At 54.7% G+C, this 55,414-nt stretch overlaps 1 protein-coding gene across 1 annotated transcript; it reads left to right on the forward strand.

The window, feature by feature from the left end:
• The first annotated feature begins 459 nt into the window (after positions 1 to 459).
• On the forward strand, positions 460 to 40,433 carry HS3ST6 (heparan sulfate-glucosamine 3-sulfotransferase 6). The gene is made up of 2 exons (XM_042798696.1): positions 460 to 868; positions 39,545 to 40,433. Exons 1-2 carry the CDS (start codon positions 477 to 479, stop codon positions 40,161 to 40,163), a joined length of 1,011 nt encoding a protein of 336 aa, XP_042654630.1. The 5' UTR covers positions 460 to 476; the 3' UTR covers positions 40,164 to 40,433.
• The last annotated feature ends 14,981 nt before the right edge of the window (positions 40,434 to 55,414 follow it).

Raw genomic sequence — 55,414 nt, forward strand, 5'->3', positions numbered from 1 at the left:
AACACCCGCTGCAGCCCCAGAAATTATGAAAAAGAGGGAAAATAAATAAATCAATCAATCGGACGGGAAAATCGGGGAAACGCTCCTCGGAAGGTGGGGGGTGGGGGGGCGCGTGGGCAACGGGGCTGCCCGTGGGGGCTGGGATGGGGGGGGTGTTCCCTGCTCCCCTGAGGTATCCCGACGGGGCCCCACGCGTGTGCCTCGTCCCCGTCGTCCCCCCCCCCCCCCCCCCGCAACCCTTCGGGGCGTTGCCGCCCCCACTCGCGTGTCGCACGCCCTCCCCCGCCCCCGCGGGTGGGCGTGGGGGGCGGCGCGGAGGGGAGGGAGGGGTCGGGCCGGGTGTGCGCGGAGCGGAGCGCGGAAGGGGGGCCGCGGGTGGGTGACTAGAGGGGAGGGAAGGTGGGTGGGTGGATGGGTGGGGGGGGCTCGGCGGCGGTGCGGGATGCGCTGCCCGGCGGGGCCGGGAGCGGCCCCCGATGGGATGTAGCGGGCGGCTGCTGGGACCCGTCGGGGGCCGCCGCGCCTCGTTGCTCCTCACCATGATCCTCTTCTTCACGTACTTCTTCTACTGCCTGCCGGGGCCCTGCGAGCCGCTGCCGCCCGCCCTCCTGCTGCCGCCGCCCGCCGCGCTCCCCGACGGCGCGGGGCCGGGGCCGGGGCCGGGGCCGGGGGCGGCGGGGACGGGGCCGGGGGCGGTGGGGCCGGGGCCGGGCAGCCGGCGGTTCCCGCAAGCCATCATCGTGGGCGTGAAGAAAGGCGGGACGCGGGCGCTGCTGGAGTTTTTGCGGGCGCACCCCGGGGTGCGGGCTGTGGGCGCCGAACCCCATTTCTTCGACAGGTGCTACGAGAAGGGGCTGCGCTGGTACAGGTAACGGCGGGGGGGTGGTGGTGGGGGGGGGTGGGGAGGGTGTTGGGGTGTGTGGTGGCTCCGGCAATTGGTAATTAAGCGCTGAGCCGCCTTTAATTGCCTCCCGTGGCGGGGTGGGGTTGCGCTGCAACAGGCTGGTGTGAGCGCGGCGTGTCCCTGGGGATAAAGGGGGGGGGGGGGAGGCTGGGATGGCGGAGGGGTGAATGGCCGGGGGGGGGGGGGGGGTGTCGGAAAGGATGCGGGTCTCAGGTGGGGGGTGCGCGGGGAGCCCGGTGGTGGGCTCAGGGTGCGGAGTGGCAGCTCCGACCCTCCGCCTTGCCTGGAGAGGGGGCTGGATTTTTCGGGGCTGCTGCTTGAAGTCGGGAGTGTAAGAGCCGGACCCCCCCGCCCCCGTACCCCTCATCCCAGCCGGGGACAGGTGGACCGTCAGCAGAAATTTCTTTTTTTTTTTTTTTTTTTTTAATTATATGGGCTTTGCACTTTGAATCTTAAACACTTTATTCACAGCCATCCCACCGTTTCCCCACCGGGTTCCTTTAGGGATTATTTTATCTGAGTAGCTTATAAAAATTAAGGGAGCGAGGACCTCGGCTTGCAGGAGCGGGCTTGATCCTGGCTGTGCACTGAAATGGTGAACCCGTGAGGGAAGGAGAAGGGTAAAACAGGGTAAACCAGGGTCGCTTGAATTCCTCGGTAGGTTTGTGTCAAAGGGCAGAGCCTTATTGATTCAAGGGAGTTGTTTAGTTTTGAGGGTTTCAATGGGATTGAACTCTTTGGGCGATAAAGCATTCGGAAGAGCAGCTACTGTGCATGTGGTGTCTATTAAATTCCCGTCTCCTGGCCAACTCCGGAGTGGCCAGGCCAAATGGAGTCGGAGCGCTAAGTAAGTCCCTTGAAGCCAGTGAAAGAATCTGGTCCGTTATTTTGAAGAGAGTCCAAATGTGTAGATTTATAAAAGCGCTGCGGTGTTCTCGGGGAAACATCTGAAAATAATAAAAGGAGTAGCTCTCCCTGTCCTTCCTGCCTCTCCATCCTATTCTCCCCAAGCCCCGCGGGAATACTGTATTTCTTGCGTGCTCTTAATGTTTCTCGATGTTTTGGGGGAGGTTGCAATTTAGCAATCCGCGCCAAAATAATAACCTGTGAAAATCAGCGTGTTTAATGGAAAGTGTAATTTTAGTGGTAATTTTACCCGCAGAGTTTCAGCTCTGTACGACCACATCTGGACTGTAAAGTTATTGACTTAACACACCTTCAAACGCAGTAAGTAGCACACTTATTTTTATGACTGTATTAATATTGCCATGATTTATTAGCTCATTTTTCAGTTCCATTTGTATCTGTGCTGCGCTAGAAACAATAATGATGATAACTAATCTTTTTGGGTGAGGGTTACAAGATAGATCTCTCTTGGCAGAATGGGAGTTTAATGACTGCGAGCACATAATTAAAGTGTGGAAGATTGAACGCTTTCATATCACTCGCCGTAGTCCGGCGAGATGTTTGCGGGGCGGACCACAGCGAGAGAAGAATAAATAAATCTTAGGTTTGGATTGCTGTGTAGTGAGTTTTTAGTGCTGTAAGTGCTTGCAGGGAGCCTGGCCTGATACCAGCGAGATGTTTTAAGATGTTTCTGCATATGGTTAGGGTAAATTTGGAGAACTAGAGCAGGGAAGGTTTTCGGCGCAGCCAGATGCGTCGCAGGGACGCGTACGCTGTGCTGGGAAGAAGTTGCATCCTTTCTAGTGAGAAAAAAAAACAGTAGATGTTTTGCTTTAACTCTGCATAGAGCAAGTGTGTTTTCAATCACACGCACAACTATTTTTCTTCGTTTCCTCTTCTTTTTGCCGCTCTTGTTTTGTTTTCTTGCAGGGCCTTGCTATACTGAGGGTTTTTTTCCTGGGAAAGTCAGACAGAACTAAATGTTTTAAGCTGGGGTGTGTTGGAGTGGAGGAAAATAAAAGTTGGACAGAAGTTCAGGTTTTTCCAATGAATATCTCAAAGTGGTGTAAACATTTTTAAAATATTTGAACTTGCTAGGAAACCAAAATTACACCAACTGTTTCTCATGCCAAGATATTTGGCCCGAAGGCACCTGTAGGTCGTTGCTTGTCTTAAGTAAATGTGGAAAAAAAAAAAAAAAAAAAATCCCTTGGAAATATCACCACAGAATTATTTTGTTCTTTCATGGTAGTTCAGTCCCACAGTGATTTTGCTGCTGTGGCAGGAGGATCTGCTTGTGGGTGATGAGTAGTTTACATTACAATGTAAGTTACTGTCTGAAGCCATTTATTCTTACCAGAGTGTTTTATTTCATTTAAATTTGAAATAGCTGAAAGCCCCTTTCTTGCAAAATTTCTTTTTGCTAGTGAAAAGAAAATGTTCTGCAAAGGCAGCAAGCATCTCATGTGAAATTCTTTGAGTTACTGTAGGTTTAGCTAATTATAAGGAGATTAAACACCTTTTCTAGACTGCAACATAAATTACCTAATGGATAATCCAAGCATGATGTGACATTTTATCCTAAAGCAAAACACTATTTTAATTTTTTTTGGCACTCAGTAGGGCTTAAAGTAAACCTCAGTGAAAAGAAGTGATGTTGGTGTTTCTGCAGCTCTGCTCACGGAGCGGTTTGGGGAGTGTGAGTGTCCTGTTTGGGAACCTGGGAACCTTGCTGTCTGTCTGTCTGTCTGCTTTATGGGCACGTAGGCGAAGGCAAATGTTAACAACTTAATTGAATCAGAGATGTTTGCCAGTGATATTTAGAACATAATTGCAAAAAAATTGAAGAGATGCTCAGCGTGACGGCACGGGGCCAAATCCTGCCCTTGCTTGTGTGAATCGAGGAAAAACTGCACTTGTGGGCCGAGCTGCTGTGGGGTGTAAGGGGTGTAATGGGTGTAACCCCTCTGTGCCTGCAGAGCTTTCAGCCCAGGGACTTCTCGGTGCGAGGGGGAGCAGGGTCGGGGTCACGGGCGGCGTTTGGGGTGCTCGGGGTGTCTGCGTTTCCTACGACGCCCGTATGGCTGCTGCTCTGCCCCGCGCTGAGGGGGGCAGTTTTGGGGGGCGTAGCTGGGATCTTTGCAGGGGATCGTTCCCTTTTCGGTTGCTTGTTTCCCGTGGGGGGGGGGGGTTCGGGCCGCTCCATCTGCCTCGCACCGCAATTCGGCGGTTCTGGTGCTGGGGGGGAGAGGGCAGGAGCCCTGGCGAGTTCAGGGCACGGAGGTGCTGCCGGGAAGGGTCTTTGCAGATGCTGGCTTGCACAAAACGCAGTTTTGGGGAATTCAGCCTGGTGTAGCTTATAAAAAGAACAGCTTCCTTGTCTCCACCAAAACTTTGCAGCGACATGCGAGGCTTTTCCTTTGCCTTGCATCAACTTGCATGATCTATGATCCGAGTCCCTCTTTTCTGTCTCCTCTTCCTGCTTTTTTTTTTTTTTTTTTTTTCCAGTAGCCAAGGAAAGTGTTGTACAGAGATGGGGCCGGGCCAAGGCTCCCAATGACCCTTCACGTCCCCGAGCATAGCACGCTGCGGGAAAGCTGTTGGGGCTGTGCCCTGGGTGATGGCGCACGCTGGATTTCATAGGGCTTGTGAAGAATTCCTTATTTTCTCACAGTTTGGGGCAATAGTAGTAAAAAGTAGCGTGGGCTGGCTAGTAACAGTTGACCAGTGCTTCCTGGTGAGGGGCCAGGCTGGGCACAGGGCGAGCGGGCGTCGCTGCCGAGCATCCTCCAGCACTGCAGAGCTGTCCCAAGGCTCCGAATCTCTGAGAGGCTGAATTTAGCTTTTTATTGTCATTTCCCCTTTCGCTCAGATGCAGCGCATGCAGGTTTGCAGGCCGGGGGGGGGGGGGGGAGGAGGAACTTTTCATGTGGTTCGTCATGCGTTACGCTGTGCTTCTGTGCATGCATTAAACGGTGCTGGGGGTGTCCCAGCTTGGGAGCATCTGTGTGTGCCCAGGGGAGGTGGCTGGTTAGCAGAGAGCTGCTACATGCGATGTGGGTTGTGTTTTTGTCATTTTTCTTTTTTTTTTCTTCCCCCCCCCCCCCCCCACCCCCTCCTTCCTTCAAACCCATTCATGGGAGCTAATAATGTTCTTGAAAGGCATCCAGGATTTCTTGAGCCAGACTTTGTTATCTCCGAACCTTGCAACCCTGAAGCCTTTGAGCAGCAGGGAAAGGACGCGGCTCCAGCGCTGCTCTTTTGACTTTTGCTGTGAGTGTTATTGGCAGTTGAAAAGTAGAGCTAAGTAGATGCCTTGAGGGGTTTTTGTGTGTGTTGTGATTGTACAGACAGATCAAGACACTCTATAGCACAAGCTGTTGAATAAAATCCGACATGTTTCAGCTACTCTGGAGTCACCAGGCTGCATTTTGGCACGGAGCTTGTATCCCCTTCCAGGGAGAGCTTTTCACAGGCGCGTTTAAGAAATACATAGGTGGGAAGAGACAAAAGAATCTGGCGAGGAGTCAGATGGCGATGCACTGCGAGCTGCTCCGGGACATTATCTTTATTCATTGACACCACCTAATCTGTTCTCCTGATGGACTCGTGTTTCGGCTGAGAGTGGCCCTTGTTTTTCTTGGTGCATTTGCAGAAACTGAGTCCTGCAGCATGCTTCTTGGGTTTATTACTTCATGAGCTCTTCTTTCTCCTTTTTTTTTTTTTTTTTTTTTTTTATCCTTCATTACAAAAATAGAGCCTTTCTGTATCAACTTCCCCTATCCTCACCCCCACGTTTGGAAAATAAACCCTGAAATGCAAAGAAAAAATGCAGAAGACCTGAGAAAAAGCTGTAATTGTGTGCCTATGAAGAAGATATTTTGATGCTTTTACTTCATGCACAGTACTTCGGATTTAGACAGAAAAAATGTGTCCACGTGTAGAGGGGCTCTAGGTCCCTTTTATATCGCTGGCTGTTTATGCAATGTTTTAGTCCCAGCTCTACACTTGGGAGAGGGTCTAAGTGCTGTGTGCCTCCCCGCCACGGCGTGCCCCCCTTTTTACTGCTCCCCGACATACAGCAGCGCCCGCCCTTAGGAAGCAATCTGTAATACGTGCAAAGTTTGGTCTTCTGCAAACTGCTTTCACGTGGGATTAAAAATAGCTTTTACTGCCGTGATGAGGAATTAACATTTGAAACCGTTTAAAGGGCTCCTAGGCAGATATTATCGGGGGCAGGCGAGGGGGGCTGTGCCTGCCTTGTTTAGGGGGGTCTTTCCCACCGGCAGTGAGTTGGCGATGGGGCAAGGAGCATGACTTGGCCCTCCTGCCCCCCACTTCCACGCTGACGTTACTCCCTTGCTTTCATGTGGCAGCTCCCAAGTTTTGTTCCCAATCCAAAGCCTGCCGAAGCCGATGAAGTGCTTCTTGCTGATACAAGCAGGTTTGTGAGTCTGAATTTTAGCCTGGCTCAGCTGCAAGGCAAAATTAAGTTGGGTTATTCCATGTGTTGTTACGTAGATAGTGTCAGGCTAAAGTGATTAAAGCTGCATGTTAGTGTTGGCTGTGATTTTTAGGATAAAAGCTGTGACTTGCAGAGTGGAACGAGTCGTGGTCTTCCCGACTGAGGAATGCTTTCTCTGTCGCTGTCTCTTTTAAATAAATGGGGGTTTTATATACAGACTGTGCAGTGGGGTGTGCAGAAGTAACCTGAGTTTCTAAAGGATTTCAAGTCTGCCAGTGTTTCTATCCCAGACTGCTTAAATAAATATATAAAGCTGAGCACCTAGAAATCATGGGGCTGCTTTTAGAAAAAAAAAAAAAAATCAATATTGTGTGAATCAATACCTTTGGAAAACACTTCTTCATTCATGCCCTTTTTCTTGTGCTCCCCTGGTTACTCTTCGGTAACCTCAGGGGCTAGAAATTTAAACATATTAAACACGGGCAGGTTTTTTTTATCACCTCCATGTAACTCCAGAGAACTTCCAAAAAGATATGAAATGCCATGAAAAGTTCACAAACAGCAGTGAAAGCTGCAGGGTTTGTTAGTTGAATTATTGAGGGGCTGGAGAAATAGTCATCACAGACTAAGAGAGAGTTTCTGAGTTTCTTCTTGAAAGCATTGTGGTTATTTTTTTTTTCCTAGATTATTTTTAGACGCAGACCATGACAGAAGGTGGAAAAGGCCAGTGGATTTAGAGGGTGCTTTTATGCAAGGAGAGACTATTACTTAAGAGAGTTCAAAGCTTATTTATAAAACAGTAATTACCATCCCCTGAGACGGAAGTGGGCAGCTTGCATCGAGTCGAGGAGGGGGTTACAATAGTTAATTGGCAAATATGCTTAAAAGCTTCTTCCTGACCTTTTAAAAAACTTTTTGCTGAAACAGGCTCGGGCAGAGATTGAAAACCTGACTAATGAAAGGCCAGGTTTAATACCAGGACTTAGCTCTAAATGGCTTTTCAAAGGGCTTTGGAAATCCTCCTGCTTAGGGAGGCGGCCGGCGTCAGAGGATGCTCCCGAGTCCCTCAGGACCACGCTCTGCCCCCGAGCGAGAGCTGGCGGGGCTGGGGGAGCGGGGTGAGCCCTGAGCCTGGCAGCTCCTTCCCCACCTCCCGGGGGGCTCGGGCAGGCTGGCATCGGGGGCCCCCGGGGTGCTCTGCTCTCCCCCCACAGCCGGGTCCCAGGAGGTGCTCCCCGTTGCTGCCCTCCTCCACGGAGCATCTCGGGTGAATTCCTGCCCTTGCTCTCCTGTTACGTTTCAGCCCTCCAGGGAGGACCCAGCCGTGTGCTGGCTGGGCAAGATGGAGATGTTCCAGACCCCCCCAGCCCTGAGGAGGTGCAGCGGGCCCAGGTGGCCCCACCAGTGAGCCAGCGAGCCCAGCCGGCGGCACAGAGCTGTGCCAGGCGACTGCCAGCCGTGCCCTCCTCCAGCCAGCTAAAAAAATCATCAGCTCATCTACCTGGGGGTGGAGGGCAGAGGAGGCGGCGGAGCTCTTAGATCTCTCTCTGCGCCTCCCACCACATTTTTTTTTCTGGTGCGTTTGTTTTAGAAATATATTGAAGCGATGGAGCAGAGGGGATGTTCCTGATGGCTTTCTGCAGGTCTGTGGAAAGCCCGGCCTGCGGCTGGGAGGTGTGGGGTGGAGGCAAGGCTGGCCAGGTCTGATCCATCCCAGGCGCAGCTGGGACGGTGGTTTGAGATGAGCCTTTCCTTGCAAGGGGGTTGTGTGCACGGGCTGGGTGTGGGAATCGGTGGAGTGACGCACAGTCCTCACACCCCAGCAGCTTGAGGGGCTTCGGGGGACGCCGTGCGTTGCTCTTACGAGTCCGGGTTTGCAGGACCCAACTCGGATCTCTCCACCAGACTGTTTTACCCTGGGCTTGTCTGAATTAGTCCCCCTGAGTGGGGGTGGGCCAGCTCTGCGTTTTAAGAATAAAGAAATGACAGACGTGCGGTGGTTGCACACAGGGAATATCTTGCAGCTTTCTGCAGAAGTGCTGAGAGTCCGGAGAGGTGCTGGTCTGATCCTGCCCCCGCTCCGTTAGTTGCCGGGGCTCTGCCTAAACCCCTGGGCACCGTGTGTCTGGCGTTACGGGGTGCATGGTGCGTCCTGGGCTGGGCAATCGGGGGGCTTTCCCCTCAGCAGGGTCCGAGGTCCCGACGTGTCGGTGCCCGGGGGCACAGGGTGCTCGTGGCTGCTTGGGTTTTACACGCTCGCCTTCCGTGGCGATGGTCCTGGGTGGGAAAACTCACAGTGACTCGTTTGATTTCGCCGCCTTCTCCCTCTGCGTGGAGACAGCTCGCAGATCGCAGAAGTCTAAACGTCTTGCAAATTATTCATGCATCTCTTAAGTGAGTCACTGTTGATCTGAAGAGTCGTTTGAAATGCAAATGGGGAATATTATTGCAGTCAGTGAGGCCACGGGGGCGGTAGCCAGGGCAGAGAGGCAGCGTGCCCGGCTAGCTGAATTTGAACCTGCAAGTCATCTCGGTGCCTGGGGTTGTAAACGCTGCGACCTGTAAATGCCCGACCCTGGGTGCTGGTGCTATTTGCAGGCAGCAGGGCTGGCCCTGCCTCCAGAGATCCGGGCTTTGCACGACTGGGGTGCTCCAGAGCCGCAGACCAAAAAGAGCATCTTATCCCAGCACGCGCTGCTGGGTTTGGGGCAGCTGGGGACACGAACTGCCCTGGCCTGGGGTGTGCAGGGCACTGGCACCAGCACCCTGTGAGGCTGAAATATAGGGGCAAAATGGCTGAAATTAGCTTCTTGTAAGCAGTCGCAGAGAACTTTCTCTGTTTGGGCTATTAAAGCATCACCACAGAAGTGTTTAAGGTGGCTGAGGGGAGCGGGGTGTGCTCCTGAGCTCCTCCTGGGAGTGATTTTGTACAATTGGGTGTGCTCTGCTGAGGAAACCCCACGGCCTGGCGGGGACACGGGGGATAAAACCCTCTCCCGGCCCAGCCAGCAGCTCTGCAGCGCTGGGGGTGGCACGAGCATCCCAGGCGGCCGAGATCGCTGTGCATTTTAACACACAAAATTGATTACAAGCAGGAGAGAATTACATTAATATAGTCACTTGTCACTGAGGTCTTATTAGTAATCTCCACTCATTAGTCTGGAGAGAATAAGGATGTGACCTTGTTAAGTGTCCTTGCTGAGGAAAAGGCTGACCACTTTGCTATCGATTTATTACTTAGCCCCTAAATGGCGTGTGTGTGCGTGGCCGTGTCTGTGTGCCCACGTGGGTGCACGGGAGATGTTTCTGTAGTTGGAATGAAGATTTGGCCACCGCTTCACCTGCACCCTTTGGGCTAGTTCAGCCGGTGAGCTAGCAGCTGCTTTTGGCGAGAACCGGACTGTGCAAAAGGAAAAAAAAAAAAAGGGAAAAAAAAAAAAAAAAAAGGGACCTGCTGGTGATTGATGGGAAGGGACAAGAAAAGTGACAGATCCTGTCCCCAGAGGCCACATCATGCTTCTGCCTCCTGCCTGGCGCTGCGTGGTGCCGCTCGGTGGGGGCTGGCAGAGCCCTCCTGCACCGCCCAACTTCCCAGCTGCTCCGGAGCATCCCAGTCCTGGGGGGTCTGGGCTGTGGGCAGGGCTGTCCCCTCTCTGCTCCCCGCAGCAGCACCCGGCCCAGGGCAGGATGGCTCCTCCGTGAGTGCAAGCAGATTCTCTTCTCGCCGCAGGTGAAATGGAGCCCCCAAAGCACAGCACAGCGAGGGGGGGACTGGGGAGCAGAGTCCTGCCTCCCTCTGCGCCGGCGGGGCAGGATCCCCAAATGCTTCTGCCACCTCTGCAGTCCTACGTCAGGTTATTTTCTTTAATTTTTTTTGCCCTTTCTTGAGGGTGCTGTGTGTGCCCCGAAGGTTTCCCTTGTCTCTACCTGCCTGATGCCTTGTACCACGTGCCGTGCCGTTGTCCCCGGTCCCGCCTGTGTCACTAAGCTCCCCTGCAATTCCAAGTGACAACGCACCCCCACGGACACCCTGCCAGGCTGGAAACGTCAATAAGAGTGGAAGCGAAAGAAATCCTCCAATTACCGGGAGCGCGGAGGGGGCTCGATAAGTGCCATTGATCAGATGCTCATCAGCGCGATCCCTCATCACTGCCAGCTTGTCAATAGATGCTGCGGAGCGGGAGGGGACCGCTGGCCGCCCCCCGGGTCCCTGGGTGACACAGCCCCGGCGTGGCGGTGGCTCTCTGAGGCTGGGTGGGTTGCTGATGGCCGGGCAGAGGTTTTCCCAGCCCCTCGGACCTGGCTGGCCGGGATCTGCCGGCTCCATCCCTGAGAGTGACAGCCCAGCGGGGCACGTAGCCGGGGCGGGAGGGGGGTTATTCTTCAACAAGAGCATCGGCCGCTTCCTCCGGCTGCTTTTATATTTCAGAAAGTCGTGTTCCGAAGCCACACAAGCCATGAGAAAAATTTCAAGGGGTTGCTGCCAAGTACTTTCGGCTGAGAATTTGGGTTTTGTTGAGGGAAGGGATCGTTTGTCTCCATGAAAAGCCTGTTTTGGGGGGAGGGAGGGAGTTGAACGTTCCCCCGCGGTGTCAGAGCCCCAAGCGTGACAACCTGCATCCGCTCCGCTGCCACCCGGGCGGCGCTGAGCTGTCGCTGGTGCCTCTCCTTCACAAAGGCTCCGTCGGGCAGGGGCTGGGCTGCTGCCGGAAAAAGGAGGGAGAAAGGCATCCCCGAGGGCCTCATCCTGCCCCATCGGTGGAGACGAGGGTCTGATGGTGATGGTGGGAGCATCCCAGTGCCCCAGTCCGGGGAAGGGGCCACGTGCAGGAGTGGGACCAAACCTGCCATGCCTGGGCACCATCCTGCCCTCACCCACCAGGTTTTCCTGGGGTCTAGGCTGTGACTGGCTGGGTCCTGTGGCTGAAGTCGCTCCTTATTATTTATTTTGAGTTTGTGTGGAGGGGGAGGTGTGCTAAAAGGGTGGTGGTGCTCTGCATCTGCCTGGGTTCGAAGCGCAGATCTCGTCTTGCGTGGGTTAGATGGGAGGACAAGGGTTATGGTTTTGTTGGTGGGTGCTATCCTGGTGTCAGCACTGGTCACTCGTGGCCACCAGCTCTGTGATCGGGGTACACTGGGTGCCTGCACCACATCCCTCGCTTTCTTCCCATCAGTTGATGAAGGGTGTCCCCAGCACCCCCAGCTCTACTGCAGGTCCCTGTCTCTGCAGCACGCCTGGGCTGTTTTCGGAGACCACCAGAGACAACCGCTGCTGCGGTCACCCCAACCTGCCCCGGAGCTGGGGGGGCATCGCCCTGTGCTGGGTGTCAGAGCTCATCCCTGGTCCTTCAGCTGCACCCCCACGGGGGAGCGGAGGCTGTGACAAAGCCCATCGGCCTCGGGGACGAGCTGGGGGTGCTGAGCCCGGCAGAGCCCGCGTGGGTGCTGGCAGGTCGCTGTAATTAGCCCGGGCTGCGAGCGTGGCGTGCTGGCTAATTACCCCCCGTGCAGACGGGAGGGACGCGCGGTGCCGGTGCGAGCCAGCCACCGTGTCCTCTCCAAGAGCACGCTCAGCTTGATCCTGATCTTGTTACAAGGCAGATAACAGGGGATAGCCTTGCTCAGTTCTGGTCTTGTTATGTATATTCAAATTTAATATTTATCTGCTTTGAGGTGTGTCGGGAAGTGTGTGAGGGCTTGCTGTATTCATGGGACTTAGCAGGGATCACAAGAAGGTCTCTGTCATGTAAAAGGTTCATAAAGCTTGAATTAATGAACAGGAATCTTGAATGAGCACTTCCTTCTTAGCATTAATCACTCTGATGGTGCAAGACCTCTTCTAAACATTTTTTCTTTTTTTTTTTTTTTTTTTGGCAAACATTCTTTAAAATAAAGGCAAATTCAGGCTTAAATCCTGCCAAGGTTTGGTGACCACCTAACTCCAGCTGTGTTCAGCCGTGGGAGCCTCATGTCAGCATTTGCATCACGGCTCAACAAGTTGCCTGTCAGTGTTAACATACACCTTGTTGTTAGTGGGTTTCTGGTTGCGTGATACCATAGGCTAATGAATTACACAACTGGTTGTGTGCAATGTACCCAGCTCTGGCCTGAAAAAGTCCCCAAACCCCATGCTTCTGTTTGGGTGAAGTTGGAGCCAAGTTCATGGTTGAAGAGGAGGGGTAGCCAGTGCCCTTTGGTAAGAAATCTGGCTGTGAAACCCTCTCAAGCTCAGCTGGGATGCTCTCGGTGACAGATCCTGCTCTTCGTATGGCAGCTCAATATAAATGTTTAAAACACAATCTCTTCAGATTTTGTTATGAATAGCAAGAGACTTGGGGTTTTTTTGACCTGCAGATCCTGGAGTCCTGGGACAGGGAGAATTTCAGTTCTTGCTTGAAGCAAGTGTCTCCTGAAGACAAGAAAACTGAAGGCTCAGGAACCAGAAGAAAGCTTTGGAGAACCATAGTCCTTATGTATGCGCATAGCTGTATTTGAAGACAATCCCAATTTGAGCTGTGACTCAGCTGAAGGTGGTTAGCATTCTTCTCACCTACAGAAAAACCTCAGCAGTTATTTCTTGTAGAGCTATTGAGCCCCCTGGAGACAGTTTGCAAGCCCCAGATGAGTGCTAACAGCCCGGTGAAGGATGGTGGCTCCACCACGGCTTGAAGATCTCAGTGCATCAGAAAGAAGCAGTTAGGAGCAGTTCAGTGTAGGATCATGGTTTGAGGTCCTGAAGAAACCCGATTTCTGCAGAAGTTTCCTTTCCTCCAGGGTCTGGAGGAAGACCCTTGGAGCAGAAGAAGGTGGAAGGATGCTGGGGCAGGGGCCGGGTGTCCCCACTGCAGGCAGGTGGGTCGGTCCCGTGCCGGCTGCGCCTCGTCCCTGGACGGCCGTTAGCGTAAGGCACCGCACGTGCTGCGCGTTAGCTCCCCGAGTCACCGTGCAGGACGTAGAACAACAACTTTAAAGAACAAGTAAAACTGTTGCCACTTCAAAACTCCTCTCAGAATTGATGCCAGGACTCCAACAGACTGATGTTTCTTTATTCTCCGTTTAATTAATTCCTTTGCCTCCAGTGAATTTCCATCTTTTATTTTTGCTGCAATCAAAGGACTGCGAGCAGCAAGGCTTGCATTAGGAACAGACCGATCCAGCCTTTTTTTAATCTTCCTGTATCAGTTACTTGTCTTTTTCTTACGTTGCCACAATGCATCTGAAGCACATATGCCAAGAGACAACTTGTTGAAGGAGAGATGGGGCACGCAGAACCCTGGAGTTTGCTCTCAGCAGGTCTCCTTTGCTGGCAATTTTGTATGGCAGCAAAGAGTAAGAGTCCAGATAAGCTTGCTCAGATGCACAAATGGGCAATTACGTGGTCACCTGAGAAGTGCCTGATGATTTATGGTGTTATTAAAAGGTGATGGTAAGAGTAGAAAAGATTTGTAACATCTGCATCGAAAACCCCGTGTCTGACCCTCACACCCCAGATACCAACATATTAAATATCCAAACAGGCATTCAAGCCTGGGGATTGCTTTGACAGAGATCCCTGCACATCTGGTAACACTTGGCCTGATAGTTTCGACCCTGGACAGTGTGTAATTAAATGTAATTCACTCCTTGCCCTGTTGTGGACTGGAAGAGGCTGTTCCTGCTTGAAGGGCGGTCTTCGGAGGAGCCTCGTGAAAGGGGAACGTGCAACCAGAGTTGATGTGAAGTTGACGATGAGCTTTGCTGAAGGCTGCTGGGGGATGAGAGTCGTGTTGTGGGAAAGCAGTCACCTCCAGGTGGCAAAAGAGCCAGGGCTGGAGTTTTCATGCTTGGTGGAAGCTAAGACTGATCCCAACCAACAGCTCTGTCTTCTTGCTAGTGATGATTGCAGCTCCGAAACAGCCTCTGTGGCTCATGGGTCTCTTCCCGTGTCCAACACTAGTGCGACAGCATTGGCTGTCCTTGGACAGACTGCCAGATCTCCTCGTTCTCTTGCCCCCTGAAGACTTGTAGAGGTCCCAAGGCAATGCTGTTGGCTCGGGTGATGGAAGCCTGCGTTGCTGGAGCAGTGCAACGATTCCTCATTCTCCCTTTCTAGCTGTTATTGGCAGTTCTGGCTTCTGGTCCTCCTGGATGGCTGTTCTGCTCATTAGAGGGAAGAAATCGTAGCTGGAAATGAAATGTGCAAAGGGTGGGCTGACCTAGAAGGTTTGTGGTGCTACCTTGGCCTGGGCGGGTTATTGCACATGTTGGTGTACAGCGGAGCCTGTGTGTAGAAAGGTTGAAGAACAGCAGTGGGTTCTGAGAGAAAACACTCTTTTTATGGACTCTGGTCCTCCGTACCTTCACAGCTGGAGGAGATCTCTCCTTCCAGACACTGGCTGGCATTGATAGGATGCCGTTGGCTTTGGTGGAGTGATGCTGCTTTGCAGCGGTGGGATTCCCAACTTGAAATTACATCTTGGTCTGCTTGAGCTGCCTTGTTTGGTGCAAGCACTGATTTTTTTTAGGTGCAAGTGGGAGAAATCTGTCGGTGGAAGCAGCTCTGATGGGCATGTTCACTTGCTAGAGGTGTGCACTGTGCTGAACTCGCAGCCTCTGCTTTGCACTGAGCTGAGCACCAGCGGAGTAGAGGATGCACATGTTTTCAGGGAACAGGGGAGAGCTGGCAGTGGTGGGGATAAAAGCAACATATGTCCGATTAAATAAATGGAGAAATGCGGGCCAGATGGCTGGAAATACTAAGAACTGTTTAATAATTTCTGAACTCTGCTCTTTGGTGCAAGATTATGGGCACTTGCAATTTTTTTTCTCTCTGCTCGGTTCACTTCCCGTGTTGGCTGCGTTACTCTTGGCTTTGGGTAGAGCTCTTAATATTGTTTGTAACCTTCAGAAATTTGTGAAATGTTTATCTTATCTGGGGTATTAATGTTGAGCAGGTTTCAGGGAGCAGCCAATGATTTGTAAGGATGACCCCTGCGTCCCAGGCAAGTGGGGCTTTGGAAGTACCTTTGTGGACGTCCCAGTGCCCTGTATGTTATAGGGTCTGAACATCCCAGCAGCAACTGTGGGAGGCTGGTCTCTTGGTCTAATTCACACTGACCTGGCTGGGCCGGTTTGAAAACAGGGGTATCTGTGCCAAACGCTAGCAAAATCACTGTCAGTTCCCCGGAGCAGAGCATGAGTAGATCCATGGGATGAAAACATGCAGTTCCAGCTGCCGAACTCGGGCAGAGCAAGGTCTGGTTTGCACTGGCTCTCCTCTGGCTCCTACCAAACCACGTAACTCAGCAGAGAAGCTGAGCTCGAACCATTTGTGTTACAGCGGTCGCCCTTCCCAGGAGAGAATTTGGAAACCGGGTCCTACGAGGTGCCACCCTCCTCCTGGCAGCGGCTGCCCCGCGCGTTATGTGGGGCATGGGAGGAGGGAGGTTGCATCTGAAGAGCTTTGGGGATGAAGATGGCTTTGAGCAACCTGGTCTAGTAGAAGGTGTCTCTGCCCATGGCGGCGGGGTTGGAACTAGATGAACTTTAAGGGCCTTCCAACCCAAGCTGTTCAGTGATTCTATAAAGATGAAGATCCTGAAATGCTCCTAGGGTTGGGTCCTCAGGATAGTTTTCTGGTGGTTACCCACTGTTGCATCGTCCTCCCTGGAGGCAGGGGAGGACTCGGAGAAGCTGGGAGGACCATCCAAGCCCACCCTTCCTTCAGGTGTCCTGGTCTTCCCCATACTACATCTCTGTGCCCAAATATCTCTGTTACAGGGATGTTAGGAGGTGGTGAGCGCGGCGGGATGAGTTAGTGCGGGAGGTGGGTGGGATGGTGTCACTGCAGGCTCGGGGCATCATCAGGGGGGTGGTGTAAGGACAGGGGCCAGGCTGGAGCAAGCAGGAACCTGCATCCTCTAGTCCATCCTGACGTTCAACCTCTTGCGAGGTTAGCAGCTGATTTTCCCCCCGAGTTTCCAAGAAGATCCAAAAGTGCCAAAATAAGAGGGAAAACGCTGACCTTGCAATACTGCTGGCCAGGAGAGGAGAGGTTTGCAGCGCTGGGGAGTTGTGCTCTGCCGTGACCACCAGCCAGCTTCCCAGACACGGGAGATCGGAACTGTGCAGGCGTGTGGCTGGTTTTGCAAATGACCCCAAATCACACCTTTCTGAGGGTAATGAGACGAGCTGCTTTGTGTCGGCGATTCATCTCCTCTCCAGAAAAGCTTCTCTCTTGGGGAAGACATAAATACAAGCCCTTTGCAGGTCAACAGGGAATGCAAGCTTTTGTTTGTTGTGGTCAAAAGCTAAATTTTCTTCAAAGCAGCAGTTTGCCTTTTTTTTTTTTTTTAATACAAAGAAAGCAAAAATTTTCCAGGTGAAATCTGGGATTTTGATCAGTGTTGGTGTTTCAAAGCTGGGGAGGTTTTGAGCAGAAAATGGGCATTTGTGTTTTATGGGAAAAGCTGATCTTTTTGCGACTTCAGAACCTCCTAATCAGCTGTCAAGTTTCTCTGTGGATGGTTGTGAAGCTAGATATTGTTATATTTTCTCTAAAATGTTTGTTGCTTTGCACCAGACAAATTGCATTCCGGGTTGTTGTGTGGCCTCTTCAGGGACAGATCCCGCTGAGTCCTGTGCAGGTACCACTGACTGGAGAGCTGACCCCCCCTTGGGTTTTGTGTGCTGCTGGAAGGGCTGTTGTGCTCCTCCCCAGGGCGGAGACACTTCAGAAATTAAAAAATTGTATTCTTTGGGTGATCTTTATTTAAAAAAAAAACAAAAAAAACAAAAAAACAACCAAATGAAAGTGCCTGGTGTCCTTTGAAGGGAAAGGCATGGTAGGAGCAAGAATTGTAGTTACATTAATTTGGAAATCTTAAATAATCCAAAATACTGCAGGTTGCACTTTTTGAAGTTGCTTGCTTTCCTCGCACAATGGAAGAGAGGAAAAAAAAATATCTGAATATGTACCCTGTTACAAGGAAAATGAATTGCAACTAAGAAAAACAAATTCGCCTTTATTCTTCTTTTCCAGCACAGCTCCCTTCAATGTTTTCAAAAGTCAAGGGATTTAGGGATCTGGAGATAGCATCAATGTTTTTTGGTAACAAGTACAAACTGTAGCAGGTTTTAAGACTTCAGAAGCTGTTTCTGATTAGTATCTTTTCTTTTGACAACTTTTTTTTTTTCTTTTCAGAAAAAAAAAAAAAAAAGGGGAAAGGGCTTTTTGTAACACAGTTGGTCTAGAGATGGGGAAAAATCTGTTTGAAATATGCAGGGACCTGAAAGAAAATCTTGAGTGAATAATAAGTTTAACTGACCTTAAAATATCCCATTGCCATGAGGGATTTGAGAGTAATACTTCAAATGGATTTTTGATGAGGCTCTCCAGGCTGTAGGGAATTGAATATTTTACCCAACATGTTTTCTCATCTAAATTTTCACAATAACTAGGAAAAACTATTCTGAAATGCCTAAAGACGTTTTTGTTTTGGGTTTGTGTTTTTTTACTTTAAAGCTACTGATGTGCAGGGAGAAACCAATTTACTGGAAAGTGACTTTTCAGAACTATTTATTTTTTATTTATTTTTTTTTTTCCCCCACCAACATTAAATTTCCTCCTAATGCAGAATTCATCCTGACCTCCAGCGTGTCCTCAGCAGGTACCCGCCGGTGTGGGGGGATCCAGCATGACCTTATCCTCATGTCCCAGGCTTGGGGGGGGGGCAGTGGGTGCCCCGTGCCTGGCACCATCCTGGGGGGCTCTGGTGAGACCCCGGGGTCCCCGTCCCCACTCTAGTGGGGGGTTGCGTGGGCAGACACCCCCAGGAGAAGCTCTCCAAGCGGGCAGAGCATCCTTCGCTGGGATGCAGAGGGACCCCCAAATCCCAGGGCAGCCCATCCCTGTGGTCCCCCCTCTCTGAAGTGGAAACAAGCGGTGCTTCCTGGGCTACCTTGCTGCCTGTCCCTCTGTCTGTCCATCCATCCGAGGGGCCGATCCCATCAAAAGCAGACAGAGAGCTGCCCGCAGGGTTGGTGGAGCTCCGCGCTGGGCTCCCTTCGTTCCCCCCAGCCTGGGAAAGCGGAGCATTAACGCCCCATCCCACCCCCCTGCGCCAGCCCCTCCGATCCCAAGACTTTCCCGGCCCAGTCCCCGGGATCGGGATGGGAAGCCCAAGGGCTCTGCCCCTCCGGGGTCGGGCGCTGCCTCCCACCCAGGCACAAACCCCCACGAATTGTGGACACGCTGTCATAAGCCGGCCAGGGAGTTTTTGCGGCGTGCCCGGCTCTTGCCAGTGACACATTTGACTGGAGGAAACTGCAATCCAGTTGGATGCTGTGGGGAAAATGGGAGCTTTATCCTCTCTTGGCACGGGGTGACGTACACGTGGTCCTGCCCTGGCCCCAGCCAGTATATCGCTCTCTTTCTTTTTTTTGGTTATGATTTTTTTTTTTTTTTTTTTTTCTCTGGTGTGCTGTAGACCTATGCAACCCACACTGAAACCCATTATTTGTGTTGCACCTCTCCAGCCGCCAGCTCGGGCAGAGCCACTCGTGTCCCCTCGCTGCAGGCTTGTCCTTGTGGGTGGCTTGCCCGGCTCTCAGGGCGTTGGGTTGCGTGCGCTTTTTCCGCATCATTTTGACGTCGGTGATGATGAAAACGAGCTTGGTGAACTCGAGCTGGGTGAGCGGCCCTGCCTCTGCTAGCAGGTTAAAAATGGGTCTGTTCTATCTGCTAATAAAGTTTGAGTTGTGGTGTCGAGGCGTGGGACAGATGAGTTTAGCAGGGGGTGTGAGCCTGGGTAAATGCAGCATCGCTGTCGGCATCCCAGATGTCCCCTGGGCCTGCGGAGCACCCGGGTGGGCAGGGGCAGCCACTGCTGGGTGCCATCCCACCCCGCTTCCAGCACCTCTCTTCCCCCACCCTCTGCTTTATTTTATTTTCCCCACTGCAGCCATCCCTGGATGTCGCAGCCTGGGGCTGAGCCCAGCCTGGTGCCCTGCTGTCACCAGGAGGAGAGCTCAGCTCGTGCTCCCACCGTTCCTGTCCCCGCAGACCAACCCTGGCTTCAAAGCCGTTTCCTATCAGGCTCACCGCAGCTCGGAGTGCCCCTTGGTGTCCCCACAAACCCTGGTGACAGCCAGGGGTTAATTTCCCACCTACTCTGCGTTTCCTCCTCACGCAGTGGGGTGGAAAACCAGAACCGAAGGAGGGAAGTGGTCCTTGAAGGAGAGGTGGTCCCGTTCCCTCTGCCCGTGGGCAGGTCCCATCGTGAGGCTGGCCGCCGGCGTGCCGTGGGCTCGTCATCGCCGCAGAGTCCTGGTGGTCCGTGGGACCCTGCTGACGGGGCTGCCTGTGGTGGTTCAGCAGGATGCACCAGTGCAGCGTGCTCGCGTGTGCTTGCGAAGCCGGCCGGCGTTTGCACCTTCACGGTGCCTCCGTGCGTGGCTGTTTTGGAAGGGGGGGGGTGGGAGGGGGAGACACCCCACGGGAACATGATCTGACTGACCCCGGGGGACCTTGTGGGGGTCCCTGCTGCCTCTCACCCACACTCAGAGCCCGGCTGCGCCTGGGTCCCAGCTCTACAGGTCGGGTTTCTGGCCAGATCCTCCACCATCCTCCTCGCAACATCCCCTGCGTCCCTGGAGGTTTTTAAACTGGTGTTTCCCAAGCTGTGGCTGTGGCGTGGAGCAGCGAGTCTCTCTGGTGCTGGACAGTTTGTGCTGGTGCTCCCCAGCCCCCCTTGGTCGGCTTTGGAGCTGCATTACACCCGAGCACGGCTCCCTGATTTCCAGCCTCCCCTTCCTCTGCAGCCGCCAGCCCCGGCATGAGGGGGAGCAGAGCCTGGCCCAGGGCATGAAACTGGGGGGAGCAGGGGGAGGTCAGCCCTGTGGGTGCCTCTTCTTCATCACCAACTGCAGCAACGAGGCCAAGGACGCTTGGAGGGAGATGTCCCCGTAGGTGGGGGGGGGGGGGGGGGGCACGGTGGCACCCCAGAGACTTAGCAGGGGAGGGCGGCTCTGGGAATTGCTCCTGTCAGCTTGTAACGTCCCCCCAGCCCGCGTGAGCCCAGCAGCAAACAAGCTGCCAGTGTCCTCCCCGCTTTTACAGAGCTGCTGGAGTTCCCAGGCGTGCCGGCTGAACGTGCCTTGGGAGGAACGCCTCTTGGCCTCCCGCCGCTCAGTGCGCTCCAAGCGCCCCCCCCCCCCCCCCCCCCCCCGTTTCTCCTCTGTTGCATTCAAAAAGGGGAAGAAAGAGGAAAATTGTGGTCCCGCAGCAGCCGCCGGGGCCGTGGGCTGGCTTCCCCCCCCCCCCCCCCCCAGAGCTCCCGGGGACGCCACGCAGACCACACGAGAGTCCTGCTCGGCACGGCTGCCGGGAACGCGGGCTCCCTGGGGAGTGGGGCATCCTGCTGAAGCCGTGGGATCGCTGCCTTGTTCCTGGCTGGCGTGATGTTGGCTCTGGGATCTGGTCCTCGCCCTGCCCTCCTTGTCACTATTTTTGAGAGAGGTGCTGCTTGGTTGTGTGCGTGGGTGTCGCTGTGCTGAGGGATGAGAGACCTGTGCGTTCAGGCCTGCGGTGGCTGGGGACCTGGCCAGGGGACACTGGTGGGCTGGTGTTGGTGAGCAGTGGGCTGCTGTGACCCACCACAATTATTCCAGCACTGTCTGGGAGCTCAGCACTTCTCTCGGTGCTGCTCTCCGAGCCGGGGCCGGGCAGGAGCAGCCTCTCTGCAGGAGCACACGAAGCTGTTGGCTTGTTTGGGTGCTCGGTTTGGGTGCTGGCGGTGCTGGGCTTCCTCAGGGACCAGCTCTTTGGCTGCAGTTGCTGACAGGACAGGGGTGGTGGCAGAGGAGCTGGGCTGCCACTGAGTTTGTTTTACATGCTCGGTGCTCACTGTCCCCGTCAGCTGTGTAGGACGGGGTGTCTGTGGCTTCTGCTTGATGATTTCTTAGGCTGGGTATGAACAGACAACAGCCCAAACTGCTCTGCTGAGCTTACTGTGTCCACAGCTGCACTCTCCAGTGCTTTTCCTTATCAGTGGCTCTTCGTGAAGCTCTTTCGCAGCAAGACCATCAGCCGCTGCACGCCTTGATGTTCCCAGTCCTTTAAATACAGTCCGTTGTACTGGTTATGGCCCTGGTGTGGCCTCGGCTCCTTGTGTCCCTCAGGCTCTGCAGCCCAAACTCACCATCCAGCCCTCGGCTGCGGACCCCGGCCCTCGCAAAGCCCCCGGCTGCTCCCCGCCTCGGGCCGGGTTATCGGGAGCAGCTGCTGGGGATGTGAGGATCGATCTGTCCGTCTAGCTGCACGCTCCCATCCGTCATCCCTCTGCCCATCCATCATCACCCAGAGACTGAAGTGTCTAGTTAAGGATGCTAACGCGGCGACTCTGTGGGAGATGATGAGGAATAGATTCGTGCTCCTGGCTGGTGGAATTACTGCTTGCCTCCTCAGCCAGGTACACCAAACCATTCCCAGTGCTGTGTAAGTGGGGAAGTGAGTGGCCATGTGGTCCCACGCTGGGCTCTGGGGTAGCGAGGAGCCCCTGGGAGCATGGTTCTTGCTTTTTCATGACTCCAGAGTGCCAGGCAACTGTGGTCCTCCCACGTATTGGAGCCGAGTCTGACTCCCTTTGGACCAAGAGAGTTGTGTGATGCAGCAACTGGCCTGCAGGTCCTTAATGGAGGTGGCTGAGGTGGCTGTTGGCCTGTCTGCCACTGGTGCCTCAGAGGGAAAAGGAGTGGGGTTCAAAAAAATGAGCTGGGTTAAAAGAACGAGCTGGGTTCTCACCTCTCCTGGGAGTTGTTGTGTGTCTGGCTGCAGCCCAGGGGAGACGGCGTCAGTCCCTGGCAGCCTTGGTCCCGGCCGCCGCAGAATCTCTTGCTGTGCCTTGCTCCCTCCCTGCTCTGCCAGGCTCTGAGGCGGGAGAACCTCTGGTGCTTATGGAAACTTATTTCACTGCTGATAAATTCAAGGGCAAAACCTACAGGCTGCGAGTAGACAGCTGGGGACGGGAGGGGTGACACAGGCATGGGACACCCCACTAGTGCCTGTGCCCTTCCAGCGCTGTCCAGGGGAGATGCCCTCCCAGGAGGGGGCTGCGTCTGGAGCACAGCCGTGGTGTTAGACACCAGAGAATCCACGTTACGAGGCACAAGGGAGCCCACATCAGAGGGCTGCGTGCTGTGAGGCTGCCGGCGTTTCTTGCCCTCAATCGATCCCCAGGGATGAGGGGCGGCTGGTCGCTTTTGGGGGGAGCGGCGGGTGGGAGCTGCCGGCGTTCACAGCCCGAGGCTCCCGCTCCGACAGCGAAAACGCGGCTTGAGGGCAGACAAGCATTTCCTCCCACCCCGCCTCGGTGGTCTCGGTGGAGACGGGGTGGTCTCAGGCTCCCGAGGAGCCGCCGCTCTTGTAAAAAATGAGGCAGGGTTTACAGGGGCAGCCCGAGGGGAGCCCTGAGCATCCCTACGGGGCAGAACCTCGTGCGGTCCAGCCGCCTCGGCAAACCCCGGTGGCATGGCAGGGCTGTCCCGGCAGCTCGGGAGAGCAGGTCCCTGACACCCAGCTCCTGTCCTGGGCAGCACCCAGGGGGGCTCGGCCACGAGCTGGGGAGGTGGCAGCGTGCTGGCACAGCCCGCGGGGTGCGGGGGGGGAGCACCGCCTCGGCTGGTGGTCGACGTCCCAATTTTCAAACGCAGCGAGGAAAGTCAACCCGTTGCTTCCTGGAAGCGACTAAAAGTTGATGGCTGGAAACAGCACAAATTAAATTAAGTACGGATTATCGTCGCTGCGTCGGTGGGGAAGGCGGGGTGAGGTTTAACTCCCCTCCTCTACCCCGGCAAAATGAAGAGCAGCTTTCTGCTTCTGCCACACTTCCAGCTCCGCTGCCCACCAGCTTCTGAGAGCTGAAGCCTGTCTCAGATATATACGATGACACGTAATAACTGGGGAGCAAATAATGTAGCCTTTGAATTCCTCTTTCTGAAGCCCCAAGCCTGGGGCTTTGCAGAAATGCCCTTTCTTTGCTGTGGCTGCTGTGCCCGGCTCTGCCGGGGCTGGGCGAGTCCCTGCCTGCTGCAGACACAGCATTTTGCCTGACCCGAGGGTCTTTTTTTGATTGGGAAGAAAGTCTGTGGCAACAAGACACGCTACCGGCGTGGGGCTGGGGCGTGCTGGGTTGCTTGCTCATTCTTTTTCTTTACGAAAAAGGGAATTTGGGGACAGCCCAGCAGTGAGCTGTCCCCGGGGGCTGGCGTTGCCCTGGGGTCAGGGCTGTGACCTGCCTGCTGTTATTAACTGATGCCCAGGACCTGGCAGAATCCAGCCCCTGGCTCCAGGGAGGATTTTCCTGCTTGCGAGCGCAGCTCTGCCCGACGCCGTGGGCAGGGACGCCTGCCGAAGGCGGGAGCTTCTGAAGGAGAGGATTATTGAGAGTCTTTCCAATTTCTGCAAATGAGTTTTAGTTGCAAGGAGTGTATTTCTCCTTCCTCCGCAACGTTGGCCACCCCAATTCCCTGGTACTGAGCAGGACGTGGGGAGCCTGAAGCCCAGCAAAGCTGGCGTGGAGGGGGCCGCAGGGTTTTGGGCTGTGCTGGAGTCGCCTTGCCCAGAGCTGGAGGCAGAGGTCGGGGTCCCAGCCGCCGCTCGGCCACAGCTTTTCATGGAAATGTGCAAACTTCCTACTTATGATCCTTGTCCCCCGTCAAATCCGGCTGGAATCGGCCGGTGGGATCAGACGTGGCTGGGGGAAGACGGGCAGACAGACTGTGTGATTGCTTAAGCCACATTTCCTTAGGAAGCCAGGCTAAAAATAATCAAAATCCAGTCCTTTCCCACAAACAGCTCCGGTTGCCACAAACCAATGCTTTTCCAGTGAAGAAATGTTTTGTTAGAGAATTCCCAGTTGTTCCTGCTGGAAGGAGGGAGGGAGGGAGGCAAGGAGGGAGCACTGATGCTGGGGTGAGCGACCCGAACCTGCCGGGCTGTGGATGGAGCCCCTCCATCTCTGCCTGGGCACGGGGCTGGCGAAACCCCCATATCCTCTGAGCCTTCCCAATATCTCTGCAGTCCCTTAGAGCTTGAGAAAGAGCTTTTTTTTTTTTTTTTTTTTTTTTTAGCAAAGTGCGTAATCCACCCACATCTCCCTCCTCAGTGGGGGATTTCCTTCGCCTGGGGACCAGCTGAACCGCAGTGCGAGGGGAGGCGGGGGGCCGGGCTCCTGCCCCGCTGCGCACCCAGCAGCATCCCCAGCATCCCGAAGCCTTGTTGTCCAGGTTTGGCTGGATTTCTGAGGCTTTTCTCTTATCTGCGGAGGAAACAGTTATTAGCTCCCACGTGATGGGCTGCAGGCTGGGGAGGGAAGTCCTGCACACGCATGGAAGCGGCTGAGCAGGTTGTCAGAAGGGAAGAACCGTTTGGCAGCGGCTCCGGGGCCCTTCTCCCAATTCCCTTTGCCCGGCTCCTGCCGGCCTTTCGGCACATGCCTCGGGATGGGGTGGCACGGAGCAGCCCGGGTTGCACTCACATCCCTGCAGCGCTCCGGGGCGAAGCTCAGCTCTGCTCTTTGCCAGGAAATGGGGCTTTTTCTGATAGCAAAAAAAAAAAAAAAAAAAAAAAAAAAAAGAGCTAAATTTGTTTCCCATCTTCCCCCAGGCTGTATTACAAATTTGACACAGATGGGGAATCTTTTCTGTTTCTGTGGAAAACTGGATACATTTTCCACCCCAACAAGAGCAGCATGACAGCATTCGACCCGAGACAAGCACCAAACAAACCGTATTTCTGTTTTTTGTTGTTGACAGAGGCGGGGAGGGCAGATGAGCCCCTCCAGCTTGGAACTGTTGTGTAGCATGTGCTTTGCAGAGAGCCAGGAGCTGCTCGGGGGGGGGGGGCACCAGCCCTGTGCAGAGATGGTGACCGTGACAAGGGGGTTTTAAGTCAAAAGTTTCCTCTGTTAACCCTCAAAGCCTGGGAGGGAGGGTGCAAACTGCAGCACCGATGCGGAAACTGGGGGGGGACGCAGGGGTTTGGGTCGATTGATGCTGTCGTGACCTCCGCTCCGGGGAAGGGGGGGGGGAGGTAAGGGGATGGTTTGCTCTTGACCCGGGGGCTTTTGGGCACCTTCTGGGCTTTGCTCGCCAGCCGCAGGGTGGAACCTCCCTCCTTTCAGGTGCCGTTTTGGCTCCCAGCAGCTCAGCGATCGCCCGCTCGAGCTGTCAAAGGCGTCACAGCGGCGCTGGGGAGACGGGAACGGCCGGATCCTGCCCACAGCCCTGGCACGCTTGGGGACCGGAGCTGGGGGGGTGGTGGGGGGTGTCTGCAATTGTGGCGTTGCTGCCTCAGCACATTTCTGCCCCTCCTGCCTGCGCAGCTGCGGCATCACTGCCTCCCCGTCCCCCCCCCCTCTGGGCAGCCCCCCCTGCCCCACACCTGCAGCGGCTCTCGGGGGGGCTGTGGGACATCTGCTCGCTGCCCCCGAGCCCCCCGGGAGCCCCGCGGAGGGTCCCCGCGCGCCGGCCAAGAGCTGATGCTGCAGATGATGCCGCTCCTCTGCCAGCTCTTGAACCCGGCCCAGGCGCCCGCAGAGGTTTGTCTAAACTCAGGTAATTGCACCAATATGGTGCTTTTCCTCCCTCAGGCCAAACCCGAGAGCTCACGCATCACTTTGGGCTGTTTGTTGAAGCTGCTGCTTGCTCAGAGCAGGGCTGGGCTGGTCCAGCGCCGTGCGGCAAGGGCAGGATTGGCACTGTTGGCTCCTGTCACCCTCCTGTCCCCTCTCCTGTCCTCCCCCTCGCTGCGGGCAGCCCAGGGCACCCTCCTGCTCAAACCCTGGTGCGATGGGCAGACAGCACTGGAGGGTGTTGAAGCTGCTGGGCATGGGGGGCAATGTGGGGGGGGACGCTCCTGGCAAGCCAAGGCAGCAGCAGGCTGGGATGGAGGGTGGGGGGGAGTTGGGGTCACCAGTTTGCAGGGGGATTGAGGTGCGCGGTCACCAGTGATTTCGGTGAGCATTAGGTTCCCAAATACCTTTGTGGATCCGGCCAAGAGAGCTTAAAACTGTCACTGGAAACTCTGCTGATGGATCCCCATGGCTTCGTTGCAGACCTCAGACCTGGCTCCAGTTCACGAGCGAGGACTGATTTATGTTTTCTTAGGTAGAAATGAGACAGTTTTGGATGCGTTTCAGAACGACTCGTGGTTAGTTTGAAGCTGAAGTTTCGAGCAGGACTCGGTGATTGTTCAGCAGGGGAGAGCCAGACTGGGAAAGCATTTTTGCAGAAGCCTCCATGAAATGTAGTCGGCGGGCTTCCCGCGTGCCGGGTCGGCACACAGCGATGGGAGAGGCGTTACTCTGATAGCAGAGGTCGGGCTCTCACCTCGCCCAGAGCGTCTTTGATTTCTAAGTCATCACATCCAACCAGTGCAATTTTAAACTGGATGTGGAAGGTGCGGTGGGCAGGAGAATTGACACTCAATTGCTTTTGTTAAAGGAGTTGAATTTGCTCGGTGTAAAATACAGACCGCGTGCCTAGCTTTTACTGCTTGATTTACCTACTGGAGTAGGACCCGGGGGTCCTCAGGCAGGGAGATGTGGGGAGACCCCTGAGAGCATCATGGCAAGGGCTGTGCCTGCTGAGTGTGGTCCTGGCTCATCCTCTCCCAAAACCACCCCAGGAGGAATCTCAGCTCTTGCCCTGGGCTCAGACCCCCTTTCCTCAGCCCTGGCCGGGTCCGTGTGCCATCGCACACTGTGGTGCTGGCACAGAGGAGTTGACCACCCCAGGGAGGGAGTTTTTATTGATCCCTTCTGCCAGTTTTTTGCTGGATGCCCAGTTTGGAGCCCAGGCCAGCTCTCCCTTCCCGCTGATCCCCCTCGTTTGTGGGGGAGACCTGATACTCAGTGCAGTGCTTGGGTACCCTGGTTCAGAGGTAATGTCTAGTGGGCTCATGTGTCGGACCATGGGGATTTATGGCAAATTCATTACTCTAAAATGCATTAATTGCTCTCTAAAGAGCATCTGACCCTTGGTGATGCCAGCAGGACCTGGTGGCCCTGGCACATTGCTTCTGCTCCCAGCTGCTGGTTCAGGAACCAGAAAGTGCGAATTTCCCTTTTTTCTCTGTTTAAAAGAGGAGGAAAGGTCAAAAGGACTTGAAAACATTGGAACGAGTTACGTTAAAAGTCGTGAGGCTGGGGGGGGAATCTCTTCTCTTCCCTGAAAGCTGCTGGGGCGGGGGGAGGTTGTCCCTTCCTCACGCCCCGGCCCGGTGGGATGGCTGTGCAGGAGGAGTGGGTGGAGGATGGTGAAGAGCGTGGCAAAGGGTTCTCTCCTTCCCGGAGCACGTGCCGGGAGGGGACAGCCAGCCCTGCCGCGGTGGCCTCGGAGCGACCATCTGGAGAGCCCGGCAGCCCCTTCCCCATCGCTCTGCGAGGGTCCGGGCCGGGGCTGGGCAAGGCGCTGGGGCCAGCCCCATACTGAGATCAAATAAACAGAAATACACTGAAATTATTCATGGCTCTGGGGACTTGTCTCGATGCCTCGTCAGCATCTGCTAATCAAATCAAAGCAGCTGTCAATTCGCCGGCCAGCGGGAAGGTCTCGCTCTGGCAGACATGTGTGGATTCCTCCTTTCTTCCTCCCTCGCACGGGCTCCCGCTGCTCCGGCACCTGCGATGGGGCTGGGACTGGGGTGCCTGATGTGGGGCTCCCTCCCTAGGACTGGGCAGGACTGGGAAGAACTGGACAGGGCTGCCCCAGCTACAGGGGATCCCTTCGCCTGCACCCCATGATCGAGGCGAGGAGGGGGGGATGCCAGGGACGCATCGCCGCGGAGAGCGGTGCAAGTCCAGCTATCAGCACTGCACCCTGGCTAATTAGTCTGAGCTAATTAACTGAGAGCTTGTGGCTTGGGCTGGCACTGCTTGTGGGCTGGGACTGCTTGCAGCCACTGTCCCCCCAGGACGTAGCGCTGCATGGCAGCGAGGGGATGGACGCACTTGAAATATTGGAGGATTTTGCCTCAAACTTGGGTATCGTAGCTCCTTGGCGTGGCAGGCGCTGGCGTGCAGCAGCCCAAGGTCCTGCAGCCAACTGCAAAATTATAGATAACTGGGGGTTTTTTGTTGTTTTTTTTTTGTTTGTTTTTTGGTTTTTTTTTTTTGTTTGTTTGTTTTTGGTTTTTTGTTGTTGTTTTGGTTTGGTTTGGTTTGGGTTTTTTGTTTGCTTGTTTGTTGTTGTTTTGTTTTGTTTTGTTTTTTCCTGTCCTCTCCCCAAACCAGCAGACACTGCTGTGTCGTGCGTGGGGTTAAACCGTGGGAGAGAAAACTGGTCTGCCCGTGGGCATGGATCCTTGGGATCATCCATGGCCTGGGGAAGCCCCTGTGCCCCAGGGGAGGTGCCCGGCTGCTCGGTGGGTGAGCAGCTTTTCCATCCCTGGAGCATCCAGGCAGCACCCGGCCGTGGTTTGGCTGCGTGGAGTGAGGGTCGGGGAGGAGGTGGTGGGAGGGATGGGTGTTGCACCGCTCGTGCCATGACCTGAGAGTGCAGTGCCACGGGAAAACTGGTCTTGATGCCCCTGTGCTTTCACAGTTCATCTTTTAGGAACCGCTTTTTAACTAGAGTGGTTTTTCTTTCGCCCATTCGAGCATCGGGAAGTGGAGGAATTCCCATTTCTGCTGGCCACGTAACTTTAAACCTGAAAAGAATGAGATTTTGTGGGCTTTTTATGTCCTTCCTGTGCTCTCCTCGGTTAGGTAGGAAACCAGGAATGATCAGCCCATTGCTGCAAAAGGATAATTTAGTGAAAACCAATATGTGTATTTTTTATTTGTAATTGAAAACAAAGACCTTAGACATACTTACAGTGATCTCAAGGCATTTTTTTTTTTCCTTTTTTTTTTTTTTTTTTTAACAGCAATAAATTTTGCATCTGAACAGCCTGCCAGAAGTGTGCTGCCTGCCTGGAGTGCTCAGACTGGGGACAACTGGTCCGTAAAAAATAGCTGGCCATTAGAAGCATATAAGTATGCATTAGTCGTGTTCTGCCCGTCTGAGCAGCGTGTGCTCTGCAATTGCCGGGGCTCGCGGGGTGCTCGCCCACAGCCCTGGGTGGGGGGTCCCTTCCCCTCCCCAGCCTGTCGTGCCGCAGTGATGCACAGCCCCTAACCTGGCAGCCCTGTGCGGCTTTAAGAGCAAATTTTCCTTATTTATTGCAGCGCCCAAGCCATCCCAGTTAGCAGAGGTATAAAATTTGTCCCTGGTGCCTGCACCCTGGTTGCAGAAGGGCATAATTTGTGTTTCCTTGTGTTCAGACAGCAAGTCAGGTCATAAAACACAAGATGCATGGTGAGGGGAGAGCATATTTAAAAGGCTGATTCTGCTGAAAGGTGTAATAATCTGCCGGATTACTTGCCGGGGTAGCTGCAGGAAAATTTACTGCCTTGGAAAGAGATTATCAGCAGCCGCTGCTGCCAACAGATTTCTTCCTTTTCTTTTATAAGAGGAAGGAAGCTTTTCATTGAATTCCTGCTGCTCGCGCCTGCGAGCGATGCTCCCCCCTCCTGCAGCAAAACTGCCACAGCAGTTCTCACAGTTTAGAAGGGAAGAAAATAATCCAGACGGTGCCAATTTTTATCCTTATCTCCCCTCTCAGGGGCGAGGGGGAAATTTGAGGCTGTGTTTGTGTTAGGCTGGTGTGAGTTTACAGGTGACCAGCACCTTCCCTGCCGGGAGCCTGAAGGTGCTGAGCTGGCAGGGGCGGGGAGGGGGGGGAGTCAGATTTTGCTCTGGAGGCCCCTGACCCTGAGCATCCCCTCCTGCGAGTGGGGACAAAACCTGAGCATCTGCATCCCCCCCACCCTGGGCAGAGCCGAGCTGGTCCCTGGCAGAGAATGGAGCCGGAGCAGCTTCGTGAACTGGAGCTCAGGGCCACTCGTGCACTGAGTTTCCAAGTCCTTCTGCGATGCCCCCCCCCCAACCATACGCTGGAGGGACCGGACTGGGGCTTGGTGGGAGTGTACAGGGGGGGGTTGGTTTTGTTTGATTTCATTCCCCTTGAAGGGAGGAGGGCTGCGGCAGCTAACCCCTTTAATTGTGTGCAATGAAGGCTGACAGTGCCGAGGCGCAGCCTTTAAAAGGGGTACTGAACCTTTAATTCCTGAATAAATCATCTCCAGTCTGTTGCTCCTTCATCTGCAAGCTGTTTGAGCGCGGGTACATACTCACTGCTGGGAAGGGTCATTTGGAGATCAGAGCCCTTGGTTGACCCGGGTCACAGGCAAGACACCTGCCACAGGCTGTCCCCACACCCCCGGGGACGCGGGGACGCGGGAATCAAAGGGACACCGGGCAGCGAGGAGAGGGTTTCTAATTGCCCCCGTGCCTTCGCGCTTCATTCCGGAGGGATTCCCTTGCCTCACGCCCACCGATATCCCACCGACGCGGGCCCACGCGCCAGCCCACGCTCTCCGTGGGGTTTTGAGGGGATTCACGGAGCTGCTCTGTTTTCTCACCCGTGTTAACCCCAGCAGCGGGTTCAGCCGCTGTTTCTCAAGCGGTTGGTCAAAATATGTTGCAAAGGGAATATTGCTTCTGGGAGCGGGAGGTTGGTTTTGCTTCGGGCTGGTTTTGCAGTTGAGGGCTGCAGGCAGCGCTCTCCTGCCGTTGTTCTGTCTCTGGGTGAGCTCTTGGGGGGTAGCAAACAGCCCCACGGGGACCGTGGGGTGCCTGATGCTCACTGCTGCAGCCGTGGGCAACCACTCCGGTGGCGACCAGGAGCCCCAGGGTGGCCATGGCTTTCTGCCTCGGCCAGGGGGCACCACTTTTGGCCAGAGCACAAGGGGGACCCGAACGGTGCTGGCTGTGATGGGTCCCTGCAGACATCAGTGGGGACGTGCAGCTGCTCTGCATTTTTAGGGCGACCCCGTGCGTCATAGTTCCACAATGGAAAAGGGCGAGGAGGGACCACCTCCAAATCTCACGGATTCTAACAGAGGCCAAACAGCCTCCTCCAGCACCGTTGCTCCCGAGCAGGGAAGGAGCTGTGCCCTTATTAACACTGGTTTCTGCTCTTCATAATCAGATGCTGTTATGTGCATTCGCTGGGAGCCCTTTGGCCTTAATGACCCCACTGGAATAACCACGCAAAGGAAAAAACCTTCAGGGCCTTGAGCTGCCCCTAATTGCAACCCCCAGCCATAAACATGAGCACGATGGCGATGCAAATGCCGGGTGGCAGAGGGGAGCGGGTCTGGGTCTGCGGGGGAGCGGGTGCAGGGGGCTGCAGCTGCCCTGTGGTGTTTTGGGGAGGGGAACGGCCTTTTTCCTGCTTTCCTGCCAGGGCTGGGTGGTTTTTAGATGGGCAAAGCAGCGGTGGTTTCCCAGATGGCCCCGGTTCTTATCGGGGTTAATAACTGGGTGTTGGGTGACTTGTGAAAGCAGCCACTCCATTAGAAATGCTAATGCTGGCTCCAGCTTCTCCCCTTTCCCTCGCTCCACATCTCCTGGATCTTGATGCTAAGTCAAACACAAAACTCCCCAGCTCCTGGCCCTTCCCAGAGCTCCCCCCCCCCAACAGCCCCCACTGCTGCTTCCCTCGTGCTTTGCAGCCCCTGCCCTTCGCAGGACGAAGCAGCCGGGCTCTGCGGCTGATGAGGGAGCCCCTCGGGAAGGGTTTGCGGGGGCTCAGACCCCACGGGGAGCAGCCCTGCCCGGCAGCACCTCCCAGCCCGTCGCATCATCCTTCTGTGAGCCTCTTCTGTTGGCTGAATCCCAGCCCAGGGACCCCATCCCCCGTTGTGTGGTGGTGGGAGAGCTCTGGGGTCCTTTGTGTTGGCTGGAGACCCTCCAGTCGTGGTCCTGGGCTATTGCCCCGGTGAGAGGCTGCTGCAGGGCAGGAGGAGATGCTCGGGGCTCTGCGGGGATGGTCCAGCTGGGAGCAGGACCGGGCAAACCTCCACGATGTTTCACGTCTCAAACTGTAATTAGGAGCAAAGGGCAGTGGGGTGCAAAGGAGCATTAATAAATTATCTTCCTTGTTGTTAATTGACGTGTCTCAGAGTCAGCCGATCGTTGAGCCGAGGGCTTGGCTCCCCTTCCAGGCGCATCACAGGCTTGTTACTGCCATCATTAGCATATTCAGGTTTCCCTGCTTAAAGCCAATTAGCTCCTGGCCAGGCCTGATTGGGAAGCCGTGGCCTCATTTGCACATTTTTGAATCAAAAATAATGGAGGCAGGCCTGGGATGGAAAGCGCCTGGGGGGCTCTGCCTGCTGGGGAGGTGCTGGCAGGACCCGCTGCCTCCTCTGAAGGGGCAGCCGGGAAGGAGAGGGGGAATATCACAGTAATTAGGAGTAAAAAGGAACATGGTCTAATTTGCTCCCCCCGGGCGGCTTGACGGCAGTTCAACAGATGCCCCGGTGCTTCCTCCGGGAAGAGGAGGTGATGGAGGGGACTGGGGTGGGGAGGTAAGCAAGCCTGCCCACGCATGCCCCCCCACCCTACTTTGGGCAATGGGGGGAGGGGGTCCGGCGTGGCCCCCCAGCAACTGGGGTCTCCTTGGCAGAGCCGGGAGCAGGGACACAAGGCTGGATTTGTCCCTGCTGACATCCTATCCCCCGTCGCTGCTTTCTGGTGCCCTGCTTCCCAGCAAAGGTGCTGCTATTTTAGCTGCTTTGAAGGAAAGGGCCGGTATCTTAAAGTCTACATAACTGGTTCCAGTTTAACAACTTCATAGCTGCTGTGCGGCCACAAAGGCAGCCTTGTCCCACCGGGTGAGATAAGCCTGTTGGGGCGATTCATATGCAGATCCGGGTGGTACCCGGTGTCTGCTGGGAGAGGATAAATCTGTCCCAAGCCTTGTCCCCCCTCTCCTGGTTCCAAACTGTTTTACATTTACACAAAAAAGGTTCTGTCCCCCATTAAGCCCCGTCCCGGGCAGCCTGTCACCCTGCCTTTGAGAGAGGAGGTCCCCTGGAACCGCAGCCGGACGCCACTGGGTGCCCCTTGCCCAGACAAGGCTGGGGCGGGTGAGCGGAGCCGTCACCGGCGCTAAGCTGGGCTGTCCCGCCTGGTTTTGTCCCCCACATCATCCCCTCGCCCATCTTATCGCCTTGAAAGAGTCACTTTCTTTGGCCCTGCAGAAAGCTCTCGACCGTATCCCCTCTGGCAGAAATCCCCTTGCCTTTCACTTGCTTTTGTCAGGGGCTTTTTTTCATCAGTGCTTTTTTTTTTTTTTTTTTTTTCCCTAATAACGGAGAGGGGTGTTTTTCCCCCCGCCTTTTCCACTTTTGGTGATAACGTAGAACCTGCAAGCCCTGATCCAGATGGCACCCATCACCCACAATCTGCAGTTTATCCAAGGTTTTGGAGCTTCCCTTCATGCTCCTGGCACAGGCTGGACCTGCGTCCCTGCTAAAGATACCACCTGGCATTTTTGGGGGGGCTGAATTGTGGGCAGAGCTTGTCCCGCACGTGAAGCTGCTGTGGGTGCCAACGCAGGGCTGCTCTCGGGCTGGAGACTTATTTATCAGCGAGGTTGTCCTCCGACGGGCACATCCATTACTTTATGGTCTCAGCTCGGTACTGGGAGGAGTTCTCCTTCGTCTGCAACAAAACCATCCTGGAGTCGAGGCATTATGATCCAATTAACCCTGAAAAGTTATGTCGGCCCATTTTTTTTGAAGTCTGCTTTGACTACATGCCTGCTATGGCTGTTAATCTGTATTTAGTGTAGTTTTCTGCATTTTTATCAGGGCTGTAAGTTATTGCACCTTGCTACCTCCACAGAGGAGGTAATTAATCTAAAGGAGGGCGCCTGGGGAGCACAGCCATAATCTGCAATTTCCCATTGACTGTAATAGAGGGAATGTCCCGGAGAGGTCCGGGCAGCCCTTGGAAATGCACCTCGGCTGAGAGCAATTAGGGATGATCCCACCGGGAGCTCGGTGGCTCAGCCCCTGTCGTGCTGGGTGCCCGTGGGGAGCGCGAGGCGGTACGGCAGCGGTCACCCAGCCGGGTGCCACGGCTGGGAGGGTGCGAGGAGGATGAGGATGGGTCACCGGGGTGGGCGGGAAGGAAAACTTGGTGAAACGAGGAGCTAAATGCCTCCGGGGAGGCTTTGGGGTAGACGGTGGCATTTTCCATCCCTCTCCGTGATCTTGCTGTTCTCTTTAAGCAAGAAATTTTGCTATTTTCTTTAAGTTGTGGCTGCTCCCTCCCTGGAAGGGTTCAAGGCCAGGATGGACGGGGCTTTGAGCAGCCTGGGCTGGGGGAAGGTGTCCCTGCCCAGGGCAGGGGGTTGGAACTTGATGGTCTTTAAGGTTCCTCCCAACCCAGCTGAATTCTATAATTCTATGACCAGTAATGCCCAGTGTGGGACAGCACTGTCACACCAGTGCTGAGTCACTGGGAGGAAGGTTTTGTCTCAGTGCACCTCCAAGGCGCTGCCAGGAGCAGTGCGCTGCGTCTGCTCTCCAAGCAATATTCTACATAGGAAATCCCATTTCTGATGCCTCTCAAATGCTAGTTGTTTTACTAATTTATCAGCTTACTGGAAAGGTAAAAGTTTTATTTCTCTGCCTGGGCACATGGGCTCCTCTTGAAATAGGAATTCCCTCCAAGGCTGCTGACATGCTCCCTCATTGTAGTGTCGCCTACCTGTAGGCGATGCTTAGCATTCCCAAGGAATTCTCTTAAGGTCAATAAGAATTAACTGTAAATTTAATTTAAGCTTCCAATGCTTGTGCTGAAGTGGAGCATAGCAGAAGCCTGGTCTGCTCTTTGCCAGTTTAAGCCAGATCTGGGGGGAAGCAGGGGTTATCAATAATTAACTGCAGTAATTTAGGGGAAAGTATTAGGGAGTTAATGAAAATGTGAAATAGCGTAATTATCTTGCAAGTAGTTGGGAGTGATTGAGCTGCTGAGGAAGAGGAGGTGTTGCACAATTAACTGCTCGGAGGCTGCTGTTCCTGACGTGGTCCCAGGATGATGCTGGGACCCGGCGGGCGGTGGCTTCACGTTAACCCTCGTGGGATGGAGGGTTTTAAACCAAGTCGGCGGGGTCCAACCCGCGGGGGGGTCGTGCGCCTCTTGTCCCCGTCGGAAACAAAGCTGTAAATGTGTTGGAACCTGTCCTAGGGCCAGCCTGAGTGCTGGCTCTGCAGAGCTTAGGACTCTGATGGACCAGCCCGGGGCAGGGGGGGGCGTTATAGGGGATGTCATGGCCCCATTGCTGTCCCTGGAGGGGGGACCAAGTGTGGGGCTGTGGTGGTGGGGGGGAAGGTCTCTGCATCCCATCACAGGCACAGGAGCCGCTCGCCGCTGCTCCGGCGGTACCTGTGCCAACGGAGTTGGGAAACCCTGCCTCCAACGTGGGCTTTATTAAAAATTCTATTTTTAATTACGTTTTAATCAAGCCTAGGATGGTGTGGTTGATTTTTTAATTAATGTTGGTGCCATTCCTGTGTGCTGAGAAGCCCTTGGTCAGCAGGATGAGCACAGGGAAAGGTGCTGGTACTGCTGGGTGCCGGTGTCCCGGGCTGCCTGCGGTGAGCGGGGTCCTGGGGGGTCCCTCTGCCCCACGGACCCCCTTAGGGATGGCCTTGGCGCTGTGGGGCTCAGTCTGGCCCTTGCTGTCTCTCTGCAAAAAGGAAGAGGGGATTGGAAAATGGGTTTTATTAAATATTTTAGCAAAACCTTTTCTGGGGCATCCAGACTCGCGTCGCTCTTAGTGGTCGCTGCATCCGTGCTCTCAGACAGCACCACTGTTGCAGGGGTAGCTCACAGGTTTCCTCTCCTGTTTGTGTCCTTATGAACACCACGATGGCAACTGCAGCAAACCCAAACCGTCGTGTTTTTCGAAAGCTGAGCACAACCATGAATTCCTGAGCTGGGGTCAAATCAGTGCCGGTTTGGGGAGCACAGGCTGAGAAAAGCGGTGTTTCGGTTTAACGCGAGCTCTCAGATCACGTCATCCCAAACGTTCACTGTTTGATAATAAACATTTTATTGACCACTGGGGAGAGGGACTGATTTAGGTCTTGAGCTCATATTTGCTGAGAGAGGGTTTTGGGCAGGCGGGCAGCACAAGGAAGGAGCCATTTTGCCGTGCAGAAATCCCGGTGGCATTTGGGGAAGCGCCGGAGAAATGTCTCAACAAGTTGCCCAGAAAAAGCTGCGTGAGGCAGCCTGACAAACCCTATGGCAGGTTTCTGAATGTAATTGGAGTTAAATAGACTTTGCTGGCTTGGCTTGTGGGAAAGAGGCCCGAGCAGCAAGTTGGAGGTGTGCTAACAGCAGCGTTTGGAGATGCGCGGTTGGTTTTGCTTGGCCCCGGGTAAGGGTGTGGGGTGCAAGGGCCCGATCCTGCTTTGGGAAGGCACTTTCCAGCGGGAATGCTGGCAGTGAGCCCCTCTGTTGAGCACTGTTATTTGGGGCAGGGAAAGGTGCTGAAAAGGTTGGGGTAACCACCCATCGCTGCCCTGAATGCAAGTACCTCTGAAGGGCATCCCGCCTGCCCAGGCAGGGATGGGGCTGCTGGGTGGTGATGCTGGGGATGAGAAGTGGCTCTGAAAATGCTGGCACCATCCCCCCCCCCCCCAAAAAAAAAAACAAAACCAAAAACAAACAAAAAACAAAGAGGTAAGGGGAAGAAAAAGCCACAAGTGGCTTTTGCTTCTTGTTTGGGGGAGGGTGTTGTGCGGGGCCCAGCATCGCTCGCAAATGCTTTTAATAAAGTGTTCTTTCCTGCGTCCAGGGGAAAAAAACCCAGAAACCTCAAGCCTTTTCCCATTACATAAGGAACAGATGCTGCTGGGCAGAGCCCTGGCTTCCCCACAGCACAGCCCCGGCTGCTGCGTGGCCCGTCCCCTCCCGCCGTGGGGACCCAGCTCCCCCGGCGGTGCCACCGCTCCAAGCGGCGGGATGGGGATCCCCGAAACGCCCCGTCCTGCCCCAAAATGCAGCTGCCAAGGGGCGGCCCTGCTGCGGGACCCAGCCGCAGCCCGGCGGGAAGGTCCATCCTCATCCTCCTGCTCTGCCAGCGTTCCCGCAGGGATGGGATCCCCTGAGCAGGGCTTTGGGATCCCTGCCCTTGCGTGGGTCGGCTTGACCTCAGACAAGCGAGGTTAAAAAACCCCTTCCCCTGCCTGGGGGAGGGAGCATTGGTGTATGGGGACAGGCTGGGGAAGCTCCTCTCCTTTCCAGCAAGCCCCAAGGGACACGGGGTGGAGCAGCCCCGGGGGGAACCTTGAGTTTTAAAATCAAAATTCTTCCAAGTTCAGACAAAATGGGAAGTCCTTGTAGGAAAGAATCTGTCCAGTCCCAACTCTGTCCTTTCAGTTAAGTGAAACCTCTCAGTTAAACTTGGGTTGCTTTTTGTTTTTTGTTTTTTTTTCTTTATTTTATCCCTTGTCACAGTTAATGTTTGGGTATCAATACTTTTTCCAAGAAACTTCCTGATCTCTGGACCTTGTCCTGGGATGCCTCTGGGTGTGGAGCAGCTTGGGTTGGATCCCTGTGTGTTTGCTGACCCATACAAGTGATTTTGTGTCAGGATGTTTGTTGGCTGGATGAATGTAGGCAGAGCAGCCCTGTCACTGCTTGGTGCCTCAGTTTCCCGTTGTAAACCAGCGCTTGCCTGCTGGGTTAAGTGCTCTGCCATCTGCTAAGTCCTAGGTGGGAGCAAAAGACATGATATTCTGTATATGTATTTCTGTGTGCACACAGATGTGTAGTTTCTAGCTCAGAAGAAGTACTGAAGTGGTTTGGACATTTCTGAAAGTATTAAGCAAACCTCTGAAAGCGTTGTGTCCCTTCCCTGCGGGAAATCAGCCTCCTGCTTGGGAAAGACCCCGTGCAGGGCCAGACCCCAGGTCGGATGGACAGAAGGGCTGAGCCCCTGGCACCGGGGCAGAACGCTGCTGTGCTCCGAGCAGAATGAGTTTCCAGCTCAGGGCTTTCAGCAAGAGACCCCTCTGTTTTACAGAACCAGGGAGGGGAGGCAGGCATGTCACCCCAAGCGTGATGGAGGGGATGGGGACCCCACAGCTTGTGACAGCGCAGAGGAAATTAAGCTGTTTCAATCCCAGATGAGCCCCACGAAGAGCGAGCTCCGTCTCGGCATCCCTAGTGGGGTCTGTCGGCGAGGGCTCCTGTGCGGGGTGCCGTGGGAGTGGGCTGCTGGGATGCAGCAGCGAGAGCTGCCGGTCCCCTGGTACATCTGCGCTGTCTGCCAGCAAGGGAAACCGTGGGGAGCAGCAGCATCTCGGGGTGACGCTGCGTGTTGGGGAGCCACGCTGGTGCCGTGGCCATTGGGGAAACTGAGTCCCCCCGTTCCACCAGGACAACCAGAGGGGACGTGTCCACCCCCAAGGGGAAGGGGGCTGTGAGGGGCTCTGGGGCAGGTGACTGTGCTGGTGGCAGGGGGGACCAGTTCTGCAGCCCCCAGCCCTCCTCATAGGGTGACATGCCTGGGTAATTTCTCTGGCAATTAATGCCTCATTAAAGTGCACAAGGGAACAATCAAGGCAGTGAATTTTACACAGCACAATGGCTGGGCCCTGAGAGGTTTTCTGCCTTTTTTTTAAAAAGGAAACAGTCTTTTTCTGGCCTTAACTGCTTGCTGTCTGGAGGCAGAGGAGGTGGGAGCCCACATCTCCATGCCCAGCCACCGCTTGGGCTTCCCCCCCCCGCCCCCCCCCCCCCCGTGGGTGCACACCCCCGCGAGGAGATTCACCTCTTTGCAACCTTACGTGGCCAGTTGGCACATCCAGTAACCGCAGTCGGTCAGAGGCTGGGATGAAAACCAGCCCCATCCCGAAACGGGCATGGCGAGACGCTGGTCTCCACCACTGAAACTCAGTGGGGTGGAGGAGGAGGGGGCAGGAGGGATCCCCAGGGTTGGGAAGGGGGTCCTGGGGCACCTCCGAGGGGGACAAACAGCCTGCAAGTACCCTCTGGATGGTGCTGTTGGTGGGGCAGCAGATCCCGGGGACGGATCCTGGGGGGGATGAAGGGGGGAGGCTGAGACGAGGTGAGGGAAGGAGAGACCCGGGCAGGGGTGCTCCTAGGAAGGCTTTTGAAGACAAGGAGGTGACCGATGGGCTGTGACAAGGCAGTGTCCTCAGCTGGCAGAAGGGGAAGGAGAGGAGCGGTTGCAGCTGGGGAGCCCCTGGGAATTTTTGGCCAAGTTTTGGGGTCTGCTCCCGCTCATCCCCGCCGCGGCGTCGGGTCGGAGCAGCCGTGCCTTGAGCCCTGACCGTGTCCCCTTCTCTCCCCAGGAGCCTGATGCCGCGGACGCTGGAGGGGCAGATCACGATGGAGAAGACCCCCAGCTACTTCGTCACCAAGGAGGCTCCCCGGCGCATCTACAACATGTCCCGGGACACGAAGCTGATCGTGGTGGTGAGGAACCCCGTCACCCGCGCCATCTCGGACTACACGCAGACGCTCTCCAAAAACCCAGCCATCCCCAGCTTCCAGGCCCTGGCCTTCAAAAACATCAGCACGGGACTGATCGACACGAGCTGGAGTGCAGTGAGGATCGGGATCTACGCCAAGCACCTGGACAACTGGCTGCAGTACTTCCCCCTCTCCAAATTCCTCTTCGTCAGTGGGGAGAGGCTCGTCAGCGACCCGGCCGGGGAGATGGGCCGTGTCCAGGACTTCCTGGGTCTCAAGAGGGTGGTGACGGACAAACATTTCTATTTCAATGAGACCAAGGGCTTTCCCTGCCTGAAGAAGCCGGAGGGCGGCAGCAAACCCCGCTGCCTGGGGAAATCCAAGGGGCGGCCGCACCCCAAAATCGACGTGCAGGTGGTCCAGCGCCTGCGGGAGTTTTACAGACCCTTCAACATGAAGTTTTATCAGATGACAGGGCAGGACTTTGGGTGGGACTGAGCCTTCGGCCGGGCACGCTGCCGAGCTGGGACCTGGTCTGCCCAGCGGTGTGCGGGAGCCAGGACCGCGGTCCGGGGATGCTCGGGGCTGCTGTGGTCCAGGGATGCCCGTGGCCGCCCCACCACCAACCTCCTCCCTTCGTTCTAATTTATATCAGACGTTTTCTGGTGAGAAACGGACCCTTCTGGAGTAGAGAAAAATATTTAAGAAATAAAAACACAGATGACCCCTCTCCCCTCCTTGACAAGATTAAATATTCTTCCATATAAATCTTGATAATCTGTATTAACCGTGACTGATCTGGGTGGTGAGTGGGAGCGCGTGAGTGCGTGGCTGGGTGCGTGTGTGTGCTTGGGGATGGCAGCTCTGCCATCCACAATAAAAGCTTTGGAAACCAGTTGGCCCCGGGGGCGTGCGGCCAGTGGGTTTTTTGCTAAATCAAATTCTGGTGCTGAGCGCAGGCGTCGACTGCCGTGGGGCGGTGGGTGAGGCCAGCCGAGCGGCGGACCCCAAGCATGGGGTATGTTTTGCAGACAGAAAATAGTCTGCAGGAATTTCCTAGTTAAGAAAAAACAATTAACAGCAGTTGTTTTGAATAAATGCCAGGTCTGGGGTTAGGGAGAGGGAGTTGCACATCACATACCTTCTTATGTACTACGAGTAACCCAGATGATAAAGCAGAGCATTTCTAACCCTTAGGATGAAAATCCCTGCTTCCCCCAAATTCACCCAAGCAGAAAAGACAAAAGCCCCAAACTCTGACCTTTCCGTTCAATAATCTCAATAGATTTTCAAATCTGCAGCCATAGAGGGCCATCATGGGAGGCTGCAGAAATTAGTTTAATGTGAATTAACTAGTTTTCCCTTAATTAAAGATGGGGAAAACATTTAATTAACCTCTCATATCTTATTAGTGACTTGTATTTGTCTCTTTAATGAGCTAATTACATGTTTTCAAGGGCCCTCAGGCCCTGCATTGTTTGCAAATATGCTTTGGCTGCGGTTTCTTCCATCACACGAAGCTGACCGTCCCACCAGACGTGCCACCCCCTCCCCTCCTCGCCGCTGCCCTCCGGGGTGATGGAGGCTGCAGGTGCCACTTTTGGGACGCACAGCAGGCACCAGCCCCCTTCCTTCCAGCTCCGGGGGTGGTTTTACACCAGCACGTTGTTCTTTAACCCCGCACGGCTCTCCCCGTGTCCCAGCCACTGGCACCTCCTTTGTGCCCCTTGGAGGCGACGCGTATTTTCTGCACCGATGTGCTGAGCTGTAGCTGAGGTTCCGCGCGTTTGTCCAGTTCAACCCTTGGGCTCATCTGGTTGCTGCTGGGACAAGTGACACCACGTGCAGGGACGGGCTTAACGTGATGTTGGAGTTAAATGCAAACAGTTGCCCGTTTCTGCGTGGGGAGAGGGGCATGGTGGCGCGGGTCCATGCGTGTGCGAGGGGGGCTGGGGACAGACGCAGATTCCACCCGTGTGGTGCCAGATCCTGGGGCTTTATGGCCGGTGTGAAGAAACGGGGAGATTGTAAAAGAATAGTAAGAAGAGATGAAATCAGGACTGGTTTTGTGCTGGTTAAAATCCCAGCGCGCTCTGAGCGATGTGGCCATTGCCGGGTGGGACTCAGCACCCCGTGCCCAGCTCGGGGTCCCCCTGGCTGTGTCACCCCCCCCCGGGACTGCAAGTGTCCCGGCCACCGACCCGCTGGGGGTTGGATGTCGGAGCGGCTGGAGCCTGTTGTCATTCTCGCTGGCAGCTCCGCATGATGGACTGCGCTCTGCTTGTTTAGGTTTTGTTTCCAGCCACGACATTCGACCAAATTATTCTCCACGAAGGGCTTTAAAGTTTCCCAAGTGCCTGTGAAAGCCTGGAAACGCTGATAGTGATCCTATTTCTCAGCTGAGTGACTGCATTCAGCCCCAGCCATATTGATATGCAAAACGTTAAGGGTCCCGGCTCTAAAGATGGTTTCTGTCTGCCCTGTGAAAGGGAGCCATACTTTTTTAAAGCCCGGGCCTTTCTAAAGCCGCACAATACCATATAGACTATGCCATTTAAAGCATCTGAAGCGACCCAAAATGTATTGAAAGCTTGCTTTGCAGACTCATTAAGACTACTCAATAGGTTCTGGCAAATACCGTGCCAGGGCTGACCGCACGGATTAAGACTTTTGAAGTGTTACACAAACCCCCTGCTTAAACTAATTGCTGCCCTGCAGCTCATGAGGTCAAGTATTTGTATTCATTGCCTCCGAGAGGAGCCACTTATGGGTCTGTCCAGGTGAAGTCTGCACTTCATTAGATCAAGACAATAAAAGCAGCTTTGGGTAGGAAGGGGGAAGGTGCCCGGGATGAAATCTCCCGGCTCTTGCTCCGAGCACAAGCACGGGTTTATGTCCACCACGGCAGCGTTTTGGGTCGTTTCTGTTGCTTCCAAGAGCCCCGGCGGAGCGATGCGCTTCCAACCGAAGCTGCCGGGTGTGAGACGGCGGCTGGGCCGGTGGCTCTGCCAGGATCTGCGCCCCCATCCCACTCGTGCTGTCCTGTGGGGTGGGTCGTGGGGGTTTCGGCTCGAGAAGCAAGTCGGCGTGCAAGGGATGGGCTGGGGCGTGGGAAGGGTGGGTGGGCATCGCTCGAGCAGCCGTTGCTTGAAATTCAGTGTGCTCACCCGGCAGTTCTCCACCGTGCTGTTTCGTTCCCCAGGGGTGGGTGGGTTCCATTCGCCGGCGGTGACGGGGATCCCATCCCGTGTTTGTGCAACGTGTTTCTCCCGTCTATCCAGAGCAGAAACTGCCTTTGTCATCACTGCCTCACCCGCCTAATTAAAAAGGGAGATTTAAGGCAAGTCAGCAGCTGATTTCCTGAAGGTGTCAGCTCACACCTCAGTGGAGGCTCTTGTGCCATGTCACCGAGAGCCAAGGACTACTGAGGAAGCTCTGCCTCTTTATTGTGGGTGCTTTGGTGGCGCTGATCTGGGAGCCCTTTCCCCGATAACCCACAGCGGGCTCTTAGGGAAATCTGAGCTCAAACCCCCTTCACAGTGTCTTTTGTATTCATTGGTATCAGCCCGTGGACCCCAGCTTTGGGGCTGCTGTTGCCAGGGGGGTCTCAACTGGTGGGACCCTGCGATGCCGGCCGGGACGGTGGGGGTCTGGCTGCTCCCCCCGGCAGGCTGCAGTCCCTGTGCAGGAGATGCCGTGGGGTCAGTTATCATTTGGAAATGCCTCCCCGAAAGCTCCCCCGGAGGCTCAGGGACAGGTATCACTGCTGTACCTTTCTGCACAAAACCTCTGGAAATAAAGTGGTGAAAAAGATGCTGCTGAGCCGTGCCGATGCCTTCTGTGTGCACCTCTGGGGTGGGCTGGGGAGGGCACACAGTCCCACACGGCTGATTTTATGACTTTTTTTCCCTTCGCTGTGTCTATCTCAGATTGCTAAAAATCCAGAAATCTGGAAGGTGCTATTTTCCCCCAGGACAGCAGGTGCTGGTAGAATGTCCTTAAAAACTCAGGCGAGCACCTGACGTCTGTCTGCTCCCCAGCACGCCGCTGGCGCTTCCTCGGGGAAGCGTTTCTAAAAGTGAGCTCCCACGAGAGTTCGGGCAGCTCCGTGCCCATGTCCGCTTGCTCAGAGGACGGCGGCGAGCTCCTCGGCACTGCCAGGGCTGCGGAAATGCCTTTGGGGCACCGGGTTAAATGGGGGAAGTGCCAGAGCAAGAGGGCAATGGAGATGCAGCTTTGCTGCCAAGCATGAAATGAAGTTTTCATCCCTGTCTCTGTTAACCAAAGTTTCCGGTTTTAACCCTATTTTTGTTTTGAAAATCCAGCGATCCAAAGTGTTGTAGTTCCTGTGCCCTGGGACTCCCCCTCTATCCCGACTGCTCTGTAAGCCAGGAAGAGCAGGCTTGTAAGAACTTTCCAAAATTTTTATTTACTCCCTTTTCTTTCATGCCAAATTTAGGAGGACAGAAGGGAAAGAACAAAGATAGGAAAAACTAAAAAAGCTCCAAAAGGATGAAATTAAAACTTCCCTGCCTTCACGTAGGTCTGGAGATGGAGGAGAGCAGCAGGGCTGGTTTGCAATTACACATTTCATTGTGATGGGCCCTGGGAACGTTTTATAACCTGTAACAGGGAAAGCCATGCTTTTCCCTGAAAACACCCCAACCGTCCCCATTCCCTGCCTGCTGCCACAGCCTGCAGGTGAAGCTCGTGCTGCTGGGGCCATGGGGCATCTGTGGGTTATAAATGTGGGGAGGGTGGATCCTCACTGCAGTGCCTGCCTTGGGTGTGGAGGAGGGCAGACCCAGCTTGGGGAGCTGGCTGGTAAGTGGGGGGACTACTGCCAGGCATTTTGGGCATCCTTGGTGCTGCTTGGGGGGGCTGTTGGGACAGCGTGGGTGAGTGCAGTGGTGCTCAGGGGGTGTCTGTGGGTGCTGGTGCCTCCTGAAGTTTCCAGTGTTTGTGCTTGGGGTCTCCAAGAGGAGCTTTGTCTGTCCCCGTGGTGCGGTTCCGCATCTCCCCGGGCGTTCCAGTTCTCACCCTGGGGCCACCAGTGCTTTTACTGGGGGCCCAGTGGCTCTGTGGGAGTGGGGCTGGGGCTGTCCCGGCAGCACACGGCCGTGCTTCACAGTGAAATGAGCTGTGGTGGGGGCAGCATCACCTGCAAACCTCTTCCTCAGCCCGTGCTCGAGGGCGTCCGGGACTGTGATGCTTGTTGCCCCAGGGCACGTGGTGGTGGCCCCCCTTCCTGGCCAGTGCAGAGGAACGCTCCTGGGAGGGACGTGCGTGTCCCCTCGCAGTGTCCTGCCTTCCCACGAAGCCCCCCGGCACCACACACAGCCCTTGAACAACACCCAGGGCTGCCAACTCCGCTGGCTTCTGCTTTGGTTTTGATCTTGACGTGATCTCAAAACACAGGATAAACTTGTGCCATGTTCCCCAGTAGACAGGAAAATGGCCACGCTGAGGGAGAGGCCACTGTAATTGCAACCAGGTGCCCGGTGGTGGATTCCAAGTTGTCTAGAGTGTGGGCTGGATCCCACATGTGGGCACAAGTAACCACACCAGGTGTCGGCAGCTCCGGGGTACATGTGTGTAACGACAAAAATGGAGTATGCAGGAGCGAGCTGGGCTGCCTTGGTTCATCTGTGCCCTGGTGTTGGTTGAGGTTATTTACTGGTTTAACTGGAGCTGCCCTGAGATGAGCACAGCCTGTGTGCTCAGCCCCTCTGGAAGCCTGTGAGCAGGCAGCAAGATGCTTTTAGGAAAATAGTAGTTGCTTACTGAAATAATTAACCTAAAGATTTATTTGTGAGCGACTTACCAGGATTAGTGACTGTCCAAACTGGGACAGGGCATGCTGCTGGCATGTCATCAGTGTGTGAGTGTCTCTGGGGGTCCCGCTGTGGGTCAGGGCTGGATCCCCCAGCCCTGATTTCCCCCCACCACCACCTCGGGTCCCCCTTGCTGCCTCCAAACCCCGTGGCTCCCAACAGCAAATGTGAAAGACATGCAAGTAGCGTGGCTGCTGGGAAGAAACCAGTTCCGTGAAGTTTATTTGCATTTCTTGGTGCAAAAAAAAGTAATCTTTGAATCGCTTTGAAAATGCAAGCTGCTTCTCCGTTCAGATTTTAAATCTTGCCTGTGTAATCAAACAGATGTGGTTTCCAAAGGAGGAGGGGTGCCAGTCTTGTCCTCCTCCTGTGCAGGTTTAACTCAATTGCAGGGATATTTAAAAATGCTCTGGTCACCCTGTTCATTCTGGGTGCCGGGGGTCGTTTCCATCCTGCTGGGGCTTCAGCGAGTGCGTGGGCTCGCAGGGAGGTTGCTGCGCGTGGGATTTGTGGCAAATGTGGTCGAGAAGAAGAATGTCTCCTTAGCTTGCAGCATCCTTTTTCCCCGCCCCAAGAGCTGAGATCGTGGTCGTGCGAGGGGGTTGGATCCTGGCCGGAGGCAACGCAGCCCCGCAGAGCCGCCCCGTGGGGCTGTGCACCCTCTCACAGGCTGAGCACTTCCCTTGGCTAGTGCAAGAGCTCTGATTTTTTTTTTTTTTTCTTTTTTTTTTTTCCCCCTCCTTTGATTAGAAACAGCAACACGTTGCCTTGCATAATTAATCAATTTATATCAATAGAAAGAATAAATTGGTGCCTTTCTGGCAAGCTTTCCCCTGGTGGGAGGCGAGCCCCAGGACTTAATCATGTACCCCCCCATTGCTTCCCATGGGTGTGGGGTAGAGGGGGGCATGTAGGATGGGGCACCGCTGCCACCGCCCCCTCCCCAGAGACCACGGACACACAAAGCGGGCTGGAAGAGGAGGGGGATGGCCGGAGCCTTTGGGGCTTGCTTGTGGTGGAACACCGAGAGATGCTGCAGCTCATGATGTAGAGGTGAGCGATGGCACTAGATGGTCTGATTTAGCCCCGTTTCTCCTGATTTACTGGGCCTGGCGAGGAGGGGTGGTGCAGACCATGGCCGGATGATGAAGCTGACGCTCCCGAGCAGGAGCAGGCCGGCACGGCCGTGCTGGCTTTGCCCCAGCACCAGCATCCACGCAGGCAGCTGTAGCCTCCAACTACTCCTGAAAGTCAAGAGGGAGAGGGGTTTTCCCCCTTTTTTTTTTTTTTTTTTTTTTTCCCCTTTTGCTATGAGTGCAAACTTCCATCTGACGGCAGGGGCGGATTGCTGGAGAGACACCCCGCGGCAGCCGCAGCAGATGCCAGCGGGAAAGAAAGTGTGAGGGATGGAGGGCAGCGGGGGAGAGGCCGGGAAACTGGGAACTGCTTCTGGTGGGGGTGGGAAAGGGGCTTGTGCAACAGCCAGCCTTTAATTAAGGGTCTTTAAAGCGTTTTCCCAGCTGGTTAACATTGCCTTGCCATATTGGAGTGGTTTAGAAGCAATGCTCCTCGGGAACGACTCTCTTCCTGTTGGCCCTGTGTGTGGGTGACAGGTCCCCACCCCGCTGTCCCTGGTCCCCCACGCCTTCCAAAAAATAGGGCAGAGAAAAACTGGGCCATGCCTGGGTGGGGAGGATGGGGAGATCTCTGCGCTCAGAGGGGCAAGGCAGGGCAGAAGCCTGCTTCTCTGACCTGGTTGCATCACCCAAGGATCTTTAATTCATCTTCTGCAGCACCCGGAGTGGTTCCTGGGGGGGGACGTGTGCTGGTGGCATCACCGGGCGCTGGGAGGGGACGGCGTGGTCTTGTACCCAGCACACAAATGCTGGATTGGGAGTGCCAGATCCAGCTCTGGGGTGGATGCTGGTGCCAGGAACCAGCCCTGGGGCTGTGGCTGGGTTGTGGGGAGGTCTGGGGACAGGTACAGGAGGCCAAGGCTACACCTGACGCGCGGGAGGTGCTGCCTCAATTGAGGTGGGCAAACACCGCCGCTCCGTGCTGTACCTGTGGCTGCACTGATGCTTTGTGCACTGACTCTAGAAAAACAAAGCAAAACACACAAAACCATTGGAGTTGGAGAAGGGTCGTTCTGGAGTGAGCTTCATCTGCGTGTGGCTGAGCCGCTGTTGCAGAGCTGCTTCATGCCCAGCGAAGGGTGGGAGCATCCTCTGAAGACACTTGCTCCCCCTCAGGTACCTATTTGTGCCTTTGCTTTGCACATAAACCCACACAGAAGTGTTTATGCTGAAGCTACTTAGGGTCTTGTGCCTTTTTTAAGCTTCATCTGTTCCCCTAGATCCTCCTGGAGCCTTTGACTCCTTCATACCACACACCATCATAAAAATTGCCTTGTACAAAATCCTCTTGGAGGTGAGAGCAGAGGTGCCTGCTGGCCGTGAGCGTGGGATGGGTGTGCACTGTGATGCGCTGTCCCTGCTTCACCCGGAGATTTGTTGCTGTAATGAAAGGGAGGAAAGTGCCCCGTGAATCAGCGTTGCACCGGGACATCACGATGCTCTGTAAATGACGCAGGGAGCTGGTGTTAGCAGGGTGCTCTGCTCCGGGGGGGCTGCAGGGGTGTCCCCAGCCCTGCTTCTCCTCTTGCATTAGGTTTAAGCTTCTGGTAGCAGGGGAGGGGGTGTGGGCAGTGAGTTTGCAGATGAAGGTTATTCCCTCCGCTCCCTCACGGGCTGGGCTTTCCCAGCATTTCCAGGCTCAGTGGAAATCTGTGGGTGCCAAACCGTGCTGCGGAGCGTGCTGCGTGCAGAGCTGCCTGTGTTTAAAAAACAGTTTTATGCATTTCTCTGTAACTCTAAGCCTTTCTCTAGAAACGAGGACAAACTGACTGTTGTCCCCTGTCCGGGGTTTTTCTTTTTCCTCCTCCTGCCGAAGTTTCGGCCAGAAGCTGCGTTTGCAAAAGGAGGTGATGCAAACCTGGCTGTGAGTGGGCTGAGGGTGTTTTGCTTAGAAAGGGAAGAATCCCCCCTTTCCAGCAAAACATCCCCTGACTGCTGGAGCAGGCAGGGTCACTGCAGTCTGCTCTCCTGTCCCTTCAAATTTAGGGCTGAGTGACGAGATGGCTGAGCACCATTCTCCTCCTCGGTGCACCCCAGCTTCACCACAGCGTTCCTAGCTTGAGGTTCCCCATTCTGTCAACTTCAATGACCTGGTTAGTGCTGGGGCTCCTTCCACTTCTACAACACTCTTTTGTCTTTGGAAAAAAATCACATTAAAAACCAAAAAGCAACCTTGATAGTGTAATATTAGAGAGGGCTGGAAGAGAAGCACTGGGAGAAAAGGGCTCCTGCTTGGGGCTGGGGCAGTGGCACAGCAGGGACTCCCAAGCACGGATCCACAGCTGCCACTCAGGGATGCATAAGAGGGGGAAAAAAAAAAAAAATGTAAAATCAGTGTTTTCTGGGCTTGACTGCTGTGTGCTGATGTGCTGTGCTCAGGCAGGGGGAGGACAGGCTTCCCCCAAGGTTGGTATAGCAGAGATTCCTGTTTCTTTTAGGACAGGTATCAGGGTTATTTAGATGTGTCTGAGCTAACAGCCAGTTGTGTACCTGCTTGCGGAGGATGCGGTCCTGGTGCAGTGTGCCCAGGGACAGGCACCTGTTGGTGAGCGGGACGGCACAAAACTGGGCAGCAAAATGTAGGTACAGGCTGAAGCACTGCCCAGAGCAAGCTCCCGTAACCGGCAGAAAATGTTCCAAGTCCAGAGAGGCTTTGCAATAATTTCCACATTCGGTAATTTTTCTCAAGAGGGGAAGAGAGGCAAGCCTGAAATAATTACCCACACAAGCAGTCATTGAAATGTTCTTTACTGCAAGCACTGATCACTTACTGTATTTAACCAGACAATTTTGGCTCTCGGCGCATAAAAGCAAGCAATGATTAAAGCTCTTGTTTTCAGGATCTGTGAGCCAGAGCACAGAAGTCTATCACTAGATCCAAGTCTGAGCTTGGCAACCAGCTCCTACCCAGGGAGTGGGCCAAGGTGAAGTGGCTCTGCTCAGTATCTGGGGGGTTTGGGGTGCTGTTTCCTCCACCCCGCTGATGCTGGGTGCACGGGGACATCTCCAGCAGCGGGGACCTGTGCCTTCAGCCCTGGCAGTGAGTTGGGGTATTTTGCAGGTGATGGAAGATGTTGCAGCTCCTTGGGGGTGTGAAAGGTTCCTTGGTGGTGGAAAGCAAGAGGTGATGAGCTGGAGGGCAGCTTGGCAAATGGGGCCAGTGGGTGCCTGCTGCCATCTCCCTCTGTGCCTGTGCAGCAAGAGATGGTATTTGGGGGGGAGCTGGGGAAGGCAAGAGGCCCCTTTGTGCGCAGGCAGCGGTGCAAAGCAGAGGGCTTGGCCAGAGGCAGAGCTATCCGACATCTTACGCTGCCTGGAGTAGGGGATCCCACTTTGGTCTCCAGGGTGTCTCAGACTGCGCTCACCCTCTTTGGGGCAGTGACCAGCTAAATTGTAAGGAGCTGTCCCCTGGTGAGAGGCTGGCAGGGTATCACACTCGCCCCAGGGTAAAAATTAGCAGAGCTGATGAAAGCACCCTTTTGTGCTGTGCTGTGTACCGCCCTGCTCAGAAATGCTGCCCTGAGATGAACTGGGATCAGCAAAGCCAGAGCTCGCAGCATCACTGGAGACATCATGGCAACAGCCCTGCCTCTGCTGTCAGGCATCAGTGGGGGGGATGCTGCAAGGTTAGCAGAAGATGTGGGGGTGCTGCAGGTGCCACCGAAGGTGCTGCAGCTCCTGCATGTGCAGCATCACCCAGGCAGGCAGCACAAGAGGACCCGTGCACAAAATCCACTCCTGATCCATAGGTTTGCACAGCTCCGCTGCTCCCCTGTAACCTGCTCCGGTCCCTGATCGGGGACCTTCTCCGAGATTGGCTTCATGGCTGAAACAACAGTTTGATGCAAGATTATCTTCTCTGGGAAGTGCTATTTTTGCAGCAAAGCCAAGAGTTGTTGCCTGAGTGCCCATTGGGACAGTCCCATATGTACCATGTGGTGCTGAGGGTCTCTCCTAAAACCAGGCTGTGTTTTAAGGTGCACAGAACCCTGAGGTGATGGGCAGCCACTGCAAATCCAGAGGAGTGCCTGCTGCAGCACAGCCCCTTCTGAGGGTTTTTATCTTACCCTGAGACTCTTAAGGCTGCTGCTGAGGCAGGTCAGTGGTGCAATGTCTTCGTGTGAGAGTCCCATGGAGTCTGTGTTGGTGCCATGTCATGGCTCTGCATTGGGCTGCTGGTGGTCCCTGAGCTGCTGGGAGAGCTGGTATTAGTGGGATGAGCTCTGCCCGGCATGGACAGTCAGCTCCAGCAATGCTGGGCATGAATTTGAGCTGAAGAGACTGGCTTCTTGCTGGCATAAATCAACCTTGTTTGGTTCAGCACAACAGCATGATTGAGACCAGGTCAAGATCTGGTTCAGACCTTCCTACTTTGCTTGTTAAGCTCCTGTCCTTGAGGATGGTGTCGGTTCACCTTTGAGCTAAGATAAATGAGTCCCAGTGTAGCAACATTAAATCTATCCAGCCTTGTGCCTGGCTTTCCCAGATCTCTCTTCTTGATGCAGGACAGGGAGGGCTTCCAGGGAAATTCTTGGGACGGCTGAGAGACACAGTTCTGCATGGACAGCATTATGTAGAGTCCCCTGTTGCCCTTTTCCTGGAAAAAGTGCAAGAATCCAGACACTGAACAAATTCCACAGACATTAACTGTGCTAATCAAGCAACTGCTTATACACAGGGCTGTTATGTACTGCCGCCTTCTTCTCTCCAAGCATGGTCAAATCAAACCAAAAAAAGATCCTTGAAGAGATCTTTTATTTCTAGCAGTGGCCTCCTGGCTGTCCTGGTGCTGTGGGGATCCAGCTCCTCGTGTGGCTGCGTGTCCCTCAGGTGCCTGTGCTCCAGCTCAGACGCAGTCAAGCAGTTGCTTTTTGCCTGTCACTGCCCTTCTGGCATGAACTGGGAGCATCCTATGTCCCCAGGGGTGTCCCCCCAGCACTGGCCAACCTGGCTGGGAGCCCTGTGCCAGCCCAGGGCACAGCTGTCACCGGGACCCACCTGGGAGCTTCGCTGGCTCCTTTGGCTTCATTTTGGATGAAAAAGAGCGTTTTGAGAGGGACTCTGTCAGCCCTGTGCTGCTGGTGCGAGGCTGGCAGCCCTGGAAGGGATGTGCATTAGGCCCTGGCAGATGGGCAGCCTTTGGCCGTGTCCTCTGCTCGCTCGGATGAGTTGTGCTTGTTGGAATTATTTACTGCACTGATCAATAAATACTATAGGCAGCCAGCTGTATATTATGAACGCAACGCTATACACATGCCTACTGCTATATTTCAAGAGCGTAAATAACACTGGAGCATCAGCAGAAATTAAAACCAAACAGATATAACTTAGAACAATTTACACCCAGAATTTTTCAACACAGTGGGGAAGGAAGGGAGGAAACAACAGCTTCAGACGATGCTCCTGGGCTGTGCCCCTCATTTAAGGGAGCCTTTTTCCTGCCTTTTCTGGGCTGCTAGGTTGCTTGCCCAGGGCTCTGGCTTTGCTCTTGCTTCCAGCTGAGGCGATATTGGCTGTTTCCCACCAGCACGGGCAAGCCACCTGCTTTCCCCACGTCCCCTCACACGTGGGGACGCAGTCCCAGGCCGGCTGCTGCCATGTGCAGTTCAAGAGTTGCCTTTGGCACGTCCCACTCGCTGTCGGCTGGTCCCGGCGGTGGCACACTGGCGTTTATTTTGCTAGCAAGCAAATAATCCAGCAGCACGTGCTGCAGTCGCTAGGTTGTTTGTTTTTCTTCAAAATGCAATATAGATTTAACTATATGAAAACAAGTTATAATGAATGAAGGGGTTCTTCAGTGCAAGCCCCTAAGTGCAGGCAGCGAGCGCTCAATTCCCCTTCCCTCTGGTAGCGTTTAAGTGTTTCCCCCGCATCGGTGATGCAGACATTCTTCATAAATCAGCGGAGGTAGGAGCACATTTGCTCCCCCGTCTTTGAAGAGGCGTCAGATCTCTGAACAGAGGCTTCTTGCTGGGTGATCCTCCAAGGCTGGTTCTCATTTCCTTGTAGGAGGTGGGTCTGGAGCCCATTTTGTGCTTTTGGGAAGGCTTGAGGCGGGGGAGGGAGGGAGGAAAACGAACGACTTCGCTTTGTTGACAAAAAAAAAAAAAAAAAAGCCTTGACACCACGAGCACTGCGCACCATTAACATCCCACTGACACAATTATTTACCAGGAAGACGCACATATTGATTTGGCAGTTACCGCACATGGCAGGGCTGAGGCTGCAGGGATGCTGAAGGGCCCCATAGCGTAACCCGGGCTCACCGCTCGCCTTGGTTTGGGCCTGATCCTGCCCAGGTGCTCCGCGGGCCTGACCCTGGCTGGGTTAAGCCCACAGTACACGAGGTTCTGCTGTGGTTTTTGCTGCTCTGGTGTCACCCCTGGCTTTGCCATATGCCCAGACCCTACGAGGAGGGTGATGGCACCCCAGGGCCGTGCCGCAGGCGGTGGGGAGCAGCTGCTGGTGGTGAGGGATGCGAGATGGCTGTGCTCCCCGTCGAATGCTGCCGGTCCTTTCCTGCAGCCACATCTCTTAAGCGCTGTGCTCGGCATCTTTGGAGACCTTTGTAAAATGTCAGCCCCTGTTACAGGTCTTTGCTAGGGATTGCATGTGCGGCCCCTCGGAAGAGGAGATGGTGAAGGATGGAGACGGCACGGGGTGCATGTGGGAGCCTGGATGGGCAGTTTCTGCTCTCTGCTGGGGGGGTCCCTGTGGTGCTGGGCGGCTCGGGCAGGGTGCCCGTGGTGTCTCATGGCTGGTGCAGCTGGTGTTGGGGCTGGCGAGGGCCCTGCACCGTGTCTCTGCTGTGGCAAGGGAGTTCTTGCTGTGGTCACTGCTGGCAGCCCTTGGGAAGGGCCTCTGGGTGCACCCAGCCTCTAGCTGCAGTGACTCCCAGGCGGATGGGGATGAAGGGCAGCACCTGGGGCTGAACGGGATGGCATCTTCCCTTGTGCACTTCAATGGAATAGAAACTACCAAGGAGAGAGGCATTGAGAGCCCCCAGCTTCTCAGGGCAAGCTGCAAGGGAGGGCGGTGAGGAGGGAGGTCTGCTCAGCTCTGCCCAATTTTGACTGTCTTGGATCAAGGGTGTTAGCACGCCACAGCTGCATGGTGGCACAAGGCATCCATCCCTGTAGTCAAACACTCTCGTACCCCCTCCTAAACTCTCCTGTGTGTGCATTAACAGAGAAGGGCTATCAAAGATGTGTCCCTGCACAAGCTTAAGCTCCATGTTAGGGTCAGGTTGTCTGATGAGGAGTGTAAGAGGCTTTTCCACCTCTGTGGAACTGGGCACTAAGAATGGACACCCTCTGGACATGCCGTGGGAGATGCCTTCACCCAGGATGGGCTCAGGTACTGCCCCGGGAGAGCATGAACGGCTGCAGCCAGGACTGCCACAGTCCTACAGGCAGCCACAGCAGGAAGAAACTCCCTGGAAGTATTTTAAGGAATTTATCTGGCAGTTTTTTAAAGGTAATTGTAACACGAAGGTTGAACTGGAAGATTTCTGCCTCGCTGGGTCATTTCCACTGAGGAGCTGGCAGCAGGCAAGCTGCTGAGTGAGGAGTCGGCATTGCCATATGGAGCTCTGCTCTGGCTGCTTGCTAAAAGAAAAATCATACAGGGCCAGGACTTGGCAACCCTTCTCCACAGAGACCACTTGTGTGAATAAATGTTACTCATCGGCGTTACTCAGTGCTACAGGATCTGGCCCGCGTTCATAAAGAAGAACTGCATTTTGGCCTGGGTTCAGCAAAGCACTCACATATGTGCTCACTGCGAAGCATACGAGCGGTCCTGGTGACTCCCTGGGAGAAGTTTTGTGCTTAAACACACTCTTTGCTGGATCTGCGCTTTCATCTGACTTGACTTTTGTGCCTTCAATCTCCCTTGGCTTTCCCGGTGGAGGCAGCCTCTGTGTCAGTGAAGCCCGCGCTCCTTCCACGTCTGCATCGAGTTTGGCTGAGACAGGAGCCGTATAAAAGGGGAGATGGGGATTTGCTAAAGACGGTTGAAATGGGGAGACTGAAGCAGGCTGGCAGGGCTACATCTTATTTCTGTTGTTAAGAGCAGGAAAGAGGAAGGAAGAAATTCACTGAAATTGGAAAGTTGGGCATTTAAGAATGATAAAGAAAAAAAAACCAAAACAAAAAACAACCCAACCAACAAACAAACCAAAAATGTTTTTGTGTGTGTTTTGTGTAAATAGCCTGTGGGAGTTTGTAGCCACAAGATCCTCCAGAATCTGAGTGCGGAAGATGAGACGAAGAAAGCGTGAGATGCAGGTAATGAAATCATACCCTCTGCTATTAGGTGGGAGACGGTTTGGAAAGGAATCAGACTTGAAGGCTGGAAGTCACAAACCCATTGCTCACATCTCCGGTTCTCCACAGGCTCCTTGCTGCCTCTTTGAAACCCTGGATTTATCCGTGAGAGACAAGATCCCAAGTTAGACGGGCTTTCATCTGTGCAGCAATGACTGCTCCTCCGTTTCTGCACTCATCTTTAATCTAACTCAACCGGCTGAAGCAGAGTTACACCAGGGACGCATTTGGCCTCCAGTATTTACACGCGCAAGTGCCAATTTCCCCTCTCGTTTCATAAACGGGTAGTTAAGTACATTAGAGAGCCCCGTGAATCGGGACAGCGATCATACGGCGAGCTCCAGAAAAGGAAATACTAATGTATAGCAAGACAAGAACAAACTCAAAAGAATAGAAGAAACTCTTGTTAGATACGAAGTGCGTTGCCAAGCCAGTGAATCTGGATGTAGTTA

The sequence above is a fragment of the Tyto alba genome, unplaced genomic scaffold, assembly GCF_018691265.1.
Source record: "Tyto alba isolate M040663 unplaced genomic scaffold, T.alba_DEE_v4.0 Super-Scaffold_28, whole genome shotgun sequence".
In the NCBI taxonomy this organism is placed as follows: Eukaryota; Metazoa; Chordata; class Aves; order Strigiformes; family Tytonidae; genus Tyto; species Tyto alba.

Bases quoted from the DNA above. Each gene is read 5' to 3' on its own strand.
- HS3ST6 (XM_042798696.1), top strand. From the start codon at position 477: ATGGGATGTAGCGGGCGGCTGCTGGGACCCGTCGGGGGCCGCCGCGCC. The intron at 869-39,544 runs GTAACGGCGGGG...TTCTCTCCCCAG, and splicing joins AAGGGGCTGCGCTGGTACAG to GAGCCTGATGCCGCGGACGC.